The sequence below is a fragment of the Arachis ipaensis genome, chromosome B04, assembly GCF_000816755.2.
Source record: "Arachis ipaensis cultivar K30076 chromosome B04, Araip1.1, whole genome shotgun sequence".
Lineage (NCBI taxonomy): Eukaryota > Viridiplantae > Streptophyta > Magnoliopsida > Fabales > Fabaceae > Arachis > Arachis ipaensis.
Window position 1 is genome coordinate 14,326,031 of NC_029788.2, and position 53,063 is coordinate 14,379,093.

The 53,063-nt window shown below is 35.8% G+C and overlaps 4 protein-coding genes and 2 long non-coding RNA genes across 10 annotated transcripts in view; 2 read left to right on the forward strand and 4 right to left on the reverse strand.

Moving 5' to 3' along the window:
* LOC107636119 (TPD1 protein homolog 1B-like) overlaps nucleotides 1-1,895 on the reverse strand; it is a 9,924-nt gene extending 8,029 nt beyond the window's left edge. The window contains exon 1 of the mRNA XM_021122354.1: nucleotides 1,743-1,895. Coding sequence (XP_020978013.1) covers nucleotides 1,743-1,895 — 153 coding nt within the window. The remainder of the gene's footprint in view (nucleotides 1-1,742) is intronic.
* Nucleotides 2,710-6,214, reverse strand: LOC107638979. The gene is made up of 2 exons (XR_001619910.2): nucleotides 5,241-6,214; nucleotides 2,710-4,831 (listed from the first exon to the last, which is right to left on the reverse strand). It is a non-coding gene; the product is annotated as an uncharacterized LOC107638979 (long non-coding RNA).
* Nucleotides 7,590-11,420, forward strand: LOC107638978. 4 transcript variants are annotated; one of them, XR_002360728.1, is made up of 5 exons: nucleotides 7,590-8,017; nucleotides 8,174-8,743; nucleotides 9,606-10,820; nucleotides 10,852-10,910; nucleotides 10,962-11,420. XR_002360728.1 is itself a non-coding variant. In XM_016342379.2 (4 exons), the coding sequence occupies exons 1-3, from the start codon at nucleotides 7,781-7,783 to the stop codon at nucleotides 10,797-10,799; spliced, it is 2,001 nt and encodes a 666-aa protein (XP_016197865.1). In that variant the 5' UTR covers nucleotides 7,590-7,780; the 3' UTR covers nucleotides 10,800-10,820; nucleotides 10,852-11,420. The 4 variants fall into 4 exon arrangements, 3 of the variants coding, with proteins under 3 accessions (XP_016197865.1, XP_020976510.1, XP_016197864.1); XM_016342379.2 differs by having other exon boundaries at nucleotides 10,852-11,420; XM_021120851.1 differs by having other exon boundaries at nucleotides 9,606-10,200; nucleotides 10,237-11,420.
* On the forward strand, nucleotides 11,590-13,764 carry LOC107638980 (serine carboxypeptidase-like 50). Its single transcript, XM_016342381.2, has one exon. The coding sequence runs from the start codon at nucleotides 12,142-12,144 to the stop codon at nucleotides 13,492-13,494; it is 1,353 nt and encodes a 450-aa protein (XP_016197867.1). The 5' UTR covers nucleotides 11,590-12,141; the 3' UTR covers nucleotides 13,495-13,764.
* On the reverse strand, nucleotides 37,604-38,545 carry LOC107637610 (importin-5-like). The gene is made up of 4 exons (XM_021120145.1): nucleotides 38,456-38,545; nucleotides 38,200-38,291; nucleotides 38,044-38,110; nucleotides 37,604-37,942 (listed from the first exon to the last, which is right to left on the reverse strand). The coding sequence occupies exons 1-4, from the start codon at nucleotides 38,528-38,530 to the stop codon at nucleotides 37,832-37,834; spliced, it is 345 nt and encodes a 114-aa protein (XP_020975804.1). The 5' UTR covers nucleotides 38,531-38,545; the 3' UTR covers nucleotides 37,604-37,831.
* LOC110270935 lies at nucleotides 40,416-41,943 on the reverse strand. 2 transcript variants are annotated; one of them, XR_002360730.1, is made up of 4 exons: nucleotides 41,833-41,943; nucleotides 41,638-41,732; nucleotides 41,049-41,093; nucleotides 40,455-40,469 (listed from the first exon to the last, which is right to left on the reverse strand). It is a non-coding gene; the product is annotated as an uncharacterized LOC110270935 (long non-coding RNA). The 2 variants fall into 2 exon arrangements; XR_002360729.1 differs by lacking the exon at nucleotides 41,049-41,093 and having other exon boundaries at nucleotides 40,416-40,469.

The window sequence follows — 53,063 nt, forward strand, 5'->3', positions numbered from 1 at the left end:
GTATGGATTAATTGATACAATTTTAATTTTTAATGATCTAAAAATTATTAGTGAGTTTCCTGCAGGATTCGTTGATACAGTGAAGAGATTTAAAAATATGATTGACAACGTAAATCCAAGGGATATATCCCTAAAATTTACGAACAGTTAACCTATTTTTAATGAAGAAGAAGAATGCTTGGTTCCAGCACACCAAGTAATATTCATGTNAAATCGTATACAAACAATTTTTTTAGAAAAATGAAATCATAATTAATAAAAATGTTCCACGTTTAAATTACAACGCCAGTTCCAATTTATAAAGACATTTTTTTTGTTTTTGCTTTTATTTTTTTGGTCTTCTGTATTTGAGTTCTTATCATAAATACCAAATTAAATATAGTTTAAATATTTGTAGGCTGGACACAACCATTTAAGAGTAATAATAAATTACCTTTAAGTTCTTTAAAATATTTTTACTAATAGTAAACAAAAATATAAGTAAAACTAGTTTCTGGAACTTTCGAAAAATAAATGTTTTATTAATTTAACAAATTGAAAGTATCAGAATAACAAATTAGAATATAGAAGAATAAACTCATTCCCTCGATTTAATTAAAGATGGAGTATGAGTATCCAAATTATATCTCTTCCCGTCCCAATTCAAGAAACTAAAGCAAAAATAGTGGGTCATGCTTTGCTTTTATTGGGTTAAAATGTGAAGGGCCAAAATGGGCCAATAGCCTAAAATTGCATACATGGATGTTCTCCAATGTTTTTTATGGACTCGATTGTTGGAGTTTAGACCGATTTGGTGATAATGTATATAATATATTAATACAAATTAAATATTAATTTTATTCTCTTCAGAATAAATCATTATTACTACCGTCACCATTATCATTTAGTGCTTTCCACCATCACCACCACTAATATATTAACATCAATCCAAGCAAGAACTCTATTTCAATTATCAATAAAATAATTCTTAATTCTTTAAAAAAAAATAAAACAGACATGAAAAATTGAAAAAAAAAAAAAAGAAAAAACAAAGGTGCCCATGACAAATTCCACTTTTTAATTTAAGTGTGGAAGGAGAAATGGTGTAGTACGTAATTATGGAGTGTATAGGTGCTTTACGCGACTGTGGTGTTAGGAGTAAAAATCGGACCGTCCGATTTTTGAGTACACAAATCGGATTTGTGTACTCCAATTTTTTTTAATTTTTTAAATACAAGTCGGAGGGTCCGATTACCTTCACCAAAATTTAAATTTTCTTTTCCACACTAGTAAACTTAAAATTTTTTTACAAAGAAATCGGATGGTCCGATTTCTTCATTCCTTGTTTCAGAAAAAATTGTCCCATATTCATGTCTAACACTCACAGTTTTCATAACGATGCACAACACACATATATTTTTCATATCCAAAAAAATTAGCCGACAAATTCTCATACTCTTTTACAGTGAAATTGGAAATTTCTTTTTTAATGGACCCTTTATTTTCATTTAGCTCCGATATTGCCTCTTATATCATCTAAAAAAAAGCACAAAAGGGAGCAAAAAATTAAAATCGAAAGAAGAATAGCATATGCATTATGATCATTTCAATTCCAAAGAAAATAAGATACTGAATAAGAAAAATAAAAAAGATTTAAAATTTGGAGAAAAGTAAGGAAAAAGAGCTAGCAGTATATAAGGAAGGTATGTGCGGGTGTGGAAAGAAGGAAGCAACTTGAGACGCTGCTAAACGAGGGAGAAAACATGGCGTGTTTCGAGGGAGAGGGACAGGTTGGATTCAGCGAGCTGAGACAAAAGAGAGTCTTTGAGGTTAGCAATGATGCGATTTTTTATAGAATGTTCGTCATCGTTGGAAAGAGATTGAGCAGGAGAATGAGGTTTCTCTTCTTCGTCCATAATTGGTGCCAAGCGTCAAGGGACTTTGATTATTTGTGTGTGTAAAGTACCATAAAAGTGGCGAGTAAGGGCGAATAGAGGCCAAAGCGCGAACAGAGGTGGCAAACTAGACGGAACGATTGGAAGCGATGGCGAGGAGTGACTGAGTGGAGGGGTGGAGGCTGGTGTTGGTGTTTGTGTCGCCGTTGTGACGAAAGTGTAGCAGTGAACTGGTTAGAGAGTGACGAGAGTTCAGGGTATACATGATTTTGAAAACCGGACCGAACCGACTGGTCAAATTGATCAAATTGGGAACCAATAAAAACAATCCGGTCCAATGTCTAAACCGTTAGTTAGAGAATTGCCCAAAAATCGATTTAGTTCTTACTAAACTACTCCGTTTTGCTTGCTTTAAAAAAAAATGGACCCCACATTTGAGTCACGTCTCACGCCCCCTTCCCCCCAAAACCCCTCCTTTGTGCGTTTCAAGCTTTCAGCAAAGAAAGGGAATCCAAAACCAAAACCCTTCTTCAAAGTTCAAAGCACCCATAACTAAAACCCTAGCTTCTTCAATGGTTCCATCACCGCTGTCCGTGGTTGTTGGTGCCTCTGCAGCTTCCCTCTTCCCTCCGTGGTTGTCTATTTTAACTCGCCACGTCGTCCATCCTCCCGCAGCTTCTCTGTTCGAGCTGCTCGCCGTCGTCTCGTCGTCGTCCTGCTCTCTGTCATGCTCCCCCCTCGTCGAAGGTTAGTGGCACTGTTTACAAGGTTTCTTTTTCCTTTTATGCTCTGTTCTAACTTTTGCATGTCTGATTTGAGTGATTTGTGAATGTGAAATCATTGATTTTGTGTTGTTATGCCGCTGTTTTTTAATTTTTGTTGCTGATTGTTCTTGATTTGTGAATGTAAAATCATTGATTTTGTATTGTTATGCTGTTGCTGCTATTTTTTAATTTTTGTTGCTGATTATTCTTGATTTTTGAATGTGAAATTATTGATTTTTTGTTGTTATGCTACTGCTGCTGCTGTTTTTTAAGGTGATTATTTGTTATTGTGTTTTAATTTTTGTTATTGATTTATGAAATTATTGATGAAAATGGCTTTGTTATGATTTTTGATTTCTGATTTCAATATCATTGTTGAAAACTTGAGATTATTGATGAAAATGGCTTTGTTATGATTTCTTATTTCTAATTTTTGCATTGTTCTAAAAATCGGACCGAATTGATCAGTTAAACTGGTCTAACTACGAACCGATAATATTAACAGTTTAATTAGACATGTAAAACCGTTGATAAAAATTGGCTGGTCGGGCTGAACCAGAACCTGGCCGGTTTCCACGAAAACCTCCGTTTCTTTTTCCCTTTCTTCCTCTCTTTCTTTCATTCACACTGTGTTTGTTTAGATCAAGGTTTTGAAAACCGAACCGGTCATCGAACCATTCTAGTTACTGGTTTATTAGTTTACAAGTTCAATCGATTTGACCGTGATTGAATCGAAAAAATCGTTTTATAATAAAATAATAAATAAAATATAAATAAACACACCAAAACTATATGATCTTATCAATTTATAAACTCAAGTTTTTTTAAACTCTCTTAAAATATATGTTTCCAAGCACTTTTGTCATCATCATCTTCAGCTTTACATTCATCACTCAATTAAAGAATCCACAATCCTAATCCTCTATAATTTCTTTTGAAAAAATAAAATTCCATTCAAAAAGGAAACCATAGCTCTAAGTAATTGAGAATATTTGTGAGACTCAGCACCAAGACATAGAACAAGTATACATATAGAGTAGTACCAAACATTCCAATTCTCAATTCCATGAATCATAAACAAAAGGGTGTCTAAATATTCACAGAATCAATCAAATTCAACATTAAAAAGCATCAAAAACCAAATTTTGCAGTTAAACAATGAAGTAAAAAAATTAGAAATGAGAGTGTCTTGAACCACCGACTTCTGCATAAGAGAAATACACTACCATCATCAACATCACTCCCAGGACCTCCAACAACAGCATCATCTTCATGATTTCCTTGCTCTAAATCAATAACATGGAACATTTGCGGTTTCTTAATTTTTTGAAAGCATCAATCTGGTTTAAAATTAAAACACAGCAACAAATAATCACCCTAAACTCTGAAATTAATAAATCTATAAAAAAAAATTCAAAAATAGCATCCTCATAAATTAAAAAACAGCAGTAGAGTAACAAACCCATTTTAGCAATAATTTCGACAACACAAAATCAATTTTTTTGATTGATTTCACATTTAGAAAATCACTAATCAGTTTCAGAACAGACACAACATAGCAATAACAATACAATCCAATCACAATATCACAGCAACCCACTACCCAATAATCTCAACAAACAACATCCTAAATATAATGCATTACTGTAACAGAGTAATAGATTCTGCACAAATTGAAATTTTCATTCTTGTAAACATTATATATAATGATCTTTTTTGGTTTCTTGGACCTGCTCTATAATGATTATATTATATGTGACAAATTTTTTTTTTTATTGTAAGCCCAACACATGTAAAAACCTGAACACGCCCAATATAGCACACAGAATCAGACAAAAATGAACATTTTTTGCACTATGAAATCAACAATGAGTAACATTAATGATATAAACATATAAACAATGTCATTGATGCTAACATAATACTTACAATTGTTTCAAGTCAGTTTCAAATTAACAACAATCAAATACTACTCAAAATTAAACAATATTAGAAAACTTCTTCAGCCAAATCCTCATAAAGAAGTTGTTATCTTCAAAATCTTCTTCCCTAAGAACCAAACATGTGAGATCCTTCAACAATGGATTTTCCTCTGTGCAATAATGTGTCAATGAATGGCCACACAAGTTTATTTTCCAGTGAGGTCCTTCAACAACTAATATTTTTTTGTGTGAAATAGTCCTCACTAACTAACTGCAGAAGCATGAAAAGTACAAGTAAGACAGCTTGCAAGTAGAGCTAAATAAACAGAGTACAAAAACCCTAAAAAATAAAGCTTAATCTTCATTTGACTAAGAAGTAAGAACACATCAGCATGTTAATTCAGAGAAGCTGTAGTTATAAAACTCAACAATTTTGGGTTCAATATGCCTCACATATACACACATCATACACGGAAAGATCAATCACAAAATGAAAATCATTTAATAATGCTTCAAATGGGTGTTGATCCGGTCTGTATACGAATGGTGTTGCTGAATGAAATGATGAATGTAGAAGCAACAATTAATCATACTTCAAGTAATAACAGCAAGGTTTAGAAGTTAGAACCAAGAATTAATCATACTTCAATAATTATTATTACAACAAATTAGATTTATACCTAGGGTTAGTGGAAGACAGGGAAGAATGCAGAGCTGGCGGCGACAGGGACAGTGACTGGGGTGGAAGGGTAAAACAGAGCTGGCACCGGCAGGAAGACAGTCGCGACGGCAAGGAGTGGTGGCGGTGGCTGCGATTTCCACGGATGACTTCGCGATGGAAAGGGCTGTGCGAATCTCCAAGCTGGCTCCAGGAACTTGCGACGGCTGCAGTGGCTGGACGGAGGTTGCGCCGGAAGCTCAAGGTGGAGACTCGAGGCGTGGGAACTGAGTGCGAGAGGTGAGTGGAGGGCTGGAGGGTGGAGGCTCGACAGTGGGGGCTGGGTGAAGACTGAAAACTGAAGGCTAGGGTTCATTTTTGGATTTGTGGGCAAAACGCAGCGTTTTTGGCAAAATATTAAAAATCGGCTAGGTCACAGTTCGGTTTGATCGACTGGTTCTCATTCGATTCAGTGGTTCAACTACGGTTTTTAAATTTAGCAATTTTGCCTTTTGTTCGAACCGTATTGTTAACGGTTCCCGATTCGACAGTTCAAACCGATTTTCAGAACATTGGTTTAGATAGAAAATAGGGAGGTTCCAACACGGAAAAAAAGAAATAGGAGGGAATTATGAAGTTTTCCCGTTTGTTTTTGAAAGAAAATGTCAAGGAAAATATACAACAGTGTCAAAAAGTGAAAGGGCCACCAACAAATTTTCTCCCCAACTTAAGCGAGAAAACGGAAGAAAAAAATTCGTTCCACTCCATAATTCTATAACTTAACTCATTTTTTCTTCCATTTTTTCTTCCAAACAAACAACATAAGCTAAGTTTGGCAAAGTTTTTTCAAGAGGTGTTCCTCATCTTATGTTTAGTAAATTAAAAAGTTCAAGTGCTTGTGTTTGTGACTTTTAAAAGTTAGGGATGTTTTTGAAAGTACCTAAGCGGGAGCTTTTCAAAGCTGGTTTGTACTTATCAAATTTTAGAGTAATTACTTAAATTAGTCACTAAAAATTTTAAAATCGGACATTATGTACAAATCAATTCCCAACATTTCTCTCTGTTAGACATAACAGTTCTCCGTCAAAAAATAAAATTAAATAAAATTATTATTATTATTGTTGAGTGACAATATATATATAAGAATCTAATGAATAAATTTATCATTATTTTTTTTAAAAATACAAAAAATATAGTACAGTATTATTGTATAATTAATAATAATAATAAATAAAATTATTATTATTATTGTTGAGTGACAATATATATATAAGAATCTAATGAATAAATTTATCATTATTTTTTTTAAAAATACAAAAAATATAGTACAATATTATTTAATAATAATTATTTTATTTTATTTTATTTTTGAACGAAAGACTATTATGTCTAATAGAGAGAAACGTTAGGAATTGATTTGTACATTAGTTTTTTTGGGGGCTAAAATGTCCGTTTTTAAAATATTTGGGGATTGATCAGGGTAATTACTCTGTCGAAAAATGAACTGGGGACTGATTTGTCTGCCGGAGTAAAACCTTGGGGATTGATCTGTATATTAATTTTTCTTGGGGACTAAAATGTCCGATTCTAAAATCTTTGGGGACTGATTTGTGTAATTACTCCAAATTTTATTTATTTTTTCGCACATATTTCCTACTGTTATATTGCCATTGAAATCCTCGTATATTTTTAACTTTTCATCCTAACCTTCACAAATTCTAACACAGTTTTCATATATTTTTTATTTTTCAACCTAATCTTCACAAATTTCAACACAAATACATCTCTATCACGTATTAGATAATGAACTTTTATCAATTTATATTATTTTTTGTAAGTTGTTTTTGTATTTTTTCTGTAGATCTATTATGTTTGTTTGTTGTTTTTTATCTGTTCTTTGAAATGTGAAGAGCTTGACTTGGTTTATGAAAACTAATAATAAAATTTTCCTTGCATAAACATTAGTCAAAATTATAATAACATGTATATACATATGTAAATATAGATATATAATCATAAAAGTTGTTTATTTGAGATATGTGTCCCATTTTTTGTAATCTGTAAGAGTGAGCCAATATATATAGGTGGGTAATGGTCTAATAAACTTATCCAGTACTAACATTGGATTACATACAAATTTTATTATTGACTAATGAATTAAAAATCATTTTTAATTTAATTTTACTAAACACAAATGCTACAATTTTTAAAAAATTATTTTTCATAAACTACTTTCAAAAAATAAAAATTTTATCAAACTAAATCGTAAATTAATTATCTTTCAATATCTTTTTATCTTATTTTTCTTCTATCCAAAGTCCAAACACACCAATAGAAGTTAAATTTCACCTCAATTTCCTTCGTTTTTATTTCTTTTCACTCAATTTCACTTCAACACCAGCCTCCACCCCTCCACTCAGTCACTACTCGTCATCGCCTCTGGTCGTTCCGTCTAGTTCGCGGCCTTTGTTCACGCTTCGGCCTTTATTCGCCCCTACTCGCCACTTCTGTGGCACTTTACACACACAAATAATCAAAGTCCCTTGACGGCTGGCACCAATCATGGACGAAGACGGGAAACCTCATTCTCCTCCTCAACCTCAATCTCTTCCCAACGACAACGAACATTCTAGAAGAAACCGCATCATTGCTAACCTCAAAGACTCTCTCTTGTCTCAGCTCGCTGAATCCAACCCCTCCCTCTCCCTCGAAACACGCCATGTTTCCTCTCTCATTCAGCAGCGTCTCAAGAAGATGTTTCCTTCTTTCCACACCCCCACGCACCCTCCTTATGCACTGGTAGCTCCTTTCCCCTACTTTTCTCCAAATTTTCAATATTTTTTATTTTTCTTATTGAGTGTCTTATTTTCTTTGGAATTTAAATGATCATAATGCACATGCTGTTCTTCTTTCGATTTTAATTTTTCGCCCCCTTTTGTGCCTTTTTTTTTTTAGATGATACATAGGGCAATATCGGAGCTAAATGAGAATAAAGGGTCCACTGAAGAAGAAATTTCTAATTTCATTGTAAAGAAGTATGAGGATTTGCCATGGGCACATAAGAAGATTTTGGGTATTCAATTAGAGAAGCTTTGCCAGGATGAGGAGATTGAGTGTAATGAGGGTGGCAGATATGTTCTACAGGTTGATGGTGATGGAATACATGGTGATCGGAAGGGGAGACAGGAATGTAAGAGTAAGAGGAAGAAGAGAGGAAAGAAGAGAAGTCAGCATAGCATGGATGGAGGTGGAGAGCGAAAGCGGAAAAGAGTAAAAATCTGTGAAGAGGTTGAGAAGAGTGATAAGCCTAAAGAGGGAAGAGATGAGGCACAACATCAGGTTTATGATTTAGGTGATGTTAGGACTAATGAGCCAATTAGTGTGGTGAAATGGACAGAAGAGAAGGGGGAAGAAGCACTTGACCAGTCAGCTGAAAGGGTTGGAGAGCAGAATAAATCACAAGGGGCTGGAGTTGTAGAACAATATGTTGAAGCAGAGCCTCTAGCACAGGAGTCACAGGATCAGGTATTATGGTGTTTCTATCATTTTTGGCATGTGCTGTTGGTACTTGATAGTTATCATTCATGTGGTGGGGCTGTTAGTTGTTAGTGCCCTTTTATTGGAGCTCGTTTACTCGTTATATCCAAGAATTTGCTTGATTAGAGAGTTTTAGGAAAGCTTTTTATAAGATAAGTGTCCTATCTTTCCCTGCTACAATATTGGGATTTGCGATGCTTTCATTCAATCTAGAAAAGTCAAATTATTTAATAATGTGTACTTGGAGTTAATTTGATGACATTTGAAGCTTTCCTATACAGGACAGTATTGGAGAACAATTGGCATTTTCTTTCGTATATATTTGTGCCTTTCTTTCTGTTTTCAATAAAGGGAAGCTTAGTGCTATAAACTTTCCACTCTGCCCAGAGTTCTTGGAAGGGTTGGATCCACTATGTAGAGGCTAATTTAACCCTACTCTGGGTCATTTGGTGACAACCCTTGTCCTTTCCTTATCAATATTAGAAAGAAGGGTAAACTACCAAAAATGTCAACATAACAAAAAAACTAATTTATCATATGCCTAGCTTTCATGTTATCATTACCTTTCCTTTAATAGGTCAATATAAAAGATTTAATTTCCACACATTTAAAAGTCCTCTTAAACATGTTTGTTCATTGATTCCTTATTTCTTTTTAAACTTTCATGACAGGAATTTGTTTTATTCTATTTTTTTTGCCTTATTGACCATCAGCCTTTGTTCCTTAAATTATTCAGAGAAATATAATCTTATGCTTATTTTTTGTTCCATGTAACTATGAGCATGATGATGTGCTTTTAAAATTTGTTGCCGGGCATGATGATATTCTTTTAAAAATTTGTTGCCAACAGTACTCCATAGTGCACCCAGAAACAATTTGTTCATCCCTCCCAACTGTGCTGAATGTTATTGATTACCAGAAGCCACTTGATCTTCCGAGCTCAGAATGTGTACTGTCAGAAGGACAATTGAAACAACAAATGTCTTCTTTGGATGTTCCTGAACAAAAGCAAGATGGGAACTCAATATCTGGTGATCCTGAGAAGCATTCTCCAAAGCGCCAATGCAGAGGGAGGCACCTGAAATCTATGCCAGTTGCAGACGATCAAGAGGAGTCATTTTTACCGTTACGTGACCTTATTCTTGATGCACAAAAGCCCAAGGTAAATATTATCAAGAAGCAGTGGCAGTCATCTCCTCAAGTTCAAGTTGCAGGTCAAGGAAGGCACAAGGAACCAACAATGTTTAAAAACAAAGCTATGTTAGCTCCTGAGAATGTTCATAATGATCAGCCGCTGCATGGGAATCAAGCATATGAGAATCCAGTGTCTGGAAATGCTGAGCATCGTCCAGCTAAGCGTCCCAGAGGAAGGCCCCGTAAGTCAGAGACTGATGCAAACAACCCAAGGGAGTATAGTCGTGGCAGAGGCAGAGGCAGAGGCAGTGGCAGAGGCACTGGTAGTGGTCTAGGTCTAGGTCTAGGTCTAGGTCTAGGTCTAGGTCGAGGTAGAGGTAGAGGTAGAGGTTGTGGTCGGGGAAGGCCTCGTAAAATAGATCAAGATGCAAACCATTCTGAGCAGCAACTGCAAACAGATGATCAAGATAAGCAGCTACAGAAAGATGATCAAGATCAGCAGAATTCTAGGGGTAGGGGTAGGGGTAGGGGTAGGGGTAGGGGGAGAGGTAGAGGTAGAGGTAGAGGCATCAGCGGAGGTAGAGGTGATGGTACATGTCGAGGTAGAGGCAAGGGGAGTGGTAGGGGGAGAGGGAGGCCTCGGAAAATAAAGCTAGACACAAACACAAACCAATGTGAGGAGCAGTTACAATCACAAGATCATGCTGAAGGTCTGGTTAACTTAGATAATCCAATTGAGGACGATAATCAAAGTTTGCAGCAGAAGCAACAAGAGCAAGATCAAGGTTTGGTTTCAGAATCAAAACCTGAATCAGAAGAGGCCTCTAAACCTGATATGGGATACAAACCAGAGCCACCGATTGAGACTCAATTACACGCATCTCAACCTCAGGATAATAGGGTCTCTTAAACCCGATCCAAGGCAGCCCTAGCTGCTCCTCTATGCTTAGCAACCTTATGAGGTTGGAACCATGGACTTTCTCTGACAAGTCACTTTTCGACCCAACTTAGGCGCATGGAACAGAGTCTTTGCCCTCCTTTTTCTCGACAAACCAGATCCTGATTGATTTTGCATGTGAGTGGAAGATTGGAATATGAAGTTAACTTAAAAGCAATTTTCTTGTGGGATCTGGAGTTTGTCATTCTTGTGGATGCATTACATATTTCAATCAGAGTTTATGTAGTATCACAGTTTATTTCAATAATTTTGTTCCTTGTTTTTTTTTGTGTGGTAACTTATTCGCATGGTGGATTGTTGATTGTTATAGATATTAGATAACTAAACAAAAGTCAATTGTTCAAATTATTATCCTTGGTGCGATTGATGTGCGTTTTCATGATCATGATATAATTCGAAAAGCAACAGATGGTATGTTTGCAGAATATTTATTCTTCTAGTATTTCATTTTGGGATAAAGCTACTAACACCTATTTAGGGGTGATAATTGATAGGATAGGATAAGATTTAAATTCCATTTTATTCTTATTTGTGGATTTAAACTCTCAATTTGAATCTAATTTGCATCTTAAATCTCTTAACTTGACTATATTTAATTAAATTTATAAAAAGTAAATTGTTTTATTCAAACATAATATTTAGTCTTTTATATTTTATAATATTAAATATTATTATGTATTATTAGCAAATTAAATTGGTAGTTCAATGACACTGAGCAGAAAGAGTTGGCCAGATTCTGGCCTTACACGCTGTTGACCGGTTGCCAACTCGTTCCGATCGAGTTCGAGCGGATGCGGAATGAATACCTGTTGGTGTGGGTGGTGCTGGGAACCCTAACCTTATGTGAAACATTCTCCCTTAGGCCTTAACAGATGAAATTGGAGGTGCAGCCTGTGGGGTGGAGATTCTTTTTCTTTTTCTTTGGCAAAATGATGATTTTTATATTTTACTTCAATTTCTCTCTTTTCTACGTTAATACAGGTTACTTTTAAACTTAAAAAATATTAATGTGTTAAGGTTAATTTAACTTTTATATTGTTACATGTTTATTGCACGTTGCTAATTGATGATTTGTTTTGAGAAAGAATCTCTCAGGCTGAACACCACCAACAGATAAAGCAGGTTGAAGGACATAAAATAAAGATCATTTTTATTTTCTTTTGCATAATTGCATCTGATTCTGACACGTAAGTAGATAATCTAGGAGCAGATGCAGATCCATCTCTGAAAAAGTCAAACAAATAGCCTCACACTGCTCTTTCTGCACAGTTGGAGAGTGAAGAGCACAAAGCAAATGGAGTCAACTACCCCCTTCTTCTCCATCATCACGATCCTTATCTTCTACTCCTTAGTCTCACTCTCAGCTTCTTCAAATCCAAACAATCCATTCCCAAAAGAAGCTCTTCCTACTAAATCTGGTTACCTCCCAGTCAGTACATCATCTTCCTCTGCTATCTTCTATGCTTTCTATGAAGCTCATAACTCAACTTTACCTCTCTCCCAAACCCCTCTTCTCATTTGGCTCCAAGGTGGCCCCGGATGCTCCTCCATGATTGGCAACTTCTATGAGCTTGGACCATGGACTCTCACTGATGAATCACCCCTTACACTTCACCCAAACCCTGGTGCTTGGAACAGGATCTTTGGCCTCCTCTTTCTTGATAACCCCATTGGTTCTGGATTCAGTGTGGCAGCAACAACACAAGAAATCCCAACTGATCAAAATGGTGTTGCAAAGCATCTCTTTGCTGCTATAACAAGGTTTGTTGAGCTTGATCCTGTTTTCAAGAACCGTCCTATTTATATTACTGGTGAAAGTTATGCTGGAAAGTATGTTCCTGCTATTGGATACTATATATTGAAGGAGAATTCACGGCTGCGCGGTTCTAAGAGAGTGAATTTGGCTGGTTTGGCTATTGGAGATGGGTTGACTGACCCTGTTACACAAGTGGTTACTCATGCTGTTAATGCTTATTATATTGGTTTGATCAATGAGAGGCAGAGGAATGAGTTGGAGAAGGATCAATTGGAAGCAGTTAGGTTAGCGCAGATTGGGAATTGGAGCGCTGCAACTGATGCAAGGAATGTGGTTTTGCGAAAGTTGAGGAATGTAACAGGGTTGGCTACTTTGTTTGATTACACAAGGAAAAAGCCCTATGGCGATGATGTAGTTGATAAATTCTTGAACAATGTCGAAGCTAAGAAGGCCTTAGGGGTGAAGAATGAGTCACTTGTGTTTGAAGGATGCAGCGATGTGGTTGGCGCCGTGTTACATGCTGATGTGATGAAGAGTGTGAAGTACATGGTAGAGGAATTGGTGAGGAACACTAGGGTGTTGTTATATCAAGGTCAGCATGATATTCAGGATGGAGTGGTTCAGGTCGAGGCGTGGGTGAAGACGAAGAAGTGGGAAGAGATTGAGGATTTTTTGAATGCAGAGAGGAAGATATGGAAGGTGAACGGAGAGCTTGCTGGCTATGTCCAACAATGGAAGTCACTCACTAATGTTGTGGTGTTAGGGGCAGGGCATCTTTTACCTTCTGATCAACCTGTGACATCTCAAGCAATGATTGAAGATTGGGTCCTTGAAAAAGGTTTGTTTCAAAGTTTGCAGCATCATGAAAATGTGTCAAGAAATACATTGTGATTGAAGTATTGAACCATAAGTGTTGTAATTTTGTTAGCAGGAACTGAATAACTCTTGGTTTTGGGATAACTTCCACTTCTTTATGTACCAATAAAAAAGTTAACTTTGTGATTTAAGTTACCTATTAGAAGTGAGTTTCTTGTTGACTTAGTTGTTATTTATGCTTCTATATTAGTCATTTTGCTGAAACAAATCACATTTTCATCCTTAACAACATCTGTAGAAACTGCATGAATATAATTATAAATGTGTGCAACTTATTGTAGCAAAGTTACTGCTCCATATTCTTTGATCGAATTTGGATTGTAACCATTTATGTAGTAGCGCTATATATATTCAATTTGGTTTCATACAAACTTCCCAAGTATTGAGTTGGGTTCACTACTTCCTGCAACATCTCTCAGAGATCTTTAGAGACTCTATTGCACATTTTGTTCAGTGCCAAATTGAGAATATCAAAATTATTCTGCTTGATTGAACTTGTATAAAAGAAACAACAAACTAGTTAATTTACATTATTTAATTCTTCAAGGTGTGTTTGGTACGGCTATTTTATTTAAATAATTATGTAAAATACATTAATTCTTGAAATGCGCACGGATGAAAAAGATGACTGAAATAGGCAGGGCCATTTCTGCTGAGGCGCCCGTGAAATGGAATCGACCTCCATGTCAGGTGAGGTGCCTGCAAAATGGAAGCCAGTATGTCAGGCCTTGGACTGTGAATATGAAATGGAGCCGGCATGTTGAAAGAAGTGACTGACGCATGCGAATTGAAGCAACTCACTGGAGGCAACCGCGAAATGGAGCATCCGCGTGTCGGCACCAGCGAAATGGCCCAACCCGTTGAAAGCGCCCGCGAATTGGTAGTCTCTGTACGAACATGCTTTGGTTGTTGCTGGTGGCTAAGCTTAGAGGTTTCAGGAGTGAAACAATATAAAAGGGGAGGAGGGGACCAAAACACAGCAAGGGAGAAATTTAGCCACTGGTGGTAGTGTGAGTGAAACCGTTGGAGAGAGATTGTGAGTTAAAAAAAAAATAGGGTAATTTACGTTAACAAATTAATTAAAAATTTAAAATTATACATATGTCTTAATTAAAAATTGGTTAAATGCATGTTTTAAATAGATATATAAATCGAATAAAGTAATCAATTTGGGTTGGTCGAGTGGTTAGCTCGCTCGTACGCTTAAGTAAGTGTTGGGAGTTCGAATTTCGTTTTGTGCATGCAACAACCCATTAGTCAGCAGCAGACCTTTAAATGGAGCTCCAATCCGCAACGGATTAGTCCTTGACCTGTTGGGTTGGGGAATTCTGTGGGCAACATAAAAAAAAATAAATCGAATAAAGTAAAACAAATAATTTTTTTATATACGAACAAAAATAATACTAAAATAAAAAACATACAAATAAAAATAATACATATAATTTTTTTAAAATAAATATACAAAAATTTTTTTTACTATGTCCACCCTGTATATATAAATATTTAGAATAAATGTGTAACTAATTTTTATTCTGGACATTTACGTAATTTTAGCTCCCAATTAAGTTATTAACATAAATTACTCAAAAATTATTATTGTAATTAAAAAATAGTGGAATTAATGCTGAAAAATATCTTAATCAGTTGGACCAATTTTACATTTCTGCATATTTATTTGAAAATTTTAGTATTTGGATGTATTAAAAATTGAAATTATTATTAATTTAAAATACTTTTTTTTATAAAAAAGTTGATCATTATCATTTTAATAGTTATGAAAAAAATATTTGTTATTGTTTTAATAATTATAAATGTTTATGTTATTATTATTCGTATTTATTGGTATTAACTTTTTTTTGTTTTTTTGTTTTTTAAAAGTTGACTATTATTATTCTTTTGAATTTTCAGTCATAATAAAATACTTAAGAAAAAGTATAGAGAACCAATGTAATTGGGGTACAATGTGTACAATAGTAATTAACACAAAAATGAACAGTATTTTTAAAATGAGAATAAATGTGGATAATTTTTATTTTTAACTCATATTGAGTCAAATAAACAGTTCATTGTATACATTATATAAATACCCCATTAACTCCCTAGCGAAATTTAATACCTAAATATGAGTTCTTCAGATGGCTCGATTACACGCATAGTGCAGCATCTCTAATTTTTGCATGAGACTTACCAGCCATTTCGCGAACGCCACAGTAGAAATGGGCTGACATGCTGACTTCCATTTCGCGGACACTTCACCTGACATGGGATGGAGGTCGATTCCATTTTGCGGGAGCCTCAGCGGAAATAGTTCGCCTATTTTTGCCCTCTTCTTCATCCATGTGCATTTTAGAAATTAATATATTTTATATAATTATTTAAATAAAAGAGTCTCTTTGATTACTAAATTAGCAAGGTTTTGAAAATCGAACAAAAGATCGGACCACTTTAATTATTAGTTTATAAGTTTAATCGGTCTAACTGTAGTTCAATCGAAATAATCGTTTTATAATAAAATAATAAATAAAGTATAAATAAGCACACTAAAACATAATTATATTCTAACATAAACCTTAAAATATTATTCAAATTAAAAGTAATACATCACTCAAAGTGTTATAATGTCATCTAAGAACAAACTAAATAAATATTCAAATATCAAATATCCAAATATCAAAGACAAATATTAAAATTTGTTATTAATCATCAAAATCAAAAGACAAGAGCCATAGTCAAGAACCTTCAACTACTTTGACGGATCACACACTCCCAAATCGTAATTCCTTCATTACTCTTAAACATCTCTTTTAACTTTGTTAGGAGCAATTCTTTAACAATTAAATAATCAAAACATAATACAAAGAATGTAAAAAATTAAGTTACACACAGCATAAAATTATACAAAAACAACATGAAAAATAGCAATATAGCAAACAAACATCATTATAAAAAAAAATAACAACAATCAAGAACAATAAGAACAAACACATCAGTAAACAAACATCAACAATCAAAACCATAAAAAACAAATAGCAACAATCAGCAACAATAATAAGTACAACACTGAACAATTAAATAAAAAAATACATCTGAACAACAAGAACAATTCCATAATGATTGTAAAATAAAATAATCTAAATTACTCATAATAGAGAAACCTAAAAAAATCATTACTCATAACAAGAACAAATCAATAATATTCAATAATGCTCATTATTCATCATCGATAATAAAAATCAGTCTGCAATTAAATCATTAATCATGAGCGAACAAACTAAATTATATTGGTTTAAAAAACCTAAAAAAACTCAAAACAGAGATAAGCAAGAAATTACTTATATAAAAAAAATGAACAAAACAGAGATTCAGGGTTTCAAATGAAGGAGAGAGAACTCAGATGAAGGCTGAACAGCAGCGGAAGCTCAGCCAAAATAGAGGCCGAAGCGTGACGATAATAGCGAGCTGGAGCAGAAACGAGGGCTTGAGGAAAGCTTGAACAAGCGACAAAAAAGGAGCACCGCGGTAGAAGTACGGCGATACAAAGGTGGTGGAAGCTCAGAACAGATGTGAAAGAGGTTGCGACGGAGGCAGGAGGTTGCGACGGAGTTCAGGACCGTAGCTTCGAAGTTTGAACGGTGGCTACGCGATGGAGGGGAAAGAAGTTGCGACGGCGGCTGGATGGAGAAGGACAAGAAGAGTGGCTGAGGCTGAGTGATGAGGGTGAAGACTAAAAAATGGCTTTGGCTGCTGCACGTTAAGGACTTAGGGTTCGTGGATTTCAATCTGAGCCTAAACACAAACCAAACGTGTCCAGATCAATTTTCAGAAAACCAGCCGGATCCTAGTTCGGTTCGACTGACCAATTTTCAACCGGTTCAATGGTCCAAAAACGATTTCTAATTTTTTATTTTGATATCTAACCGATTTGTTTTTTGTCCTGTTTCACGGTTTGACGATTTAACTGTTCGGTTCGAACTGATTTTCAGAATCTTGCTAATTAGCATTAAAATGACTAATTTTTTGTATCATGGAATCTTAGAAAACCTACGACGGTAGAAAAATAGAGTTTCTGTTTTAACACAAGTGTAATTTTTTTTTTTGAAATGTAACACAAGTGTAATTAGAACTTGCTTTATGCATTGGAAGAATAATACTTTTTTGTTGTGACAAATACGAACCCGCAATCTCTATGTGAGTATAGAAAGATTATGCCATTTGAGCTATAACCAAGGTTGCGAAAACCGGACCGATCAATAAACCGGTGAGGTCACTGGTTCAATGGTTCACTGGTTCGACCGGAGTTCAATCGGGGTTGAACCGGTTTAATAAAATATTAAATAAAATTATTAAAAAACCTAAAAATAATTTTAAATATATAAATTCAATAATTTCTAACTTAATAAAATTTAAAATTTCACATAATAAATTATCCATAACTTAATATTAGAGGTTCACAAACAACTTCAAATATCAAAGTTTATTATTAGAGGTTCACAAACAACTTCATAATTTTCTGCCTTATTTTTTTTGTTTTCCTCCGAAAGCCTTTTGAATTGAAGTTCAACATCTTCAGTTACTTTGTTACAAACTTTAATTTGTCCAGGAATTTTTGCAAGATGATATTTCATTCTATATATCCCCCTCCATTGTAAGTATTCAAGCAGAAAATACATGTATATTGAGCCTTGTTATTTTTGTCATACTTCACTATAAAATATTGCCAAGCTGGATCAGATTTACCTCTGGATGAACCAGTTTGAGAATCTTGAACAACATTATCTTGTGGCTGTGGGTTACTTTGTGATTGTTCCATCTGTAACAATCAGAAAATCAAAGACCAGAAAATAACTTCAGAAAATCATGTAATCTAGATAAACATGAAGCAGCAACTAAAATCATGAAGTAGCAACCAAAATCATGTAATCCAGCATGAACAAATAAATAATTCAGCAACCAAAATCATGAAGCAGCAACTCATTTCATCATGAACAAATCATGAACAGATACCAAATCATGAACAGCAACTCAAACAGAATTTTTCTGATGACCTCATCATGAATCCAGATAACAAATCATGAACAGATACCAAATCATGAATCCAGATAACAAAACATGAACACAGATAACAAATCATGAACATAAAAATTATAAAATCAAGCACAGATAACAAATCATGAACAAATCGCAAGCTAATAAATCATAAAATCAAGCACAGAAAATCAGAAGGCAGCGAGGTGGAAGGAGGAGGCGACGATTAAACAGGAGGTGAGGTGGAAGGCGCAAACGAATAAGAACAGAGTATTACCGGCGGCGAGTAATGGCGACGAAGGAGGAGGCGAGCTTGGCGACAACGATGGAGGAGGCGAGCTCGGCGACGACGATGGAGGAGGCAAGCTCGATGACGATGAACGAGGAGGGGAGCTCGGCGACGACGAAGAGGGGCTGTGGGACGGCGAAGAGGGGCTGTGGGATGTGGGATGCGGTGGCGATGGCGGTGGGATGCAGTGGCGATGGTGGTGGCTATGCGACAGCGAAGAGGGGCTGCTCGATTGTGGCCCGTGGGTGCTTTCTCTTCTGCCCGTGGTGGCTATGCTGTGCTTTCTCTTGTGAGAGTGTGAGACTGAGATTAGGATTAGGGTTCGTTGCGTTTAGCTTCTCTTTTTTTTTTTTTTTACCTTCAAAACGACGCCGTTTAGTAGTTTAATATCCAAACCAAAAACCGCTAAAAAATCGAACGGTTCTCTCAGCTCGACCGATTTTCTTACCGGTTTTTACCAGACGATTTCTGACCTTACCCGGACTGACTAGGTGACCGATTTTTCAATTTTTCTAGTTGAACCAGCCGGTTCGATTTGGTTTTCAAAACCATGGCTATAATTCGTTATAATAATAAAGTTTAATTTATTATTACTCTATAAATACTACTTACACTCAGCCTCAATTTACACAAGCTCTTTTAAATTCTCTAATATTTTTTCAAAACAAAAGCTACTCATATTTTGGTTGCCATTTGGTCCAAATTCGAAATCAATTCAACCTTTTTGTGTCAGTTACCTAAAATTTTTCTTAAAATTCGAAATACCCAACCGACTCAACTTTCAAATTTTAAAAATCCAAATCAAAATTTTTTAATACCAAATACGTTTCAAAAACAAATCATGAACAGATACCAAATCATGAACAGCAACTCAAACAGAATTTTTCTGATGACCTCATCATGAATCCAGATAACAAATCATGAACAGATACCAAATCATGAATCCAGATAACAAAACATGAACACAGATAACAAATCATGAACAGAAAAATTATAAAATCAAGCACAGATAACAAATCATGAACAAATCGCAAGCTAATAAATCATAAAATCAAGCACAGAAAATCAGAAGGCAGCGAGGTGGAAGGAGGAGGCGACGATTAAACAGGAGGTGAGGTGGAAGGCGCAAACGAATAAGAACAGAGTATTACCGGCGGCGAGTAATGGCGACGAAGGAGGAGGCGAGCTTGGCGACAACGATGGAGGAGGCGAGCTCGGCGACGACGATGGAGGAGGCAAGCTCGATGACGATGAACGAGGAGGGGAGCTCGGCGACGACGAAGAGGGGCTGTGGGACGGCGAAGAGGGGCTGTGGGATGTGGGATGCGGTGGCGATGGCGGTGGGATGCAGTGGCGATGGTGGTGGCTATGCGACAGCGAAGAGGGGCTGCTCGATTGTGGCCCGTGGGTGCTTTCTCTTCTGCCCGTGGTGGCTATGCTGTGCTTTCTCTTGTGAGAGTGTGAGACTGAGATTAGGATTAGGGTTCGTTGCGTTTAGCTTCTCTTTTTTTTTTTTTTTACCTTCAAAACGACGCCGTTTAGTAGTTTAATATCCAAACCAAAAACCGCTAAAAAATCGAACGGTTCTCTCAGCTCGACCGATTTTCTTACCGGTTTTTACCAGACGATTTCTGACCTTACCCGGACTGACTAGGTGACCGATTTTTCAATTTTTCTAGTTGAACCAGCCGGTTCGATTTGGTTTTCAAAACCATGGCTATAATTCGTTATAATAATAAAGTTTAATTTATTATTACTCTATAAATACTACTTACACTCAGCCTCAATTTACACAAGCTCTTTTAAATTCTCTAATATTTTTTCAAAACAAAAGCTACTCATATTTTGGTTGCCATTTGGTCCAAATTCGAAATCAATTCAACCTTTTTGTGTCAGTTACCTAAAATTTTTCTTAAAATTCGAAATACCCAACCGACTCAACTTTCAAATTTTAAAAATCCAAATCAAAATTTTTTAATACCAAATACGTTTCAAAATTCGAACACACAAAACTTTTGTAATTTTAATTTTCAATTTTTTGTTATATAATTAATTATTTATTTTCCATGCAACCACAATCAAAATTCACAAACATATTTCATTATAATTTATTTTCAAATCTGTAAATTTTAATAATAGTATTGCAAAAATAATTGTCATTTTTGTTCAAACTAAATTTTGAATAACATATTATAACACATTATAAAAAGAATTAGCAACTAAATTAACATATCTTTATTTCAATTAATTAAATATGGTAAGACTATAATAAAATTGGTCTATAATACAAAGAACCACAATAAAAATTAAAGTTGGTCCTTTTTATTAGAGAAGAAAGAAAAATCTTTAGTTTCTATTCTCTTTTATGATGCAAAAGCTCATATAAAGTTTTTTTTTTAATTTTATGATGGTTATAAATGGAAATTTAAGAAAGTTCCTCATTTGGTGTGCTCTTAGATATAAGAGATTAATAATTTTTCTTCCAAAACTAATTCATATAGAGTTAATAGTCAAAATCATCCCTGAAAGATACCTCGATCTCCATATGAGTCCCCGAATGATAAAGTTAATCAAAATCATCCTCGAAAGATGACGGACAAGACCACATTAGTCCTTCCGTCATCTCGTCCGCTGAGCTGGCTAACGTTGGGTGACGTGATTCGTTAAGTGCCTGGGTGGTTAACGCCTACGTGGATGCTGGGGTTGCTGACAAGGTAAGTTCGTTTAAAGAAATCAAATCAGTCCCTTGGATGATGAACCTTAATCCTAAATGCGATGATAAATAAGTCGCGGTCTAGAATCATATGGTCACATAGTTGGGTAGATGCTAGAATTGTTGGGTCGCTGGGAGGATGGAGACAGGAAATGGAGGTTGTAGTGGTGGTGTATCTCTTCGATCGCACGACAGTAACGGTTCCAGTGCTTCAATGCGAATGAGGAGGAAGACTCACGAGGAAGCATGTTTCTGCAAGTTGAAGGCTGTGATAAAAAAATTTGGGACAGTAGAGAACCCAAATAGATTATTCTATGCATGTCCAAGGTACCGGGTAAGTTGTGTTGAAAAAGTTGAAGTTTTTCATCTTGTTCTGTGTTATTGGGTGTCATTCATTGTTTTCTTCTCTGATTTATCAATTTGTAGAAGGGCAGTCACTGTAATTACTTTAATTGGGTTGGTGATGATGACTATGAAGTAGTGGTTGAAGGTGGTACAAAGGAAGATTCTAGAATTGAATTGCAGGTTGAAAGTGAGTATGATGAATGGAGGGTGAAGGTGGCATGGAGATTGGGTAGCTTGGAAGGTGAAGTTAGATCTTTGAAATTGCTAATAATTTTCATGTTTGTGATAGTTGTGATTAATGTGATCCTTTGTTGTTTGATACGTACTTCCAAGTAAACACAATCCTGTTGAAATGTAATGGTGTATCGATTTGGATCGATTGAATGAGAATAGATGTTTGATTAGTGCTGTTTATGACTAACTCCAAACTCTCAATTACTGGCATTGTGGAATATTGCAAACTAATCAATATCACTGTTGCTATAAGATTAAGTCATAAATAGGATAAGTAATCAAAGTAAGTAGTCATAGCATTGTGCTGCCATTCAAGGCTAATTGTCACATTGTCTGGAAGATTAGTACCACAACAAATTCATAAGGTATCCAATCCTAAAAATGAAGGCTACACCAAAAGAGAAGGGCAGATACAAGTTTCAGATTACAATAACCACAATGTTTAATATGGTATTTCATTTGCCTTATACAAAAAAACTAAAGCAGCCCCAAACATTGCTTTCTAATCAATGTGGTTTATCATTCTTCCTTGGGTGCTTGAAGCCTGGAGTAGGCACAAAAGTCATAAAGTTGGCCAGCTTCTTAGCAGTTGCAGAACTTGTCCCTTTGATGGTCTCAGCCGAGATAGCCACTGGTGCAGCTGCAGTAGGTGTAGGGGAGGATCTAGCTCTTGCTTTTGCTTTAATCACCTGTAATTTAGGTGGCCTAGCTACAACTTCATCCTAAATAAGCCAATACCAAAAGTACTTGTTAGTTTATAAAACAAAATTAAATATTTTTCTTACACTTGAGTCATGAGAGTATACAACCTGTTGTGTAGCTTGGGTTGGTAGAATGCTCTCAGATTGGCTGATGTCAATCTCTGTAGGGGGTTGGATGGGTGCTGGAAGTGAAGGCAATGGTTGTATTGCTTCTGGAGCAGTATCATGTTCTACAGGGACAACATTCACTTCAGGGTTAGCACCATCTGCAGCAAGAGCAACAACTGCTAGTTGTAGCTGCATCTGCCTGGCATTTTTCTCAGCATCAAAGTCTTTCTTCTTTGCACAGCTTTTTTTGTTGTGGCCAACCTCACCACAGAACATGCATATGATTGGGTTGTACTTTCTTTTCATCTTTGTCTTTGACCCAATTGGTTGTTCATCCTTCTCTCTTCTTCTTTTTTTTGTCGGTCTTCCAGGTTTCTGTTTAAATGGGGGTGGGACAGGAGCAGGATGTGGTGTTTTTCCCCGTAGATCCTGTCCCTTTACCGGATTGACATTGAAACAGTAAGTCCTCCTGTACGCATCCATCTTCAACCATTCATGACAGTACTCTTCAGCCTTTTTGTCATTCTTATCCTGTATGGCTGATATTGATGCATACACAGCATACCTTTTCAAACAAGTTAAATTGTTAATTAAAACGTGTAACATGACTGAAGGAAACTTATATAAGTGTTAAAATTGTTACCTGTTAGTTGCCAAAACCTACAAGTGCATGTGCGCTTTCCCAGGTCAACAACCATATTATTTGGCCAGCCATTCACTTCGTACAATTCTTCTTTTTCATCCCCACACCACTGAGGAGTCCAATGACTAGACAGGGTTATCATTGCTTCCAGTCTACTCTGCTGAACAGGGGGAAGAATTCCTTGATAGTTCTGTAACTTCTTCCTATTGTCAATCATGCTCTTCATGATGATCCTTCTAACTTCCTCAGCTAATGTCAGGATCGGCTTGCTCCTTTCGTGCTTGATTTTGGCATTGAACGACTCACATGCGTTGTTGCATATGTTATCCACCTTCGGAACCTCACTGAAATGTGCCTTAGTCCATGCATCTTTCGGCCACTTGTCAAGATACTCCCAAGCTTTCTCATTTATCAACTTAACTCTGTTCATATTTCTATTAAACTCATTAGTTGTCCTCAACCTTGCACATTCCCACACCAGATCTTTCATCTCAGTGCTTGACCACTGCTTTGAGAAATTACGCCACAAATGCCACACGTAGAATCGATGATGGACCCTTGGAAACACCTCTTGAACGGCAGGGATTAAACCCTGCAGAGGAGACAACACACGAAAAGATACTTAGTCAATTTAGTCCTTTAAAGAAGTTCATTAAATCAAAATAGTCCCTTAAAAAATATTCATTAAATCAAATCGATACTCAGATTGTATTAACGTATGTCAATATCATCCTTACCTTCTGCATGTCCGAGATGAAGCACCATTTGTTCTCCCTGTAGTCTCCCAGATCCTTGTGTGTACGCATCTTTTCCAATATGTGTGTACGTATGATGTACAGTTCATGCCTCACTTAAAGGAAGCATGTGACAACGATTTTGGGCCCAACCCAGCTCTCTTATGAGGATGGGAGGCCAAGATCCAAGGGGAGGCAAACACACAAGAGACTACACACTTTATTTTACAATTTTTAGCTAGGTTTTGTTCTAGGTTTTATTTTTAGTTTTTCTCTCTAAGTTTTCTAAGGTTCTACAAAAATCATGCATCTAGTTCTGAATTTTGATTTTGTTTAGTTGTAGTTTTGCCTCAGTTTATTTGCTCTCCTACCTTAGTTTTACTTAGAATTTCTTTTGAGTTACTCTTGAGATATTTTGCTATTTTCCTAGTTCATGAACATTGTGAATTTTAAATTTTTATTAATGAATTGATGTTTTTATGTTCCATATATGCTTAATTGAGTTGTTATTGTTGATATCTTATAGTGATTAGGTATCATTTTGGCTAATTCTTACAATTGGTAATGTTCTATTTTATTGCACCCAATGTTTGTTGAAATGCTTCCTTTCATTATGGAGTAGAACTTTAAATTCTTGGCTTGGGGTTGAGTAATTAGGGTTGTTAGTTGATTTGGTTTTCACTAACGCTAACTTTTTACTAAACTTAATTGGTAAGTTGGTTAGGATTTGTGGATTGAGATCAATTATGCCTATTTGATTTTTTTTAATGTTTAGAGGTCGACTAAGTAGGATATTAACTCTTCACAATTACCATGTTTGTGGTTGATAACAAGGATAAGAATCCTAGACTCTCAACCCTAGCCAAGGTCCTTTAATCATTTGCTTGATATCTCTTTTATTAGCTCACTCCTTTGATAATTTATAATTCCATTTAATTGCTTCTTAGTGTAGTTATCTTTTAATTTTAGCTATTGTAGTTCCATGCTTGCTTAGTTAATTGTTTACTTGCTTATTGACTTTACTCCTTAGCAATCTACTTGTTAGCTGCTCGTTTTTGCAATTACATTCAAACCCCCCAAACTCCACAATCAACCTAAATGCATATGATTGCAAGTCCAAGGGAAATGACCCAGGATTCAACTCCCGGTAATTGATTTGATTTTTGTGCAACCTCTCTAAACTTTGATTGAGAGTATTCATTGGTTTGGAACTATACTTGCAATGTAGTTAAGTTTTATAACTTGTGAAATTCTGAACTGGTGTCTAGCAAGCATCAAGTTTTTTGCACCATTGTCGGAGACTTTACAATATGTGTCATTTGGTTGGTTGTTGTAAATATGTGAATACTGTGAATAGTTTGTTTCTTGCTTATTTATCTGATTCTTGCTAATAGTTATGATTCTCTTTGTTTTTGGTAGTTGTTGTTAGTTGTTAGTTGTTAATTGTTTCTTTTTTTTAGTAGTTCCCTTTTGTTTACAATAATTGCATGACTTCCATGATTCCTAAGTTGAATGGCATGGTCACTTCCGAATCCGAGCTTAGCCCCGTTCGACCTTGAGATCAAAAGAACTTCAACTCATATTAGGCAAGTTCAGCGTCGGTTAGCATTTGTTCATAGTGAATCGGAATCTCTTCACGAGCAACCCAATTCACCATCGCCCTCGAACCGTGATTCTCTATCTACATTCGATGAGGGAACATCATATTCTTCTATAGGTAGTTCTAGCACCTCCTTAAGTAATATAGGTGATGATGACATGGTGGCACCATGGAGGATCACTCTCAAGGAAGCAGGGGCTCCAGACATCACCTTTCAACCGTTCCAAGTTCGGTACCCCGATTTGGATGTTAATTTTGAACTCAAAATCGAGTTGATTAACCTACTGCCCAAGTTCCATGGTTTGCCGGCGGAGGAGCCAATTAAGCACTTAAAGGACTTCCAAGTGGCTTGCTCAACAACTAGATGGCATGGGTATGATGAAGTCGAAATTCTAGTGTTCGCTTTCCCATTCTCTCTTGAGGAAAATGCAAAAGAATGGTTTTATACATAGCCTAATGAGGTGATTACAAATTGGCTTGCTCACCCTTTCCCCCTAATCCTAGCTGTCATTTCTCCCTTTTTTTCCTTAACACATACACATAGAAACGGAAAAGAAAGAGATCTGAGAGAGCAGAGGGGAAGGAGGAAGAAGAGAAGAGGAGGGGGAGGCCAGACCGCACCCAGTCGTCACCACCACACTGCATCCTGCTGCCGCAGCCGTCGCGCCTGGTGCTACACGAGAAGAGAAGAGAATGACGTGACGCGAGCCAAGGCCGAGAGGAAGGGTACGCCATCGTGCTTCCCATGCCGTCAATTCATCACCGCTGCTGCTGGGTTGCCGTCGTCGTTCTGTCTGTCGAGCTACTGCGAAAGGAGCTACCACCGTTGACGCATAGAGGAGTAGAGAAGGAGCGGCTCTGTTGCCGTCTTCACGGTGGGCTTCGAAGGAGGGAAAGGCATGCAGAAGGGGAGAGAGAGAGTTTCTCCTACCGCTATCGAACTGCACCACCGCTATCGCCACCATCTGGTTTGTCACCGGTGGAAGCCGCCGCTGCTGGAGCTCATCGGAACCACCGCTGAAGCAGCCGCTGCTTCGTCCTTGGTTCCTTTCTTTGTGCGATGAGTTGTTTATCGCTTTTCTGATATATGTTTCTATGGAATTTGCGGTGTTATTACGATAGGATTGAGTTTTTGAGGTTGCATGTAGCGATTAGAGTTGCTGCGGTTGTTGTGGAACTGGAATGAAACTGTGGTTGTGGTTGCCGCTGTTGCGGGCCAAGAAAAAGGGACTTTGACGCGTTTGGTTTTGAGAGTTTTGACGAATTGAGGTAGGGCAATTTTTTAAACTTATTTTACTTTCAAGAATTGTTATAAGTCGATATTAATATGAAAAATATATTTTTATGATTTTGTGAGTTTTATAGATTGAAATGAACTGTTTTGGATGGAGTTGAATATTTATCTGACTGATTTGGTTGAGTTGGTGATTGTTCGATTAATCTCTGGATTGTGATAAAACGACTATCGAGTGTTTGAATGTGTTTTGATAATTGCGGCTGAATTATTATGATTGATGGGATTGGTTGCTTGAATTCTGGACTGTGTTGGTTTCTTCGAGTTGAGTTGTCATGAAAATGATTTATTGAAAATCTGATCCGTATGTTTTATGGGAAAAATGATTTGATATTAAAAATGATTTGATTATGGAAATGATTTGAGATTTGGTAATGATTTGATATTGGAACCGGTCAGATTTTCGAAAATAATGTGATATTTGGAAGTTTAAATTTCTTTTGATTGGGAAATGATTTGATTTTGAACCCGTTAAAAAGAAGGTTGAGAAATGGTTTGGATGGGACCCGAGAAGGGTGGCAAATTCCGAGGTTTTAGGGGAGGTGCTGTCGAAATTTTTATGAGAATTTTGAGAAGTTTTATTTTGGTTAATTTGGATTAAAAAATTATTTTATTTTATTTTGATTTATTTAAGAAAAGAATGAATTATGTTTGAGTTTAAATAATTTGGTTTTGGTTTAAATTTCATTTTAATTGATTCATTGAGAAGATAGGATTTTAAGAATTTTTAATGAATTTAAGAAAATGAGATTGGTTGTCGCTCCCCTAAAGTCTAGAGGCCTTGCCAAGGGGTTTAACTAATAAATGATTTTCCTTTGTCTTTTGAAAGAAGAATTGATTTTAAGTGAAATTGATTTGAAGGTTTTGGAGAATGTCACAAAGAGGTGGTATTGGTTTTAAAAGAAGAAGAGATTTGTGATTTGAAATACCTAGGCAGTACGCAAGGGTTGTGGCTTAGTCCCACTTACTCTGGGTCAAGATTTTAAAAAGTTGTGGTTATGAATGTGAGTTTTGACCTGGCAAGGATCGTGGTGGTGTACTGCTTGTCTAGTGTCGCGATGAACGTGAAAATCATGGTTGTTTACTGCCCACGAGTTGTGAAAATATCTGTGGGGATTGTGGTGGTATACTGCTTACAGATGGTGGGGATTGTAATGTCCCAAGCTTCTTTTTTCTATTATTAATATCCTACTCTTTAATTTTATCAAAATTCCAATATTACCCTTACTCCTCCTACCTAACCCTAACCCTAAATTACTAAACAACTTCCACTCTTCCTCATCAACCACAGCCCCCCTTCTTTTCAAAACTCACACCATACACAGATACACCCAGACAGAAAAAAAGAGAGAACGACAGAAGGGGTTGCTGCCTCCACGCCTCGCCGCCGAAGTTCTGCCGTTGCCAAGTCGCCATCGACGTCAACCCAAGAGAAATAGGGAGTCTGCGAGTTGAAGGAAGTTGGAGGAGTGTCACTGCCGTTAGCGTTTCACCGTGCCGCCATCATGGTCGCCGAGAAGGAGGAGGACCCGCGAGGAAGAGAGGGACGCGGTCAGTCTCATCGTCGTTAGATCCGTTGCCGTCATGCTTTTCCCACCGCCGATCCATCTTTGCCGATGGAGACCTTGTCGCCGAGCTGCTATGCCGCCGCTGCCACCATTGGGTTTCCGGGAAGAGAAGCTCGAACAGGAGAGAGAGAAAGAGAAAGAGAGAGTCCGCAGAGAGAGAAACATGACTATACACGAACAGAGGGGGGAGGAGGAACTCGCTAGAGGAGAAGGAGACTCGTCGCCGCGCCTCTAGTTGCCAGGAACGGCGCTACCATCGTCGGAAAACACGCCAGAGCTTCCAAAATCACTGGCAACACTACCTTGCCACTGTTCTAGTCTAGCATCTTCTTTTAGTCTGTTCTATTTTCACCTTATCTCTGCCACCATTTCATTTTTCTACCTTGTTCTTGTTTTGATTTATTTTTGTCTTTGTTCTGTTTTGGATTTTCCAGAATTTTATCTTCCTTTGTCTCTGTATTCGATTTGAAACTACTGCCTGGTGTTGTGGTCATTGTTGCCTGTCGTGAGAATTGAAGTTGTTGCCATTGCCTTGGTCCAAATTCTGTGCTCTTCCATTCTATTCTACTTCAACTTTCCTCACCTTTTAATTTCGCACTCCGGGTTCGGCCTCTTCGGTCCTTTAGGACCATATTGTGAGTAGGCTTTACATTTATAGTTGTTTGATTATGCATCTATAATTATTTTGACATATATCTATTATGATCTTTGAATTATAGCTATATTTGCTTTGAATGATTTTAAATGATTAGAATAATTGATTTTTTGGAATTAAATAATTCATTTTTATGAAGTTTATACTTTTGAAATTATACATGAGACTATATATATTTTTGATGAAGTTTTACATTATTTCAAAATGTTTGATTTTGCTTGAATATATATTTTTGAAGCATCAAGATATTTACTGGTACTTACTCATTTTAAAATTGTGAAATATATTTGAATTTTTTTTAGTGAAAAAGTGTGATTGGAAAAGATTTCTGATGAAAAAGAATTATCTAATTTGATTTGATTCGATATCTCATATATTAGAAATATAAAAAATTTGTTGTATTTGAAATTATGTTTTGAATTGGTTTGGGAGGCTCGTATTAGAAAATCGTAGTTAACGGCGGTTATGACGTTAACTTAGATGCATCTAACTCAGACTCCAGCTAGCAGGGGTGTTGCTAGCCTAACGTGTAGACCACACGTTAGATCTATTATTTTATTAGGACGCACAAGAGGAAAGGGCTACCCATAGAGGTGAAGCAGCCCGAGTGTGGACTTTTGATTTGATTTCTGTATGAGAACTCCCTTATTGATTCACTTATTCATATAAATTATTTTTCTAACTAAAATTATTGTTATAATAATGTTTATATGGTCTCATGTAACTTATAGATATACTGTTTAGTCACTGGGTTGCAAAACTCACTCCGTTTTTCTAAAATTATTTTTCAGGAATAAATACTTGCTTATGTGAGCCTTTCTATTCAAGAGTAATGATCTGCAATGGATATCTATTATTTATTGAGTTCTTAGATGTCATCTGCTCCATATGTCACAGGCAGGATTCATTCATATTTATTTATTTTATTTTTGTTTAAAACATGAAATTATTTATTCTAGAAAGTGTAAATTTATTCAAAACATTTGTAACCTTCTTATTTATCTTATATTCGAATCTGTTAGGCTTGCTAGGGGATAATTTTCCTGAGCGCCAGTCATGGCTCATTTTGGGCTGTGACAGGGATCGTGGTTATTTACTGCCCACGGCTGTGTGTTTTCCAATTGAAAATATTGCGAGGATCGTGGTAGTATACCACCTACCGGTTTTCAAGAGGATGATATTTGGGTTAGCTATTGGATGTGTCAGGTTCTAGCAAAATAACTGACACGTGAGCTCACGGCTAGTAGGGCAGGCATGCATCATGTTGCATTTTTTGCTTTGTTTGGATGTGCTTATTGCCTATCTAATGAATTCTATTTAACTGATAACTGCGATACTTGCTGTAACTGTTCTTTAAATGTGATTGCCTTGTATTTTGTTTGTGCTTGCATTGTGATTGAATTTTGTTTTGAGTTTTTATAGTGATTGATTTATATTGGGCCAGAGGCTGAGATGATTTGAATTGGGTCAGAGGCTGAAATGATTTAATTTGGGTCGAAGACTGTGATTTGATAAGTCTAATTAGATTGTCCCTGGATATGTATTGAAATGATATGCTAAGGTTTAGAACTCTTATAAATATGGTGTGAATGTTAAGTTTAGATAAATAAATATTGTGATATTTGAAAAGATTCATAAGATGAATGAAAATTACTATTTTTGAACTATATTCTTTTCTTTATACATATCTTCTTATAACAATTCTTAAATGTTCTACTGAGAACCAGCGAGGATGATGTTCTCACCCTCTATAGACTTCTCTTTCATAACGGATGAGGAATCTTGCAGAGTTTTTGTTAAGTTCTTAGATATGCTGTTTCTGTTTGTATACGTATGTTATAGATTTTCCTCGCCTTTATTAATATATTCTTGTAAGAGGGATAGGAGTCGTGACTGTAATAATATGTATGTATATAATATTTGTAAGTTGCTTGAGTAAGAAGTTTTGTATATATGTATATGCTTGTTTGTTTCCAAGAAAAGTATTTCCGTTTTATATATATATATAAAAAAAAAAACAGCGATACGGTAAAGCTTCCTAATACAAATCTACATATTGGATCCAACCTTTTCAAGAACTCTAGGCAGAGTGGAAAGTTTATTGCACTAAGCTTCCCTTTATTGAAATAGAAAGAAAGGCACAAATATATACGAAAGAAAATGCCAATTGTTTCCTAATACTGTCCTGTATACGAAAGCTTCAAATGTCATCAAATTAACTCCAAGTACACATTATTAAATAATTTGGCTTTTTTAGATTAAATGAAAGCATAACAAATCCCAATATTGTAGTAGGGAAATATATGACACTTGTTTTATAAAAAGCTTTTCTAAAACTCTCTAATCAAGCAAATTCTTGGATATAATGAGTAAACAAGCTCTAATAAAAGGGCAGTAACAACTAACAGCTCCACCACATGAATGATAACTATCAAGTACCAACAACACATGCCAAAAATGATAGAAACACCATAATACCTGATCCTGTAACTCCTGTGCTAGAGGCTCTGTTTCAACATATTGTTCTACAACTCTAGTACTTTGTGATTTATTCTGCTCTCCAACCCTTTAAGCTGACTGGTCAAGTACTTCTTTCCCCTTCTCTTTTGTCTATTTCACCACACTAATTGGCTCATCAATCCTAACATCACCTAAATCATAAACCTGATGTTGTGCCTCATCTCTTCCCTCTTTAGGCTTATCACTCTTTTCAACCTCTTCAAAGATTTTTACTCTTTTCCGCTTTTGCTCTCCACCTCCATCCATGCTATGCTGACTTCTCTTCTTTCCTCTTTTCTTCCTCTTACTTTTACATTCTTGTCTCCCATTCTAATCACCATCTATTCCATCACGATCAACCTGTAGAAGATATCTGCCACTTCATTACACACAATCTCCTTATTCTGGCAAAGCTTCTCCTATTGAATACCCAAAATTTTCTTATGTGCCGATAGCAAATCCTCATACTCCTTTACAATAAAATTAGAACTTTTTTCTTCAGTGAACCTTTTATTCTCATTTAGCTCAGATATTGCCCTATTTATCATCTAAAAAAAGCGCAAAAGGGTGCGAAAAATTAAAACCGAAAGAAGAATAGCATATGCATTATGATCATTTCAATTCCATAGAAAATAAGACACTCAATAAGTAAAATAAAAAAGATTGAAATTTTGGAGAAAAGTAGAGGAAAGGAGCTACCAATGCATAAGGAGGGTGTGTGGGGGTATGGAAAGAAGAAAACATCTTCTTGAGACACTGCTGAATGATGGAGGAAACATGGTGTGTTTTGAGGGATAGGGAGGGGTTGGATTCGGCGAGCTGAGACAAGAGAGAGTCTTTGAGGTTAGCAAAGATGCGGTTTCTTCCTGAATGTTCGTCATCGTTGGGAATAGGTTGAGGAGGAGAATAAGCCAATAAGGTTTCTCTTCTTCACCCATGATTGGTGCCAGCTGTCAAGAGACTTTGATTATTTGTGTGTGTAAAGTTCCACAAAAGTGGCGAGCAGGGGCGAATAGAGGCCGAAGCCCGAACAGAGGCAGAAAACTAGACGGAACGACTAGAGGTGACGACGAGGAGTGACTGAGAAGAGGGGTGGAGGCTGATGTTGGAGTTGGCATTGGTGTTGTGATGAGTGAGTGTAGCAGTGAACTGCTTAGAGAGTGAGACTGAGAATGAGAGTGACGAGGGTTCAGGGTATACATGGTTTTGAAAACTTGACCCGACAGGCAGGTTGAACCAGTGATAAAACGGTCCGGTCCGATGTCTAAAACCACTAGTCATAGAACTGCCCAAAAATCGATGAACTTCCCGGCTAGTTCTTACTAAACGACACCGTTTTGCTTGCTTTAAAAAAAAAACAACCCGGACCCCACGTGTGAGTCACACCCCTTCCCCCTAAACCCCCTCCTTCATGCGTTCTAGGCTTTCAGCAAAGAACGGGAATCCAAAACCAAAACCCTAGCTTTTTCAACGATTCTACCGTCGCCGTCCGTGGTTGTCGGCGCCTCCGTGGCTGTCTGTTCTAGCTCGGCACGTCGTCCATCCTCCTGCGTCTTCTCTGTTTGAGTTGCTCGCCATCGTGTCGCCGCTTGCCATCGTCCTACTCTCCGTCGCGCTCCTCCCTCGTCGAAGGTTAGTGGCATTGCTTATCGGGTTTCTTTTTCCTTTTATGCTCTGACTTTTAAATGTCTGATTTGAATGATTTGTGAATGTGAAATCATTGATTTTGTGTTGTTATACTACTGCTGCTTTTTAATTTTTGTTGCTGATTGTTCTTGATTTCTGAATGTGAAATAATTGATTTTGTGTTATTATGCTGCTGCTACTTTTTTTTAATTTTTGTTGCTGATTTCTAAAATTATTGATGAAAATGGCTTTGTTATGATTTTTTATTTTTGATTTCTGATTTCAATATCATTGTTGAAAACTTGAAATTATTGATGAAAATGGCTTTGTTGTGATTTTTGATTTCTGCATGATTTTAAAAATCGGACCGAACAAACAAGAACGATTTCATGATTGGTCCGGTTCTCAAAACCTTACCCTTACTTGGCTACCAAGAGTTTTTTTTTTTCAAAACAAAACAATAATACAATAAAATAAAACGATGTCGTTTGGGACTTAAGAAAAAATCTCAGGCACAAACACTTAGTTAAGTTGGCGTGTGAGACGCACCCCGGACACGATATTTATCAACATTCGTCCCACATATGTGTCTTCTATATCAAACCGTATTTTTTAATAAAAATAAAAAAATCTTCTTCAATACACATAAATATCATTGTGTTACCGTATTAGAACCGTGAGGCCTTGTGTGCCAAAGCGGACAATATCGTGCTAGCGGGTGGTCTGGGCTGTTACAGATGGTATTAGAGCCGGAGTCCAAATCGATGTGCCAGCGAGGGCGTTGGGCTCCCTTAGGGGGTGGATTGTAAGGTCCCACATCGGTTGGAGAGGGGAACGAGGCATGCCTTATAAGGGTGTGGATACCTCTCCTTAGCATTATGCGTTTTGACGAGTGAGTGTGGAGGGTTTCGGCTATCATCCCTATCATCAAAGGCAAAACCGTGAGACCTTGTGTGCCAAAGCGGACAATATCGTGCTAGCGGGTGGTCTGGGCTGTTACAGATGGTATCAGAGACGGAGCCCGGATCGATGTGCCAGCGAAGGCACTGAGCTCCCTTAGGGGGTGGATTGTAAGGTCCCACATCGGTTGGGGAGGGGAACGAAGCATGCCTTAATTATAAGGGTGTGGATACCTCTCCCTAGCATGACGCATTTTGATGAGTGAGTGTGGGAGTTTCGGCTATCATCCCTATCGTCAAAGACAAAACCGTGAGGCCTTGTGTGCCAAAGTGGACAATATCGTGCTAGCGGGTGGTCTGGGCTGTTACAGATGGTATTAAATCCGGAGTCCGAATCGATGTGCCAGCGAGGGCGCTGGGCTCCCTTAGAGGGGTGGATTGTAAGGTCCCACATCGGTTGGAGAAGGGAACGAGGCATGCCTTATAAGGGTGTGGATACCTCTCCTTAGCATGACGCGTTTTGACGAGTGAGTGTGGGGGGTTTCAGCTATCATCCCTATCGTCTAAGGCAAAACCGTGAGGCCTTGTGTGCCAAAGCAGACAATATTATACTAGCGGATGGTCTGGACTGTTACATCTGCGATAATTTGATGGCATCATTTTTTGATAACAGTTAAGAGAGCACCTAGGATGAACCTTACAAACCTCCACCTCCAGAGTATGATGATGACAGTGATAATGAGGAGAGCAGTGAAAAAGAAAAGCGTGCCAAAAAGAAGAGAAATATGGCTTACAAGGAGAAAAAAAAATGATTGTACCAAAGAGAAAAGTGAAAGAGAACAAGAAGGATCCACTAAAGAGAAAGGATGCACCAAAAAAGAATAGATAAAATATTATTGAAAAATGACCCAATGTACAACAAAATATTAGGCCCAGTGTAGACCAAAGAGCTGGGCCTTCTTTGCAAACTGGTGGATCTAGTAATAAGTCTACTATACATTCAAGTTTCACTTATTTAGAGTATTACTATGAATACCATTTAGAGAATTTGCATACCCCTGTTTATTCTAATGAAAAAACTGAAAAGCATAGCGTTGATTTGAGTTCGATGATTTGTGAGAGGCAAATAAACGGAGAGATAAAATTATCTTCTATTTGTAAAAGTCAGAAATCTTTTTATATTTAAAGTTTTCAATTTTATGTCTAGATTAAAAAAAATAATAAAATTAGCTATCCTAAATTTATTAATTTTATCAATTACTTTTTAATAATTTTACTAACTATAGAAACTATCATTCATTATGCATTAATAGCTATAATTTTCAACTATGAAATATTTCCTTTTCTGTGAAATGAAATAATTTCGATATATTATATACATACTATTAATTCGGATATAATAAGCAAATATGGATAATTGAATTGTAAAAACATCATTTAAAAAATGATAATACTAAGAAGAAAAAAAATAGTCAAAATTTATTTGTTTTTGGTTAATTCTTTTTTATTATCAAACATCTCCGTTCAAAAAAAATGATGTCACTTTGGATCTTCTTGAATAAATAAGAAACTCATTTTTAGAGGAAAAAACACATAAAAAAAAAAACAAAAATTAATGATATTTCAACATTAATATAAAAAGATATAATCTTTTGCGAGAGTGAAGATATAAAAACTCAAATAGATTCTTTAACTTATTCAAATTCACTAAAAAAAAAAAGAATAATGAAAGAAACAAATTAATAGCAATTATATAAATAAAAGTACAATAAAAAAAATATTAATTCCTATGATATCTGTTGACCAATAGTTAATGGCTAATTTTTATCTGTTTCAGAATTTATCTTTCGATTATTAAGAGACCTACCATAAAATTTACTATACATGTTGTTCTTAAACTGTATTTTGATTAGAGAAATATGGACACGGTGATACATGTCTATTATTTATTTTGTGACAATTTTTTTAATGAACATAATAGTATATACACAAAATACATGTCTTCAATATCACATAATGCATAAGACACAAAATGTGATCTTTTAACCTTAACTATATTTTAGATTATCCATGTTGTCCTTGTTTTTCTTTTATCACTTTCCGATCCTTATTCTTTCCTCCTACCTCATCCCTCTCCTCCCTCCTTTTTACCACTGTTCTTGCTTCATTCGCCATCGCCCTCCTTTCTTCTTCATTCCTGTTTCACTTCGTCATCTCTGCCGCTCTACTCCACCTCGTCCATATCTACAAAGTTAGTTGCCGATGTGAAGGAAGGAGAAAGACTTGCCGTCAATGGGGACATCATGTTTTCTACTATCATCATGAATCTGCGAACTCAATCGCTAGGCATTGAGGTAGCGACCAACCGCCGTCGTGTCTTCTACCACCGTCGTGTTTCCAACTATGTGCCACTTCCACTTTGCCCCTCCACTTCCACTGGCTCAACCTCCCCCCACCCTCTCTCCTCTCACCTCTGTCACAACTAGAAAATGGATTAATACAGACAGATTTATAGACAGATCTAGTCTTTATTACAAACAAATTTTTGGTTACCGACGGATTTTGTCTCTCTGTAAAAGCCTCGTCGGAAATTATTTACCGACGAATTTTTTTTCGTCGAAAAATGACCGACGAATTTTTACCAGTTACCGACGGATTTTTTCTCTATAAATTCTCCATCTATTTTCCGAAGATGACGAACTTTCCGACGGATTTTTCGTCGGTAATTATAGACGGATTTGCCGACGAATTTTCCGTCTGTAATTATAGACAGATTTTCTAACGAATTTTCCATCTATAATTACAGACAGATTTTCTGACAGATTTTTCGTCGGTAATTGACAACAGATTTTTTGACAGATTTTTTGTCTGTAATTTGAACCTTGAAAAATCATCCCACACTTTAAATACAAAAAGAAAATCCGTCAGTAAATTTATCAGTAAGGTAAAATAGAATTTTTTTAAAATTTTTCCATTGCAAAATAAATACGTTAGATTTATTTTCTAAATTTACTCTATCAAACACACTGTAAATTGAAAAAAAGAAAGTCAAAAATAACATAGATAAACATAATATTCATAGATAAACATAATATTTATTACACGATACCTATAAAATTGGATGTTATTTTTCAACACCATTATCCAATATCTCACTGTCTCAATAAAAAGATACCCAAAAAAAATAAGGAATATGCCTACCATCTTATGGCAAAGAATGGGTAACATATTGAGAGACCACCAAACCAGAAAAAGCATGTCCCCAAGCAGTGCAAGACACCAATAGCGAACTCAGATGTGACGCTATCAAGAAAGAATAGACTTCAAGGAAGCAAAACCATGGAAACTATGAAGAAAAGATGGATTGCAATGCAAGCTGTTGTTGTGGCTGCAGAGATGACCAAAAAAATGGGCAACCATTAACTAGAAGCAAGAGTTGCAGGCGGTAAAGTTTGTTGAAGCTGTCTGAGCAGATTAATCATGCGGCCAGCAGTTTGTTCCGTTGCGAGGTCCTTTCCAGCACACAAAACCTACATCGCATAAAATGGGCAACATTAAATAGAAAATCAAATTAAATCAAATCAAATATGCATTGGCACATCAAAGCAGCAAATGCTTGATAAAAACTAACCTCAGCAAAAACTGAAACTATTTTAGGAAGGTACTGATTGTTTGGACCCAAAAGCTCACTGTCAGACCTACAGGTAAACAAAAATAAGAATTAGAACAAAAAGAGTAAATGCGGGACTACATTAGGAAACTAAAAAGGAAAATTTGAGTTCCTTACCTTTCAACCATGGAACAAAGTTGATCATGGACAACTTTGGCCTCAATCAAATCACCTTTTATTGGCAAACAGTTCAACCATGCAGGAATCACCTGTAAACATAACAGAAGATTGCAAAAAGATTAAATAAGCATATGCCATCTCAACCTGACAATTAAAAAACTCAGCCTCCACAGAGATTAGACCATGATAAGGCAAGATGTTAATGAACAAACCAAACAATAAGAGTGACCATTAACAGAAAAAATGTAAAGACCTGGGCAGAATCAATACTATCCTGATGAAATTGGCAACTTTTTTCCAGAGCTGAAACAACATTATCATATGCCATTACATTATCTGAATGAAGAGCATTAGGATGCTGGATCACAGCATTTAACCTCGACAGAGCCTCTACAATGAGCCACTAACTTGTTAATAATGTAATGCAATACAGATCAACAAATTTTATTACAGAACAAAGCAGTACCTCCAACCAGAGGTTTGAACAGAGATCCACCAAACTCCGCACAAACACCAAGGCTCATCTCTAACTCCCAATTTATTTGAACATAACCCACAGCCAAATTAAATTCCCAGAGCAAGAATGAAGATTCATCGTTGAACTAAAGCTTTCAACAGTGTGACTTGAAGAATTCAGGAATATTCCAAAAATAATATGGTCAGAAATTGTTGCTAACTTGCTATCACACAGATCCTACATTTTAGAGCCATCACTACAATTCAGTGCAACTAAAACTTAGAAAACAGAAAAGTATAAACAGTTACATATACTTCAAATATGATCTAGTACCCAAATCAAAATGCTAAATGACCAGCTCAATAATAAAAATGCAGTTAATATCAACAGAAAAACTAATTAGAGAAGAGAAGTGACAGCTTCTGGGAGGAACATACCCACATAGGTGTCAAATATGATGACAGTTCATCGAAGAAAGGTCAGAAGGAGGCTTTGAAGGTTTTGATCAAAGTTCCCAATATCTCTCCCACCTAGGACACATAAATGTTTTGAAAGGATGACCAAAGAATTGATCAATGGTCCACTTGTTGCTGCTGCTGATTTTGTTGTTGTTGAAATATTAAACTCTTCAAGTGTTAAGGGTTGAGATCAATTAAGGGTTGAGAACTTCAGTGTTCATAGTATAGTAGACTAATGGATTATATGTATACAATGTGTCATGCAACCAGAAAATCTATGAGATGTAGCTTAGAAGCAACTAATAATTTTTCATATAAGAACCAAAATTCTAAACAAGTAGTACTTGTATTTATTCTCTAAACAATTTTTTGGGCTGCGGCGAAGAAGGGCGAATGAGAGGACTGAAACTTATGTGTTATTAGAACCAGTGCAGGAAGAGAAGTTTGTTTCTGAGGAAGAACTTAAGGTCAAGTTGAAAGGGTGGTAACTTTTATTGGAAAAAAAGAAAAAAAAAGGTTCATAAATCATTATTGGAATCTTTATAGTTTTTTTCTTTTTATAATGCTAACTCTTAAGTTAGAGGAACTTTTATTTATTTAATTTAAAAGAAGAAAAGGGAAATTTTATAAAGAAATGTATAATTAATAAAAACATTTTCCTAACTTCTACGGATGGCTAGCTATCATTCATGGAATTTTGGTTAAATCAAAACACCTTTAAGTACTTTCCCAAAATTCTATGGCTAATCAATTGGTTCCTACCTCATTAAGGTCAGAAAAAGCAGAAGATAGATATAGATGAATGATGCACCCCCATTAAAGGAAGTAGTAGTAGTAGTAGTAGTAACAATAAACAAACATAATAAAAGTTGTTGAAGTAAGATATGGCCTAAGAAAATTAAATTACCTTATCCATTAGAGGAACTCTTCCATATGGAGTTGATCTCTCAAAGTATTGGCAATAGAGATGACCTAATCTATCATTAAAATGCAATTGATGAGAATCTTGTTCTACATTCTTCATTCCACCTTCTTCTGAGGAACTCCCATCCCATCTCCATAACTTCTCGCACTCACTCTCATCGCTCAAGGTATCACTATATGAATCCCTTGTTTCACACTCCCCTGTCTCAAACTCTTCCCTGAAATTCAATATCAATTCATCAATTAACTAACCTACTACTAAATCATTATGCTCACAAACATAATCCCCTAAACCAACAAAAAAAAATTTTGAGAGAGAGAGAAACCTAAAAGTGTTGCTAGTGAAAATCTGAATTGCGGAAAATAGTTGCTATGGTTATCATGCTCCCTTCCATGTTCTCATCAAATACACTGTAATCACTGCCGCACTACAACAAAACAATCGAAGAAAAAACTAATAATAATAATAATCAAAATGCTTGATAGTCAAAGAAGTCACGTGCAGTAATAGAGTTGATACTTGATAGTTGATACTGAGGAAAATGGTATCTGAAATCCTGGTGAAAATGAAGGGGAAAAGGAAAGGAAAAAGTTTGATGAATATATAGTATTCTTCTCTCTCTCTCTCTCTCTCTCTCTCTCTCTCTCTCTCTCTCTCTCTTGATGTATATGAATGAATGAAAGTGATTTGGTTTCACACTAAGCTTAAGGCAATGGTGGTTTTGGCAATGAGGCAAAGAGACAAGTAGTAGTTTTGGTTTTTATTAAAATGAAAAGATGAGAAGAGAAGAGAAGTGGAAGAAGCTTAGGAGGAGAAGGAGGAGGAGAGTAAAATATTATGTTTAGTTTTATAAAGCTAAGATGAAATATTATGTTAATCAATTTTGCAATGTTAGAACACTAAAATATCAGAAAAGAAAAAGAAGAGTGAAGGGATTAAAAATAAGGAATCCAAATTTTTTTTAAGGCAATTAGTGTAAGGAATTTCGATATATGATTGGTAAAACCTTGCAGCCTCTAGTTCGCTATCGAATAGGCCAAGATAGAAATATCTGCAAGCAAGCCAAAAACCCAGCCAGTGTAAAAACAAATGAATTATAATTTATCACAGAACATACCAAAACTGCTAACACGGAAGTGCATCGAACAATTATGTTTCACTTTGTAGGGTTAATTATAAGTATTAAAACCTCAATAGCCTCAAAGTTTTTGACATCACTAAGGTTCTACTATGATTGCTATATCAGAATTCAAATATTTCTCAATAGCCACTTTAACTACCAATTGAGCTACAAACTAGTGATCTAACAATTTCGGTCCACGGTTTAGTTAATTTAACTCACAATTAGCTTCATCTTAATAGAAAAAATGAAATGCATTATATTAAAACTTTTTTATTTCATTAATAATTGAAACAGATTGCTCCATAAAACAAACTACGCTGAACTTAAAGCTAAACATTCAAATACGAAATAACAGAAAACAACAAGTAAAACTCGTTATTATTTTAGCTCACAAAACATCAATTCGTAGAGTGACAAAAACAATTGGTGTTTTTCTTTCTTAATTAAAGGAAGAAGGGGAGAGAAGAAGTACCTGAACATCATCGAAGCTCCAGCGGTTGAAAAGCTTGACATCGATCTGAGTAGGATCTGGAACAACGCCAACCTCTTGGACTACGTCAGCCATTCCTGCAAACGAAAATTGAACACATAATAGATAGTTAGCTAAGTGTAAAGATTGAGAGAGAAAAGAGATGCAAATCGAAGAAAGAAGAAAACGGAGACGAACTTGTTGAAGCAGAAAGTGTGTTGTGCTGCTTAGGGTTCTATGCTGTGAGAGTATAAGGGATTAGTCGAACACACTTTGGACAGCGAAAACCCTACTTGGGGCCGGTTTTGGAACACACCTCAATAGCCTTTGACAGAAAATTTTAAATTACAGATGGATAATTTAATAAAATGCAGCGTTTTGTCTATTGAATTATAGACGGATTTTCCGTTGTAACTATTTTCCACGAAAAAAAATTAATTTTACTGATAGAATTATCGACGGATTTTGTTTTCTGTCTGTAATTTATACTAATTCATTTTTTTGTTTTTCGACAAAAAAAATTCCTCTGAAATTCCGTCTATATTTCCGTGGATAAAATCCGTTGGAAATATCCGTCTATAATAACTAGTTTTCTAGTAGTGTGTTTTTTCTTTTTTTTTTCTTTTTTTCAGTATCTGTTTCATTTTAAAAAAAAATAAGAATTGTTGTATTAATTATTGAAATAGAGTTTTTGCTAGTAGTAATTTGGGTTAATGTTAAAATATTAGTGGTGGTGATGGTGGAAAGCAATAATGGTGGTGGTGGCGATGGTAGAGGTGATGGGAAAGCAGAAATTATTTTAAAAAGAGTAAAATTAATATTTGGTTTGTATTAATGTGTCATATACATCATCACCAAATACATTAAAAAAATTTGTCTGTTTTTATGTCTATATTTTTTTTTATTGTTCTCTGGTGGCTGTTTAAAAAGGGTGGCTAAAGTGGCCAAATAGTATCAACAACGAATCCAAATTTGACATGTGACAAGTTTAAAGTTACAAGAATCATAGTTTGACCAAGATTAGAAATGTTAAATTTACTAATTAAACATGGTTAAAGTTCTGAATTAGAGAGAGAAGAAGGACCCTGGTTAAAATTTTGAAAGAGAGAGAGAGAAGAGCAAGCTATCCTCACGGCGGCAGCGCTACTTTCTTCACGGCAACGTTGGAACCAGTGTTCCTCTTTTCTGACGTTGATCAACATCTCTCAATATCTTATTAGTATTTTTAAATTGGTTCCCACCGACACAGTCAGCATTGGCCAATTGCAACCGATGCTTCTCCGATGTTATTTTTCTTCTTCTTCGGCAAATCGGTTTTTTGACGGCGTTCTACAGAGTCAGCTCCACCACAACGAATGTATTTGTTGTCGCTGCTCCTACTGTGTCTACTAGGAATCGTCGATCATCATCATCTCTAAATCGCTTCCCACCAAGGCAGCCATCGTTGGTCCCTTGCAAGTGATGATTCCTTCCTTTAGCTCGACTGCAATTGGCTTGTTTTTTTACCACTGCTCAACCGCCACAAAAAAAATATTTTTTGGCCGTGCTTTTCTAATATTGCCATTGTGGTAAGAGAAGGAAAGTTACCGTGCTTTATTTAGTCTATATCAAACATTAGCATTTTTATTTAAGACTTCTCTTGAAAGCTTTATTGTTACATGTTACCAAATTATTAGCTGATCAATTTTTGGCCTTTCTTAGCTACCAAATTCTTGGCCATCAGAGAACTACCCTTATATGTATATTCTTATGTATTAAAGACACTAACTAAATACACCATTAAAGATTGAACTCAAAACATACCATTAAATAACCTAAGTAACCATGATAATTAAATTTCATGGTTTCTGTTGATATATAGTTATTTTTTCATTTCTTATAATCTATCATCGAATATGTGATCCATTCTACAATGCTAGATTTCAGAATCTGTAAAATTAGTAGTGACAAATGCAACCTTAGAATTATTGGTAATAGAGGCAGTTTCATTTGGTGTAGCACTATTAAGTATGTTAGGCCACTCCTCTGTTCAGTATACCCAATCATCTTCAAGGAATGGCTGTCTTAGACCTCATAATGTGTATTTTTGAACAGAAATTCACAAGATAGCAAATTAGTTTTCTTAGAGACAAAAATAAGATTGAATTTAAAGGATGATACATATAGAACATTAGTTAAGGTCCAATTTTTGGATAAAATGACGATGCCACAAATTGTAGTTATGGTTTCAGTTCCATTTGGACATTTGATCAAAATTGGATCAATTGTTTGATGTGATTAAAAGGCAGTTAAGGAAAAAGTGACATGGACAGTGGCACCTGTGTCATGATCCAATAATCGGAATTAAAGAAAATATGATAAATGAACAAAATGTGGTGTCTACTTGCTGAGGGTGCAATTATAGTGTTGATTGCTTGAGTTTCAAGGGAAGTGTGAGGAAGATCATTGCCTTGATGATGGAAGAGAGCAAGGAGAGCCTTTTTTTTGTCTTCAGTGAATAAAGCATCAAGGCTTTGAGTTTCTTGATTGTTGTTTTGGTGTAAGACAGGATTCTAGTTGTCCTCACAAGGTCTTTCATCAACTACAAAATTGTTAACATTTGCAAAAGCAAATATGCGTTATAAGTGAGGGGGAAAACCATGTTTATAATAGCAAGTAGGGGTGTTCACATCCAAACCGGTAAAAAAAAACCGCGAAACTGCACCAATCCAAATCGAAAACCGTTTTAAACCGCTTATTTTTGGATTTTTTTTGGATTTTGGATCGGTTTTATTGCGGTTCGGTTCGGTTTGCGGTTCCACTCTGCACAACCGAACCGAACCGAACCGCGATGATGATGATGATGATGATGATGATGATGATGATGATGATGATGATGATGATGATGATGATGATGATGATGATGATGATGATGATGATGATGATGATGATGATGATGATGATGATGATGATGATGATGATGATGATGATGATGATGATGATGATGATGATGATGATGATGATACCCAATTACCCATACGACATAGTGGCATACGGCCATACAGCGGCAGCCCATACTCCCTTAGGCCTTAGTTCCTTAGTCCATTTCCCTTAATTTCCCCCCACCAAGCCCAGACCTAATCACCCACAGCGCTGCATTGCACACACTCATGACTCATTCAGTCATTCCCCATTTTCCCTTTCCCACAAAGAAACACAAACCCTAACAGCATCACCTAAAACATTCATTCATTCAGTTCATTTATGTTATTTAATTTTATGTTGTTGAGACTTGTTTAATTGTTTTTATGTTGAAGAATTATTATTCAAGACTTGCTGTTGGATAATTGGATTGTTGGATATTTGGACATGTTGCTTTATAATATTTTATAGAATTTACGTTTTATTATTATGTTGGATTGTTGGACAGGTTATGAACTCTATAAATTAAGTTATTATTTTTTTATTTAAAAAACTGCGGATCCAAACCGATCCAAACCGCTTGTAATTGGATCGGATCGGATCGGATTTTCAAAAAAAATCCATCCAATCCAAACCGCACCGCACATAAATTAAACATTCGGATCGAATGACTTTTTCCCTTAAAACCGATCCAAACCGCACCGCGAACACCCCTAATAGCAAGTGTTAATAGTGTGGCCAGTTTTACCACAATGAGAACAACTTCTTACAGGTTCTCTGCCTCCTCCATTTCTTCCTCTATTGCCACGGCCATTTGTGCCTCTTCTTCTGCGAGTTGATGTGTTGAAGGTCGGGGGTGAAATCTTTGTTTGATCCGTTAGAACTATTGCTATTGATAACATTGATTAAGATCATTTCTTCTTGATTGTTCGATCCTTGTAGTTGGCATTCTTGTAGCAAGAGTAAATAGTAAATTTAATTGACATTTGAGAATGGTGTCATTAACATAATTTGGGATGTTACTGTAGTGTATTGATTATTGAGGCCCCTGAGAAGTCGAATTGCGTGCTCTTGTTCTCTATATTCACGCATAACCTTCAATCCACAGGAGCACAGGTCTTGGTAGTCACAAGTTGGGATGGGTTTGAACTCATCTAACTCCTCCCAAATTCCTTTGAGCTTGGTGTAATAGCCTGTGCTGGAAAGATCTCCTTGTTTTAAGGCAAACATCTTTTCTTGGAGATCTACTATTCGAAATAGATCACCTTGATAAAATTTAGTGTTTTAGGTCATTCTACAGGTCTGAAGCTATATTGCATCTTAGCACACTCTGCAAGATCTCCATGCTTAAGGAGGAATGAATCTAGGAAACAACAAAAATGTTGCGTTTATCCCAGGCTACAAAATTTGGAGATGTTCTTTCTAGCTTTGGGAGAGTGTCATCAATGAATCCTAATTTGTTCTTTGATTTGATGGATAACCAAACAAATGTTGCCCAAGAGTGATAATTGTGAGTTATCGATGGAGTTTGAGTGAGGATTAAACTTGGAGTTTTGTTTGGGTGGAGATAATATGTACTGGCTGGATCTTGATTTGGATTTAATCTATGAAGCACAGACACGGACACGGACACGGGACACGACACGACGCGCAATACGGCGACACGCGAATTCTAAAAAGTTGTCGGACACGGGGACACGCATATATTAATAATATAATATATTTAAATAGAAATATGTCTTAATAGAGATATTTTCAAAAACAACCATATGATATGTATTACTTCCTAAAGTGTATAGGTATTCAAAAGATAAAATCCTAAACTCCTATGTCTTAATAGAGATAGTAAGAATTTTGTACATCACATGTACACAAAAAAAAGTTATCTAAAATCATATTATTTCTCCATCATATATGGCTGATATCTTCATCATTAGAAGAAGTCACTCTTTCCAACTCCGGTTCATCAAGAGAAAGGTGAGCAACTTCAAGAACACCATTTTCTTCATCAATTGGTGAAAAAGCATCTGCAGCAATATCCCACATCATAGTTTCTCCTTTATTGTATTGTGGAGTTTTTCTTGAAAGAAGACGAAGGTTAGTGTGAAAAAATACTAAATTTTCTGCACGTTTAGGCTTCAATTTGTTTCTTTTTAGGGAATGGATAAAAGAATATGTGCTCCAATTCCTTTCACAACAAGAAGATGAAGATGGTTGGCCTAGTAGCCTAAGAGCAATTGGTTGAAGAAATTTTACTTTACCACCATGAATTAGCCACCAAGACTTTGCATCAACTATGCCTCTATCATTCAAAGAGTCATAATCATCAAAGACACCTCTACCATCAGAAAAGCTTGCAAATTCAATGTTTACCTTTCTCCTTTATTCTTCATTAGGAAAATACCTCTTCAAGCATTTAACTCTCTCATTAGTGATCTCAATATCTTGATGAGGAGAAACTCGTGTAGGATCTTCTCTCAACCATTGGTGGCTATAATACCTATATAATTAGTATTTAAGCATAAATTAATAATGATTCAATTATCACTTATAAATAAAAGTTATAAATAATAAATGTTAAAACTAAAAAGTTACCTTGGATTCAATGAATGTGCTAAACAATGAAGAGGTGTGCTACTTTTTGTCCATCTTTAAACTAATATTGAGTGCACAACATTGTAGAAGGACGATGACTCTTGTTCATCTTTTCTTTCATAGAGATATATAGTACTTTTTACTTTCTTGATCATTGAATCCCACATCTCATGGACCAAATGAAGAGTAGGTGCATCTGTGTCTGTACTTCTTAAAACATCATAAATAGGATTTGTGAAAGTAAGAATATAACCAATTTTTTGCCACCAATTTTCACTCAAAATCTTTTCTGTAACAAACTCAGCTTTGCTAATATTATCTTCCTTGTATGAAGACCACTTCTCACTTATAACCATCTCTTTGAGGCCTTGATTTAACAACCTAAATCTTTTGAGCATCACAATAGTAGAAGTAACTCGAGTAGGAGCAACATTAAGCAACTTCAATGTATTAAATTCATTGAAAATAGATAACCTCATATGATGATTAACAACGAAAATTTTTATAAAAGAAGCATCTTCAGCAATTTGAGTAATCCATGAGCATTCTTGATAAAAAAAAAATTATTCTTCTCTGTATTCTTAGCTGCACAAATGTCCTTTAAAGCAAGGTTTAGAGTATGAACAACACAAGGAGTCCAAAAAACAGATGGAAATTCAGCTTCAATCAATAAACCAGCCGCTTTACAAACCGGCGCATTATCAGTCACAATCTACACTACATTTGAGAGACCGACTTCTCTTATCACATCTCTTATTTGCTTTGCAACATAATCCTTGTCTTTGATCTCATCTGAACAATCTACAGCTTTCAAAAATATAGTCCCACTTTTAGTTACAGCCATAAAATTACGAAGAAGCCTCCTTTGGGGATCACACCATCCATCACTTACAATGCTCACTCCCTTTCCACTCTATGAATTCTTAGTAGGTTCTAACATTCTCCACATGTTGCTTCTCTTTCTCAAGCAAATCTGTCCTCAATTTATTATATCCAGGAGGAATATAACCATCAATATAATTATTGGCAGCATAAGAAAAAGCTTTGACAAAATACGGATTTTTTGCTAGATGAAAAGGTAATCCAGATGAAAAAAACATTCTAGCTATATGTGAATCTAGAGTCTCCCTTGCATTCACATTAAAAGCTTTCTCTAAAGGTCCATTAGCTCTTCTTTTTCTTGAATCAAGTTCACTTGCATTAGATAAGGGTGGAAGAGGAATTGACTTAGCCTTTTTACTTTCATGCAACAATGTACTTTCACTATCAAGTTTCTTAAGTTCTTCAAGCTTTGTTGATGTAACTTTTGCACAAAATCTAATTCCTTTTCCTGAAATCTTCAATAAATATGCTCTTAATCTAGTATAATAACCACTGAATAAAACCTTGCAAAATTTACATTGAAATTCAAGATTTCCGCCCCTTCAATTTTATCTTTCTTTGTTACAAATTTCCATAAAGGCTTATCAACACTTTCTTCAAAATTATTTTGAACACTCTCTGAACTCATCTCTCACAATCCTACAATAATTTAAGAACCAAAATTATTTTTTTACAATTCAATTTCTTGAGCAAAATAGAACTAAAAAAAGCATAAAGAGAAAACAAAACCAAAAAAAATTATTATATAATACTAAACATTTGTGTAAGTAAGCTGAGTTCATTCCCCGCTATTATTGTTTAATGTTTACTAAAAAAGAAATAGATAAAAACATATTATAAGAGGTGTGAATTGCCAAGGACCACAACAAAACCTTAACAAATAATCTTTCAATATGAACATGATTACTAAGAAGAGAAAGATAACCTTATAGCTATGAATCAGGATTAGCATTAGAACCATGATATATATAATAACGGCATATACATAAATGCATATAGAATAAATTATAGACAAATTGCTATCTAGATCCACCATATACATAAGTGCTGAATACTGCCCCATCGGTCCCTTAGCCTCTGAACTAGAACATGTTTCAAACCCATCTTTCTTATTATGTATGCTAAAAAACACATTAACAATCAATCCAGTTTTTTTTCCTCTTGTCTTTCTTTTATCAGTTCTATGTCTTTCAATTATTTTCTAGTTTCTAATCTTCTCATAGTAGCAGTAAAAAATTAAAAAGAAGTCTCTAACAATACCTAATTCCAGAAGCACAAAATAAAACAAAACAAAACAAAACCAAACCAAGGAGATGCACAGAACAAAATAGAAATTCAAAATAAAATAGAAGCACAAAATTGACAAAACAAATCAGAACCAAAGAGAAGCACAGAGGTTAGAGAAAAATAAAAATACAGAACCAGAAAATTGATTGATGGAAAAATAAATATTCTCCCTTACTTGAAATGGAGGATGCAGAAGAGCACGGTGGAAGAGCACGAGAGCAGGGCAACGGTCACGGTAGAAGTGGCGACTGGGGAAGTGGCAAACACGGCAGCGAGAACTGGAGCAATGACGATAATAAGTGGTGGCTGGAGAAGCAGTGAACGGCAGTAAACAGCGATAACAAGTACCGCAGAAGAAGTGGCGGCAGTGAAGAGGAGATGCTGAGATTAAGAGTGAGTGGGTGTGGAGAGAGATGACGAACATCCACGGCGGTGACGACCGGAGGTGGCGGCGATGGCTAGAGGTGGCGGTGAGGAGAGGGTGAGTGGGTGTGGAGGCACGGAGTCAGAGACGGGTTTGGGGGTGGAGGTGAAAGGTTAAGTTTTTAACTTTTGTTAAAGTGAAGGATGAATCTGATGAGGAGAGCTTTCTAAAATGTTATTGGCCGTGTCCGGCTGTTTTTTTTTTTTGTTTTTTTGGACAGAACACGTTTAGACACGGGAGACACGCGTGTCGGACGAGATCCGAGACTGTTGTTGTTTGGGATTAAAGCAATGTTAATTGGTTCATTAATCTTGTTAAAGTTTGCAGATCTGAGACTGAAAAATTCTAATTTGAATTTTGATTTTGGGGATTAATTGGATCATCTGCTCCTTCTTCTCTGGCCACCATTGTTGCTTGCAAGGAGAGGAGTTAAGTTCTTGGATTTACTTGTTGATTCAATAATCTGCAGCTTCTCCACGCGTTCACCGCACCATTTAAACTTGTTGTTCTAAGCTGCAGAACTCTTGAGAATAAAAAAGAGAGTGATCGAAGATTCGAGAAATGAAAAAGTAATGATGAAAGAAAACAATGTTACACTTAATGAAGAAAAGCACTCGGGTACAATAACTAGTGATCCTATTTATACTCTTACTCCCTAATGGAAGATAGAGAAAAACAAAATAACTATTTAATTCCCAATGAACGTTATTACCGGTCAATACTTATAATTGAAACTAAAAAATTTTCAATTACGATAATTATTATGACCTATATACAATAACTATATACCAACAAGAGAACAAAACACATAGAGATTGATTGTCATAAAATCAGAAAGAAAGTGCAGGATGGAACCTTGAAGTTGCTACCTATTCCATCAAGAGAATAGATTGCAAATTTGCTAACCAAATCCCTCATCCCAAAACCTTTTGAATAGTTATGTGATAAGCTAGGCATGTACAATCTGTACACACCTAGCTTAAGGGGGCTGTTGGTATATAGTTATTGTACATAGCATAGTTATCAGAACCGGACTGGACCGATCGGTTTAACCAAAAAATCGGTGACCAGTGGTCTGGTCGGTTCAGTTAGTGTATTAGACCGGACCTACAATTGAACCGATCAACGGTGGTCAAACCCGTTAAAAACTGGTCGGTTCGTACTCAGACTGCATTAAACCCGTGCGGGTCCACGGTACACTTGCGCACTGCTGGACCATCGTAGGAGCACCTTGTTCACAACTCCAAAAATGCAGCAAGAAAGATTCGAACTTGGGTGGGTAACCTCCTCTTACCACTGTGTCATCTTGATTCTGATCGAGTTAACCGGTTGAATCTGTGACCCACCGATTGAACCAATGACCTAGTGACCTGACCGGGTCTATTACCAGATCGGTTCTGATAACTATGGTACATAGGTCATATAATTATTGTAATTGAGAAATTTTTAGTTTCAATTATAAGTATTGACCGATGATGAAGTTCATTAGGAATTAAATAATTATTCTGTTTTCTCTACATTTCATTAGGGAGTTAGAGTATAAATAGCATCACTAGTTATTGTACACGAGTGCTTTTTTTATTAAGTGTAACATTATTTTCTTTCATCATTACTTTTCCATCTTTTGAATCTTCGATCACTCTCTTCTTTATTCTCAAGAGTTCTGCAGCTTAGAACAACAAGTTTAACAGTTTCCTGCATTTTTTTATGTTTATATGGTCTTTTTTTGTTCATACAAACAAACACACACAAATCGGATATATCTAAAATGAGTATAATAATTATGTGTTTATTAGATGTGCTATATTTATATACACTATTAGATTTTATTAGATGAAAATTAAAGGCTAATATAAAAGAAGAACATTGATGAACTCTAATAGATACAGAATATCCTAGTACATAAATGAATACTTTAAATGACAATATTTTAATACACAATACTTTAAATAAAAATATTATTATATAATATAATTTTTATCAAATATTGTCAAACTATAGTTTATTTAAAATATTATATATAATACATAAAAATATTTTTTTTAGAAAAACTAAATAAATAATATGTATCAACTACTTATATGTATGATATGTGTGTATGTAATAGTGACGGATATAAGATTGGTGTATATTATTTTATTCTTTAGATTCTAATATATATGCTGTAACACCCTACCATACAGAGTCTTATGCTTAAGTCATAATTCAGAGATGGCAAGGTATTACGACCTCTAAAACAAAAATTTAGTACGTATAGTAGTATGAATGATTGATTATAACTAGGAGCCTTTGCAAAAAAAGGGGTAAACAAAAACCGTAACTCGAACGCGCAACACTCGGATCGATAAATATAGATTAAAGTATATTTTTTGTCCCTGAAGTTTGACAAAAATTTCAAAAATACCCCTAAGTTTTATTTTGTTTCAATTTTGTACCAAAAATTTTCGATTTACATCAAATATACCCCTGACGGCTAATTTTTCAAAACATTTAAGATCAATTCAACAACAATTTCCTAAGAACAATCCTCAATACAAGTAGGGCTGGCAATGGGTAGAGTAGGGTATGGTTTGGACTCTACCCTAACACTACCCGCGGGTTGAAAGCTTTTTTAAAACTCTACCGCCCTACCCTACCCGCGGGTTAAGAATCTCTCAACCCTAACCCTACCCGCACTCTAAAGTTCTAAACCCTACCCTACCCGACCCTACCCGCAGAAAAATAAAAAATTTTCAAGCAAATATAAAATTCAACCATTCCAAATTGTATACATATTAATAAAATAAAAAATAAAAAACTAAGTTCAAGTTAAAATTAAAAACAATAAAATTTTAAAGAAATCCAACATAAAATTACAAATAATATGATTATCAACTAACTTAGTGATTATTTCAAATTTTGATAAGAGGAAGATTGTGAGTTCAACACTCACTTTCTTCACTACATACATATATATATTAGGGGTGCAGATAGGGTAGGTAGGGTGTACCCTAAACCCGTACCCTACCCGTAAGCAAATTCGTACCCTACCCTATCCTATCCACAGCGGGTAGGGTAGACAACCCTACCCGAACGGGTTAGTTCGGGTTGAGTACCTACGGGTAGGGTATATATTGCCAGCCCTAAATACAAGTAAATCAAGCATAATTTTAATACATTATTGTTAGATTGGTCTTAAATTTTTTTGAAAATTTTAGCCGTCGAGGGTATATTTGATGCAAATAAAAAACTTTTAGGACAAAATTGAAACAAAACAAAATTTAGGGGTATTTTTAAAACTTTTACCAAACTTTAAGGATAAAAAGTATACTTTACCCTATTATATAATATATTTTTTTAG

Bases quoted from the DNA above. Each gene is read 5' to 3' on its own strand.
- LOC107638978 (XM_016342378.2), top strand. From the start codon at position 7,781: ATGGACGAAGACGGGAAACCTCATTCTCCTCCTCAACCTCAATCTCTT. The intron at 8,018-8,173 runs GTAGCTCCTTTC...TTTTTTTTTTAG, and splicing joins CGCACCCTCCTTATGCACTG to ATGATACATAGGGCAATATC. The intron at 8,744-9,605 runs GTATTATGGTGT...TGTTGCCAACAG, and splicing joins CACAGGAGTCACAGGATCAG to TACTCCATAGTGCACCCAGA.
- LOC107638980 (XM_016342381.2), top strand. From the start codon at position 12,142: ATGGAGTCAACTACCCCCTTCTTCTCCATCATCACGATCCTTATCTTC.
- LOC107637610 (XM_021120145.1), bottom strand. From the start codon at position 38,530: ATGGCATATGATAATGTTGTTTCAGCTCTGGAAAAAAGTTGCCAATTT. The intron at 38,292-38,455 runs GTCTTTACATTT...TTATGTTTACAG, and splicing joins ATAGTATTGATTCTGCCCAG to GTGATTCCTGCATGGTTGAA. The intron at 37,943-38,043 runs GTTAGTTTTTAT...TATGCGATGTAG, and splicing joins TAGTTTCAGTTTTTGCTGAG to GTTTTGTGTGCTGGAAAGGA.